Here is a 70,682-nt window from a genome sequence, read left to right on the forward strand (position 1 = left end):
CTTCAACCAAACGACTGGGGCAGCGAAAAAGCTGCCCAAAAATTACGCAAGTAGCTCAGGAAAAAAAAGATACAGAACCAAATGAAAAATACAGCATACAAATTACAAAACCACATGTCAATTTCATTCAGGATGTCATAACTAAAGATTAATGTTTTTCAATATGTTCTACAAAAAGGCCTACTAAATTACTATGGAGTACTTTAACTAATAGTTCCGAAATACTAACAACTTAGACTAATCTTAGACGGAGTAGAATGCAGTCGCAACCATCTTCTACTTTCCACATTCAAATCCATTGACAGGATGCAGTAACTGATCGCCACAGAATTTACAGCCACGGACAGTGTGAGGACCTGTAACAAGACAGAACTAGTATTACTAGTTTATAGCATTGACAGTTGGAAGTATCGGAAAACTTGTGTAAAGAAAAACATATGAGGTCGGCTGACATGAATACTCATTTGATAAATTGGTAAGGCGTGTAAGGAAACAACAGAAAACACGAAGATTAGAGAAACTTACGCTGACCAGGGCCGTCCAACATCGTACAAACCTTGGCACTAATCATCTCAGCACCAGGACAGAATAACTCAGAGAAGAATAACTTGGGCTGTGAGGAGCGGCATTTAGTATCACGTGCTTTGAAATTGCAGTGAAGCCAGTGTCCAAAATGCAAGTGGTGATAGCTTCCAAGGGTTGCGACAACCTCGTAAGAAGTACCCTGTTTCCAGCAACCACGATGAATAAATACAAATACAAATACAAATACGAATACAAACGGTTGGAGAATAAGCAATAAAGGAGAAGAACGAAAAGGAGTCGAGTAGCACACATGTTGAGTGTTGTAGAATTTTATAGCCTCTTGTGCTAGTCTTAAATCCCCCTTCCTCACTTGCTCGGGCTCATCTCTCAGCCTGTCGTCCAGTTTTTTCGCCGCCTCCTCTCTATCTTGTATAATTCTAAAAAAGATAAAAAAGGAAAAAAAATCAGTGAGCAAGATAAGTAATGAGCTAGTCGCAATGATCGAAAGGCGGAATGTCTAATATAGGAAATGGAGAGTCGTACTGTCTGAATAAATCAGCCTCTGATAAGCTCGAAGGGGGGGCGGGCGCCATGCCGGTGCTGCTGCCATAGCCACCAAAGCCGAAATCGCCATAAGTTAATGGCTGAAACGGGGTGTTCTGATGCCTGCAGAGAAGCATGGACATAAAATAGACATGTAAAATATAAGCAAAGCAAAGCATAGCATAGGCAGAGACAGAGACATAGGCATAAAATAAAAAAGTCATCCGTGAAATTCATTTGCATACTTTTGTATTGTCTCTCTGGCTCTATCAAGAGCTGTAACGGGAATGACGAGGCGGCTAGTGTTGTTAAGGCGAAACCCGACCACAGGGTTGTCGGGATCCCTGCGAAGAATAACAAAGCATATACTCAACCAACCCAACAACATATATAAACACAACGAAACGAAACGAAACAATGACAAAGCATAGACTTACTCGATATAATCTGGACGATACCTATATAAGAAATAAGTTGATAAAAAATTAATCAGTCACAAGCAAACACAATGGATTTATAATAAACAAATAAATAAATAAATAAATAAATAAATAAATAAGAGTATTCTCATTGTGTTTTCCCAATTGAAACAAATGCGATATCAGTCGAAGTCAATTAAATGATTCTAGGGTTTTGACAAGAGGGTTTTACAGTAATAAAATTAAAAAAATTATGAGTTAAACACAAACAAAATGAATGTAATAAATAAATAGTTATGGAGAGTAACATACTCAGGAGGGACAGCTAGTAAAGGGTTTAATAAACAGTCCTTAAGAAAATGAATATGACCGAGTCTGGGATCACGGAATTCCACTTGTGTATCATCCTCTTGCTTCGCCGAATCCGAATCCGAACCCGAACCCGAAGCCTCAGGATAAATCGGATTATCTATCTTTGAATTCATCATCATATTCATACCCGCAGAATCATCCGATTTCAAACAACCCGCGCTTGAATTCATAGCTACTACCTACCAACAAACCCAAATCCCTCTTCTTCCTTTCCTTTCTCTCTCTCTCTCTCTTTCCTAATTCCTTTCTTTCTTTCTCTGGCAAAACAATTGATATCCCTCTTCTATTGATTTCACCTTAAATACACTTACTTACTTAAGTCGGTTACTAGTGTTCAAGCCCGGGCGTTGCCCGGGTCATATCGTAACAATGGCTTTTGAGTACTATGAAGAGGTTTATCCGTGTTTCGTATACTTTGATTAATACTAAAAAAGAGCATGCCTGTGTTGTTGGCTCTTTTAGAGTAAAACATTTTGAAAAATGTTTGTCATACGAATATGTCTAAAACAGTCAGACTAAATAAATTTATGTTAATATGTAATTTTTTTTAACCTAAATGGGTGATAATTGACTTTATTTTAAATAATATGTAACTACTTATAGTTAAACTTCTGATGTTATAGTATTAATTATTGAAATTACGCAACGACGAATAAATTGATGACATATATATCGGAAAAAAGTTGCCATTAATATTTCATTTTCGAGGTCTCCTTTCATTTCCCTAAATAAATTACCAATCTCTTAACTCCAAAACAAATCATCTTCTGCAATAAACTTCTCATCCTCAGCTCCCGCTAGTAAGGAAGCTAGAAAATAATTATATTGCAGGTAAATAATGATAGTGGTAATTACAGTATATTGCAAGTAAATCACGCAGTGGTTAATGTGCATAATGGTGTATTTATATATCCGACCAATGCTTTAGACTTTAAAGCTTTTAGCTATAGCTATAACTAGTTTAAACCCGTGCAAAATTGCACGGATATGTATTTGGGCCGATATTAATGTTTTTGGATGTATTTTTTTTTTTGCATTTCTATTGTACTTATTCGGATTGTATAAAATTATTTTTTAGTATTATTTCATAGAATTTGTTCTAAGACGGAATTTGTCGCATGTTTGTATAGCCGAAATTCTGAAGAAATAAATACATTGCACACTAACGGGTCCCACCATAACATGAATTTCAAAAAAAAAAAAAAAACTGAATTAATGACGTGGCACGTCCTAGATTGAGTATTGTCTTCTAAATTAATAAAGATAAGATTTGATCTGTAATTTGGTGGTGGTATATAATTTGTAGTTAAACTCATTATTTTCCGAAACCTAATGTCATATGGAAAAACTAACAACTAAAATACAAACTTTATCTTAGTCAAATTATCTCGTATCTCAAAATTAATCTACACTTTTTACCACTTGTTAAAATAATAATTTATTCTTATTTTTGTTTTATTTATTTTTAAATATCTTAGAATTAATCTACACTTTTACTATTTGTAAAAATAGTAATTTATTTTTCTTATTTTCTGTTTTATTAAGCAATTTAGCTCAATGGTATTCAATAAGATTTTATGTCATGATCTACATGACATGCAATGTGTATTTAAATTTGAAGTTACGATTGTAGTTGTTATGAACGCGTGCCATCGGTATGAATGCACACTGTTATATTAAAATTTCCTCATATGCAATTAGCAATTTGACGTCTAAAAGATCTCTTAGTTGATTAGTATATAAACATACTACATCAACAGCACTACATTAACTCCTTAATTAACTCCTTGAGAAGTTCTTAAATAGATGGTGGTGTTATAATTCTAATTTGATAAGAGAAGATAATATAAAGAGAGAGAACAATATAAGAGAAAGCGAGCATTGTTATTGTTTATTATTCCATTTACATGTGCATATATATAAAGAATACAAAGAGACCTTTTGGTGAAAGGTAACAATGGTTGCTAAAGGATAAGGAGATGAAATGTTACAATGGTTGGGAATAGATACAATGGTTGGGGATGTAAGGGTATAATGGTCATCCACTATACATATTTTATAACACTCCCCCTTGGATGACCATTACCTGAAAAATACAATGTCTCACGATGACAATATTCTCCTAACACGCATAACAAGCTGCCTCATTAAAACCTTTCCATGGAAAACCCAGTGGGACAAAACCACGGATAAGGAAAAAGAGTACAAGCGTGTTAACTCCCCCTGATGATTATATAACTTGATATATCTTGATATAATCCATGATTTGACGTAATTTCTCGATTGTTGAAATAGAACCCATCGTGGTTGATAATAAACTTGATATCTTCAATCAATAGAAATCCTTGATAGTTTCAGTATCATATTTCTTCGGAACTCATAATTTGGATATGGTCATCATTTCATGATATATAACTCTTTGATTTTCATTTCAAAAAAAAAAAAATACCACCGCAATTTTGAGAGAAAATAATTTTAATTCTTCTCAATGGATGACATAACATTATATGCATGTCTAAACGTACCAATTGTCATCTTAACAATCATCATGATCATCATGACTATAGCGTATTAATGCGCTTATAGTGCTACCTCGTTAAAAACCTTGCTAGGAAAAAACCTATTGGGATAAAAAACCTAGTCGAAGGGAAAAAGAGTGCAGCTATCATTTCTGAATTCATTCTCTTCAGGAGAATCAATCTGATTAACAATTCATCTTTGAAAAATCATCGATCTTTCTTGCCAAATCTTATTACTGTATGGATTGACATCTTTATTATAGATTTTCGCTACTGAAATTCATTTATATATGAATTTCCATATGCTCAACTACAGGTTGAGACAACACAATTTATTCAAATAAACTCTTTAGTATTTTGAATATTCCCTTTTGGAACTAATCACGATAATCTTTCAATCGTATGGTAGAGGTTTATATTTATAACCAAGAGTTTTCAAAACTCAATTGATCAAGCATCATCATCATTTGATGATCGTTTATAAGAGGTTCCTACAGGGAGTTATCCCCGTTGGAGTGTCTTATAAGATAACATTTCTCCTTTTAATAATATAACAAGTTAAAACAATATTATGAAATATGTACATGCATTCATATGACATGAAACCTATTTTTTAAATAATATTTATAAAATAATGCAATGATGGATATATATAAAATCTAATATACAAATAATGTACTTATCTCTAAATGCACATGGTGATGACTCAATAATGCAACTGTACAGTTTATTTTCCAAGATTCATAACATATATTGACTTCAGGTCAATGTATGGACTTCATGTCCATGAGCTCATTTAATAAATGATTATATGTCAACAATTAAAATGGACTTAAGTAGAAGATCCCCATTACGAGTCCATAAGATATCGCGCGCAAATATATATAGGTTCCATAAATATATCGATATAATTTATCATCTTTTGATAATATCAAGATCTTTGTTCAATGATATCTGAATCTGAATATATATTTGGTACCATTATATTTATCTAGGCCATCTATTATCATTCAGATATCTGTGTCACTTCGGGAACACTCCAAATATAGCATTCTTATTTCATACCAACTGCTTCATCTTACTATTTATCATCTATTTCATTTTCATAGTGGAACCGTCAATTCATCTTGACTTTTATTGAATTACACTTCATATTCTGCACCGCTGACCAAGTCAACATATTGAGCATGGTCAAAGGTATCCACAGCAAAGTCAACGACTTAGACAGCCTAGCCGACGCATCTCATCGGCCTGTCACCTGGGTCTCGGCATGACAACCAGCCAGCCGGGGCACATATCCGCGTACTCATATCCAAGACCCCTCGGCCAGCCTGCCATAGGTCCATCGGCCGAGGGTAGAACGGTCTTTCCACCTGCTACCACTTGGCCACTTGGCCACTACGTGACAAAAGGTGAAAGCCTATAAATACTCCTCAACCTTCATTGAGGAAAGGATCCGAAAATTAACCTAATAACCACTATTCATCTGGTAATATTTTCCTCATCTCTCTACACTATACTCTTAGCCAAGTAACAACAACTTACCTCTCTAAGTTAACTGACTTGAGCGTCGGAGTGAGTACGCTCGGCCAAAGTCGAGCCCTCAGTTTGTTCATCGTTTCAGGAGACCGCAAGGAGGATTCAAGCAAGGACATCATTCTACGAGCTACGAGTGGTAACAAATATCTGCTCTGGAATTACACCCGGAACAATTGGCGTCGTCTGTGGGGAAAGACACTAGAAGCTAGTCACATTCATTCCCAAACAACAAAAAACAAAAACACAAAAAAAACCCACCCAAAAAGCTAAGAGGATGTCAAAACAACAAGAGGTGTTCGTTAATGACGAAACCGAGCCACACCAAGATGATACATTTCACCATTCTGGAGTCATACAGCCTTCCACCGGCGGAGTAATCCTACCGGAATTCGGAATGCCGACAATACCGGACACGCCGTCGCCCGCCAACCAGGTCACCATCATGGGACAGGTGGTTGACGTAGCAAAACTGAAGACGCTCCTGGACCTGATTGGGAGTGCGCCGTCTCACACTGTCACGCCGACAAGAGCGGCGGAAGCGATCCCAGAGACTAGGGCCCAAAACGTGACTCGAGGAACTTGAACGGAGCGCGGGAGAAGCCGACCCTATCAAGACGCCGGAGGAGCCCAAGGTGGTCGTGGTAAACATAAGCCCTTCTCGCACTCGGGAGAGGACGGCGTCGCCCAAAGACCAACGCGGCACACCCCGGAGGAACCGAGAAGCTCGTCTCGGGAGAGTCGGAGAAGAAGCCCAAGTCGGAGAAGGAGTCCTTCCCGCTATGAGGAGCGAGCCGGGACTAGGAATGCGAGGAGTCGGTCGCCGCGTGTCATTCGACACGTAGTCAAGCAGCCACTCAGTGATTATGTCCTTGACACCGCCGTACCAACTAAGCTGAAGTTGCCGGCGTTCACGTACAAAGGAGATAGCGACCCAACCAACCACGCCGAGGCCTTCGAGTCTTACATGTCGGTATGGGAGCAGCCCGACGAGGTCTGGTGCCGAGTCTTCCCGACAACTCTGCATGGGATGGCTCGGGACTGGTACAAGGGGCTCCCGACGGTTCGGTATCTTGTTTCGCCGACCTAAAGGACGCTTTCTTAGCCCAAGACTCTCGCAACAAAAGGAAGGCCGTGGAGACATCGGACCTCCTAACTATCAAACAGGAGGAGGGCGAGTCTCTACGAAGCTATGTGAAGAGGTTCAACGGCAGGATACAGCAGATTCGGGAGATCAACCCCGAACTAGCGGCTTTTTCATCGATGAAAGGCCTCCCAAAGGGAACCTTAAAAGACGAGCTCATCAAGCACGGGGGCCTTGGCCTAGACGCCGCTAGGAAGATGGCCGACCAGGCCATCAAGGTGGAAGACTATCACAAGACCTGGTTAGCCCCCGAGGCCGAGCCCTCGAAACAAAAAACCGCCGGGATGATAACCGGATGAGAGACGCCGTGACAATAATGGGTCACGGTCCGATGATAGGCGCCGTGACAATAAGGGGTCACGGTCCGATGATAAACGCCGTGACAATAACAGTCACGGTCGATAGATCCGCCAGAAACAGGACTCGACGGGCGCCGGGAGAGTTCGGGAATGTTTTACCAAAGGCATTACAATGACAAAACCCCTCTGATCGCATCGGCCGCCGAAGTCTTCGCCCGAGCGGGGACGAGGGCCGGAAGTGGGAACGGCCACCCAAGCCAAAAGGAGACGGTGACACGAGCCGATCGCGAGTATCACGGTTGCGCCGGTCACCTCATCGACAACTGCCGCATCGAAGAATGCCATCGAAGAGCTAATCCGGAAGGGAAGCCTCGACAAGTATGTGGCCAAAGGCCAAGACGACGCCGGCGGCTCGATAAGAAATCCGTTTTTCAACGGATAGGAGTGATCCATGTGGTCATCGGGGGAAATGAAAACGGTGGGTCAGCTCATGGGCACAAACGGCACCTGAACGAGTTGTATCAGGCCATCAACTTTGTGCCCAAAGACGGCGATCGCCCCGACATTCCCGATATGACTATTGGGAAGAAGGACTACGAGGGAGTCATCGCCCCTCACAACGACCCGCTTGTCGTCAACTTGGACATTTCCAACCACCTGGTGAAGAGGTGCCCGCTTGACACGGGCGCCTACACGAACATCATGTTCGGGAGTGCTTCCACGGCCTCGGCCTAAGAATCAAGGACTTGAGCCCCCGCACCCATCCGTTATACGACTTCTCGGGCCGGCCTCGGTACCCCCGGGTTCAATCAAACTACCGGTGATGTTCGGCGAAGGGAATGCGGCCAAGAATGTCCTAGCCGAGTTCGTGGTCATCGACGGCTCGTCCGCCTACAACGTTCTCGTAGGCCGAGTCACTCTGAGCGAGGCCGACGCGGTAATATCCATCCGGGCTCTTACACTTTTGTATGTCTCGGACCGGGGGGAAGCGCAAAAGCTCGTCTCCAAGGACGAGAAGGACAAGGTGGTCAACGTCCAGATATCTGCCAGAGGATGCAACATGCAATCCCTCAAAGTGGCAAAACAGTCAGAGAGGGGAAAAGCCCCATCCTTACAACAGGAAGACGACCTCATGGATGCAACTGACGTCTGACGAGGGGGGCGAGCCTTTAGGACGCTGGCGATTTTGCGAAAGCCTTGTATAGCGGCGGAGGTGTCCAAAACAGTTGTGGGCACCCCGACGCATGTTTGTATCTAATGTAGAATAATCTAAGTTTTCCCATCAAAGTGCTGATTTTTCCCGCAGTCATTATGAAGAAGCAGACGCCGTCTCATCATCAATTGGACAAGAGCGGTGGTCTCTACCAAGAAGCCGACGCGCCTCTCACACTGTCCTTCCGGCAAGAGCGGCGGTCGTGTCGAAGAAGCAGACGCCGTCTCATACTGTCAATTGGACAAGAGCGGTGGTCTCTACCAAGAAGCCGACGCCGTCTCACACTGTCCTTCCGGCAAGAGCGGCGGTCGTGTCGAAGAAGCAGACGCCGTCTCATACTGTCAATTGGACAAGAGCGGTGGTCTCTACCAAGAAGCCGACGCCGTCTCACACTGTCCTTCCGGCAAGAGCGGCGGTCGTGTCGAAGAAGCAGACGCCGTCTCATACTGTCAATTGGACAAGAGCGGTGTTCTGCATGAAGAAACGTAGCGCTGTGGCAGTCACCCCAAATAGTAGACGCTTCGGCAGTCACTTAAAGTGGTAGACGCCGCGTAACACGCTATCCATTAACGTACGCCGCTCACTTTGTCATAGACAAGAGCGGTGGCCTCCATGAAGAAACGTAGCGCTGTGGCGTGGCATCACCCCAAATAGTAGACGCTTCGGCAGTCACTTAAAGTGGTAGACGCCGCGTAACACGCTATCCGGTAACAGACGTCGACTCATACTGTCGTACCGACAAGAGCGGCAGTCTCCATCAGAAAGAAGACGTCGCAACAGTCGCGGCCAGCACGGTTGATAAACAAACAAAATGGATTGAAAGCGTTAAACACAGTTGAGATACACACTCTAAACTACCTCGGTCAAGCCAGGGCGAAAATCAAAGGAAACAAACTCTTGTTAATAATAACAGGTTAACAGGTGAAAAAGAATGGAGATGACAGCCGTCCCCATTGGGATAAGCCAAAACTCAGCCTACCAAAGTTGTACAAAATACAAGGAGAGAAAAGCAAAAGCTACAATCATGTCATTTAAAGCACCGAAGATGGCGGGGAAAAGGCTTGCTAATTGGCTCCCGAACAGTGACGATCTCTTTGTAAACTTGTTCTCATCAAGCAGCACATGGTAGTATGTGAGGAGCTGAAGCGGATCTGCTGTAAACTTGTTCTCCTATGCCTGTTGCTGCTCGCCATCAGCAGCAGTAGCCGCATCTTCTTCAATAGGCAACCCAGCAGCTTTCCTAGCAGCCTCAGCCTTGGCTTCAGCAGCATCAGCCGCCTTCATTCTCTCGGCTTCCTCCTTGGCCGCCCTAGCCTTCTCAGCAAGAGCTGCTTTCTCCGCGGCCGCCTCCCTCTCTACTTTCGCCCTCACCGCCTCCTGGGCCTTCTCCGCCGCGGCTCTCTCTTTGGCTTCATGCTTATCTTCAAGCAGCTCGTCATATTTGCCCCATGGAAAGGAACCATCAAGAGGGAAAAGCTCCCCGATCACCTCCCTAGCAGCTCCTTCGGCCAAATCCCGGAATTCGACACACATGTTAGGGAGCATGACGGTTTGGAGCATCTCAATGTCTTTCTCCTTTTGCCTGATGATGGCCTCTTTGCCTCGAACCACCTCCGCCTGGGCTGTAAACAGCTCCCTGGATTCGTTCCTCTGCCGGAGATAAAGGTCGGCGCGCCTCTGAACAAGGTTACACTTCTCCAGCAGCTTCGCAGCTTCGGCTGCCGCAGCCTCAGCCTTGGCCCTCTCAGCAAGGACCTCCTTTTCAGCGTCCTCCCTGAGCTTTCTCTCGGCCAAGAGCGCCTTCTCAGCATCTCCCCTGAGCTTCTGCTCTTTGAGGAGATCCAGCTTCGCCGACGCAGCCACCTGCCTAGTGGCATTGCGCTCATAAACAGCCCGAGCCACGGCCTTCTCCTGCTCCATGAGACGAGCACCGGTAACCACGCTCCACCTCGCCAGCTCCTTAATTAGCTTCGTGCCTTCCTCCATAAGCTGGGAGACGGAAACCTTCTGGGATGAAGGGACGGTGGTGACGCTTTGATCGACAGCCTGCGGCTGGGAGAGGGAAGCCTTCTGGGATGAAGGGTTGACGTTGGCGCCTTGATCACCAACCCGCGCAGAGGTCCCCTCCACCTGCTGCCCAATGAGAGAGAAAGCCGACAGAGGCTGGTCTGCAAAATTTTAATAAAAGCATCAGTATCAACATGTATCGACATATCAGAAAGCTTGGCTAAAGTTGAGCCACAGGATAGATGGTTACCATGTTTGGCCTTCTTGGCCGGGGAAGGCACTTCCACGCCAGCGGCAGAAGCTATCTTTTTCCTCTTGCGGATAAGAGGAGATCCCTCCGCATCAGAGTTCCCCTCATCGGGAATATCAACAACCTCCACCTTCTTAGGGGGAGCCGGTGTCGACGCCGTCGCCGCTGAAGACTGGGTTTTCCGCGTCCGACGCACTACGCCGCTGATCACCCTCGCCTGGGCCTCCTCCATGCTCAGACCTTTCAGCCGTTGCTCCATAAGGTCATTCAGCGACACCCTGCGGTCGTGGGCAGGAGCCTTGGGATGCAAATTAGCAACGGTTTTATCTTTGTGCAGCCCCATTCTACGGAGAATATCCTCGATGGTCCTTTCCAAAGTGGTCTCGTGAAAGAGACAAAACAAGATTTAAGTAGAGAAAGTAAACCGAAGTTCGAAAAACAAGGAACATTGAGAACGATGATGGGCCTCACACCGACCCCACCCACTCACCGTGCCGGGGGCGGTATGAGGCCGACATAGCAGAGCGGCTCATCCCGAAGAATAATCTGCGTCGGGGGAATCCATCTTTTCAAGACACCACTCTTGTCCACCTCAAAGAGCCTCATTGCCACCTCTCATCCTCCTTGAGATAGACACTGCCGGCATCCATTTTGAGCTTCGTCCGGGTGACCCACCTGTCGTGCTCGCCCGAGTCTCACACCGCAAGTTAACTCGCCGCTGGAAGGAGCGGGGCGCGGATAGTCATCCGGCACCTTTACGTACACCCACCGATCTTGCCAACCCTTGCAAGAAGAGAGTTTGTCGACAGAGACGTAACCCTGCTCCGTTTGCACGCTGTACCATCCGACGCGGCCAGAGATTGATGGCTTGAGGTGGTGAAGCCGGCGGAATAAATTCACCGTCGGGGCCTCTCCCTTGAAGAGACAAAGCCAGACAAAACCAATTATGGTCCTCATAGCCAACGGGTGCAGTTGGGCAACGGCAACATTCATGGCTCTAATTATGGCCATAACGTGTCTATTCAGCGGAAACCGGAGCTCGTACTCCAAATGCCGCATGTATACGCCGATATGGCCTGGTGGAGGGCAACAGACGGCCTGGCCCTCCTCAGGGATAACGATTTTGTATCCCCTTCCAAAGAAGAAATGGCCTCCGAAAAGTTTCTCGCCGGAACATCTGGCGAGCTTATCAGTCCAAGTACGGTCAAGACGGATCTTACAGACGTAGCCGTGGTCCATAACGTACTGCCTCCCCTCACTAGGACGAGGCCTTTCCACCTCATCACCAAAGTCATCACCAAAATCACCACAGGAATCATCATCCTCCCATTCCTCCAGAATTCGAGGATCGACTTCAGGAGAAGGGGACCTAGGGCCCCCCGACGCAGGTACACTAGGTCCAGCACCAGCAGAAGACATATTCACAACAAATACTAACAAAATAGAAGAGAACTTGTTTGTTTACCTCGAAGAAAAACACTCGCCGGATCGAAGACTAAAGATTGGAAGAAAAAGCAGCCCTTGAAAGTTTAGAGAAATGAAGATTTTGGGAGAAAATTTAAGAAAATTTGAGGAAATGAAAATAATGGCCAAAATCACGAAAAAAATGCCCTATTTATAGGGAAAAGCCCATGGAAAAGGACCAATCAGGGCACAGCCCATGAAGCGTCAGCCAATCAGCGAACAGACACGTGTCGGACATGCAACCGCGGAATGTCAATCGTTGCAACAGTTGAACGTCAATCAATGCAATAAAGAACAAGCGTCTCCAACACGCCAATTCACATCTCTTCGCCCATTCACCTTCCTCAACAAATTCCTAAATACATGCTCTCCGCCGGCCACCGATCGCCAAGTTAGGAAGCACACGGGGCAACCAAAAACAACCGGCACTCCCAGCCCTGGTCTCGGCCAGCGTCACATTCTTTTCCACATCGGATCCCCTTTACGCATCCATGTGGAGGGGGGATATGGTACGACCTAACAAAAACCACGCCGACGGATCAGAAGAAGCCGATGCAGAAATTTTTGCAAAAATACTTACGCAGAATATACGCTCAACGTACATCGGAGCCCATACCACGGCATAGACTACGCTGGGGGCAAATTGATGGGGCATATTCTGCACCGCTGACCAAGTCAACATATTGAGCATGGTCAAAGGTATCCACAGCAAAGTCAACGACTTAGACAGCCTAGCCGACGCATCTCATCGGCCTGTCACCTGGGTCTCGGCATGACAACCGGCCGGTAGGGGCACATATCCGCGTACTCATATCCAAGACCCCTCGGCCAGCCTGCCATAGGTCCATCGGCCGAGGGTAGAACGGTCTTTCCACCTGCTACCACTTGGCCACTTGGCCACTACGTGACAAAAGGTGAAAGCCTATAAATACTCCTCAACCTTCATTGAGGAAAGGATCCGAAAATTAACCTAATAACCACTATTCATCTGGTAATATCTTCCTCATCTCTCTACACTATACTCTTAGCCAAGTAACAACAACTTACCTCTCTAAGTTAACTGACTTGAGCGTCGGAGTGAGTACGCTCGGCCAAAGCCGAGCCCTCAGTTTGTTCATCGTTTCAGGAGACCGCAAGGAGGATTCAAGCAAGGACATCATTCTACGAGCTACGAGTGGTAACAAATATCTGCTCTGGAATTACACCCGGAACAATTATCATTCAGATATCTGTGTCACTTCGGGAACACTCCAAATATAGCATTCTTATTTCATACCAACTGCTTCATCTTACTATTTATCATCTATTTCATTTTCATAGTGGAACCGTCAATTCATCTTGACTTTTATTGAATTACACTTCAGGTGTATATGTATCAATCTGGTACAAAAATATTTTTGTTATATCAAATTCAAAACCTCTACTCAATGAATTTGATGTATAACATTATCTGAACTTCTGGTTCAGTAAGGGATCATTTCATATTTGTTTTTACCAGCTTTTAACTTACTTTTCTCCCCCTAAGGTGGTAAAAACTATAACCAATATATAGTTCAAAATTTATCATAACCACCTTAGACATCAATTTCTCATATCATCGATGAGATTTTACATGGGCATTTTTGTACAATAACAAAATATTTTGGGGAGTAACATATAATGCAGTTGGATTTTATATGTGCTGAATCACAATGCCCTACTCAGGAGATCACCGATTATATATAATAATCAAAATGTGATTTTTAATCACGAGAACTGCTTAGAACATTCAATATGTAGCTATAAGCCACTTCAATATAGCGTCAATCCATACATGAACATTTAAGTTCTTTATTCAACTCCGAGTAGTGTTTAGATCTCCAACATCACATATACTCAATCTCAGTGTAGTGGCTTGCCTTTAATAAAATTTATACACTAGAGAATTTCAGCACTTATCTTTTCTTTATGATAAACTCCAGGTTTATGAAAACGGGTATAATATGAACCCGGATGGCCTTAATTGTCACATCTAACCATTTCATGTCGACTTTATCAGTTTGCCCAGAATCCGTGTCAATCTTTCATAAGCATTGGTCGTGTTTCGAAAACTTCACTTATCACACGCCGCATTTTAAGTTGCTATAATTTCTCGTGCTAATCATCTAGTTAGCAATATTCGTATCATATAAACTCAAATTAAAAATTTCATATCTGGCCAGATAAATGATGTGACATAGGACACAACAAGTGTCTCATGTATGTAGGCAAGACTCATCAATATTCCTTCAGGGAACATGACTATATAACTCTTTGGGTATTTTTTTTATATATAATTTTATCATAAGATCAACAATTATAATTATCAACATATAATGATGACATACACATTCATGTAAATTGATTATAATCCAACTTATTAATCAATTATTCCCTTTAAGGGTGATGCAATATTCAACAGCTTTCAAATTATTGTATTATTCAGCCAATTACTTCATAATATATCATAAGTTGATCAAATTATCACTTTTATTCCAAGAGTGAAGTAATATCCACTTCTGGTGTGAAAAAGCAGCGTTTTCAAATGAACGCATAACACATGAAAATATCTTCATGCTCATACTTAACCAATGTCGTTGGTATATTTTGTCCAATCAAATCTATTATGCGTGCAATTCCATATTCACTTCAAGGCCAGGAATAATGGTCATTAATCAAATTTATAGTGTAATGACATATTCACTACAAGAGATAGTGATGGTAACCAATAGGACAAGGCTCACGACTATCAGGGCCGTCTCAAGAAAAGTGGAGGCCCGGTGCAAAAAAAATATGAGGCAAATTTACAAAATCAAAAATCAACTTCTCCATAAAATATTAATGCAAACTAAAATTATTTGAGGGTAGTTTTTATAACCAAATTCCAGAAATGACGTCGCGGCGGTCCGTAAATTAAAAATTAATAAAACAAAGTCCTAATCTCCACTCTTCGTCATTCCTCCAATACAAATGCATTACATTTTAGAACAATGTTGAAAATTCTTAAAGCAAATAAACCATAAGTTAATAATGAAAGAAAAATAAGACATTATCACACATAACAGAACAATTAATTAAAACTAGGAACGAAGAACTATTACCTCTTTCGATTATAAATCTCGGATTTTTATACACAATTGAACTCGACTAATATTACAAAGTTCGATTCAAATCTCTCTAAATTTTGGATGATTTGTGAGGAATTGATTTGGAATAATATATTTAAAGATTACAAAAGTAATGATATTATCAGTTTATGGGAAGATTAAAAGGCAAATTCAAGTTTTTTGGCAAGAGAATTAATTACTCCTTATTTGGGGAAGGAATTAAAGAAGGACAAGGAGGATTGGAAAATCGGAATAGCAGTCACAAGATACGCTGAGTCGCTGACTAATTGCTTTTAGTTTGTTTTTCCTTTTTTTTTTTTTTTTTTTTGCAATTATATGGATTGCCTAAGATTTGGGCCCCAAATTTTTTGAGGCCCAGTGCCAGTGCACATAGTGCGCTATGGGCTAGACGGGCCTGACGACTATATTATCTCGTTAGTTTGCCGAGCCACATGTGAAACAAGATTTCACAAATACTGTTTTAATCCACTTACACCATATATAATGCGTCTATAGGACTACGTTATTTTTATGAAAGATAAAATAATTCCATCCACATAACATGATATCTCATTCGTTACAAGGAAAGATTTTGAATCGGTTTGATATGATTTTCAAGTTTTAAGAGTATCTCATATTTTGCAAATATCCATGTATAATCCCGAGTTAATATTGCTCAAAATATAGTCATTACATGAAAAGTGAAAAATTTGTACACACTATGAACTTCAGGTCGCGGTTTTATTATATATCTATAAACACAATGAACTTCTGGTCAGAATTTGAATATTTGTAAATACCATGAATTTCAGGTCAGCGTATGAATTTCAAATTTTAACTCGTACATAGTATTTCTCATACCGAACTTCTAGCATATATGAGTCTCACATGACTTTTCATGAGATATTTTCTTTCAATGGTGGACGAAATTAGCTCAATAAATGTCGCATCATTAATTAGGCTCATTCTTAAGCCACATCTTCTATCTATACTTCAGGTAGAGTCTTTATGAGATATCACATTTACTATTGGGAATGGATTAAGATTTAGTTGAACAGGATTTATGACTTTTCAATCAGATTTCATTAATTTGTTCAACTAAAGGCGAACATAGGCGAACACGAAATCAATTCCGGAAAAAAAAAATTCTTTAATAAAGACCGCTTTAGCCATTTTAAACTCAAATATAGTTCATACAATCACAGTCGTGAACTTTTGGCCACGACCATTTACATGTGAAGTTCTGGCCACTTACAATTAAACAAAATTCATATAACGTTATCAAAATGTGTAGTCATAATTTCCACGGATACCAAGGAGGCGCCTCACATAAAATTTTACGAATGAAATCATGTTGTTACTAATATAACATACTGCAAGTCACATAATTAATTCTCATGATTAATGATTAAAACCCTTTACCAAACAAATGCAATATGTTCCATGAACACAATTAGCAAAGAAGAGGATAAATATGTCGCAGCGATGGAATCATGTGAAAGCAGATGCTAATTTACTTACACAAACCGCATTATAATTTAACATATAAACCAAATGGACAAAATGATTTGGTCAATATAACAAGTCATTAATAAAGATATATAAGAATAATGTACCAATAAAAATTGGAGGAATTTATAAAATAATTAAAGATTGGGAAATAGTGACCAATATTTATTATCAAAACCCAAATTGTCGTTGAACAAATAAAAACCCCTCAATGAATTAACAATGTTAATGCAAAAAACCAACATGATCCCTTATATGAATCAACTTGCAAATTTATAAATATCATTAATAATTATACCGAAATCCGAAAAAAAATAATCAAAGATTGCCAAATTACTAACATTTTTGAATATAGATTCAAAGATGCAAATGAATAATATCACTGAGACATGATCTTAAAATATCGTATATGTTATAATTCACACATGCCAAGTATATAGAGGTTCTAATATTCTCCAAACAAATAAACAATCACATAGTGCTCCTAAGCATTCGATCATCAACAATCTTGGGGCAATAAAATATTGACTCATGCATAAGAAAAATATATATACCTCGCACATCTACTATGGAATATAAAATGTTTAACTACGTTTAAACATTATGATTATGTGCATGAAATGATTATGTGAACAAATGAATTCAAATATACAAGTGAATGCATACAAAAAAATGAATCATAATCATAATAATATAAATTTAGTATAGATAGAAATACTTACAAATTAATTTGGTAGAATTGTTAAGTATGAATCGAAATCAAAGTTGAATAAATATAAGTTTGCAACAAACCTAAATTTGATGGTTCTCCCAAATTTGTTATCAATCTTGAATAGAGAATCGTGCTGATAACGTGTTATAATTCTAATTTGATAAGAGAAGATAATATAAAGAGAGAAGACAATATAAGAGAAAGTGAGCATTATTATTGTTTATTATTCCATTTACATGTGCATATATATAAAGAATACAAAGAGACCTTTTGGTGAAAGGTAACAATGGTTACTAAAGGATAAGGAGATGAAATGTTACAATGGTTGGGAATAGATACAATGGTTGGGGATGTAAAGGTATAATGGTCATCCACTATACATATTTTACAACATAACAGGTGGACTTTAGTTGTGCATAATTGACTCCGTATGTTATACAATGACCCTAATTTTCAAGGAAAATACTTGAGACAAAAAGCGTTCAGAAATTAACACAAAGATTGAAGTACTGCACGTGACTTGAGAGTAGATCTGGTCATCGTAAACATATAAGTTTGTGTCGTGTTTGTTTCTACTTTAAACGGGGCACTATAACTACCTCAACCCAACGCAATTACATAATAGGTTATTTTTCTCAACTTTAGCTTAGCTCATTTAATTTTTCTACAACCCAACCCAACCTATATAACCCATTGTCCCAAAAATACTTATAAGTTTGGTTGAATTTTTGACTCAACCAAAATATTTTATTACACTTTTATATAGATGGATTATTCGTGTTTCGTGTCGTGTCCGTATCAACTCAATTACTTAAATGGGTCACAACGTCTTAACCCTAACCCGCTAAAACCATCAATAACCAAAAAAGCGTAAATTTAATCATAAACACAATTATATTTAAATGGTAAAAGTTGTTAACAATTATGCTCATTCATGGACATGATTTACTCAATCATGGACATGAATTACCATTATACCCTTGTCATTTCTACACTCTCATTTTCCATCTTATTTCAATTCAATAAATTTCTCAATCTCTCACACCAACCACCCAACCAAACTAGCCACCGCACCACCGAATCACCACATCTCCTCTTCCATACCGCCGGTTATCCCCTTAAACCACCTACGCCAGTAGACCCATTCATATTCAAGTGTAATACTTAGAAAGTTAGAAGTAATCAAATTATTTCAAGGGCACTTAACAAATAAAGGAGCTAATGAAGAAGGTGCATATCAAACTCTACAATTTAATCTCATTGTTTCAAAATCTAAAAGAGCCGTCAACGAATTACTCCAAAAGAAAGAAAGAAAGTGTACTACATAAAAAACAAGAGTATGATGATGTAATGACTGATGATGGAATCAACAAGATCAGTATCAAATTACATGTCGTCTGCAATAATTTTTGAAAACCCTAATTTTTATAAAATCCTAATTTTATCTAACCCTAATTTAATTACTACAGAATTTATTTATCTAATTTGATACACATAATGAATTATTAAAGTGATAGTAAAATAAGAATCGTTATTTGATTATGAAAAATGAGATTAATAATGGAGTAATTTGATGATAATTTGGTTAGTTTTAAGAGGTAGAAAAAAGGAGAATTTTTTTGTTCATTAGAGTAAAAGGGTAAGATATGGAAAAATTATGGCAAAAAGTCCATGAAAGAGCAAAACTCGTACATGAATGAGCAACTACGTTTAGTTTTTGATTATAAGAACCATATCCCTTTCCTAATCAAATGGTTGTATGATCATAAAATATAAGGCTAAACACAATTAATATAAAAAAATAGTTCATCCAACATCAAGATGATGAAGGAATAATTGGAATAAAAAAAATCTAAGAGATACGTCAATAATTAAGATGTAGGTAGTAGGATTAATAAGATGTACTCCGTATATGTACCGGTGCAAATTTTTGTTTGAAGTCATGTACAACTCTGTTCCGTATATAGTTAAAATCCAACTCACTCCGTATATATATTGATTGATTGATTACAACTTCGACAATATACTTAACAATTTGGGAAAATTCTATGGTGTACCCTTGAGTTTTTGCGTTTTCCATGTTGTACCCCTACTTTTTTTTATATTTCACGGTGTACCCCTGAACTCTTTACTCCATACCGTATAATGACCTCTTTCAACACTCTCTTCACTCCTCTCTTAAACAATCGTTTTTTAACCTCAAATCTCATTGATTAACATCATATCATCTTCTTTTATGATAATAATCACAAACTAACTTTAATCAATTACAAATTACCTTTAATTCCTATTTAAAGAAGCAAAAAAAACGACATGAAAGTTTTGTGCATTTTTGGAAATGTTAGTTGATTATTAAGCGAGTTAGTGGATAATTGGATGGGTTAATAACTAAGCGGGCGTGTTAAGGAGTGATTGGTGCATGAATGAGTGAAATAGTCGATCAACTAACGAATTACGTTAACAAAGACAATTAATAAGGTCATGTTATGGACTATAATATAGAGTTTAAGGGTATGACATAGAATTTCAAAAAAGCAGGGGTACAACTTAGAAAACTCAAAAACTCAGGGATACACAGTAGAATATCCCTAACAATTTTACCTATTTTACGGACTACAATCACTTTCTATTTTACTTACTCGTTTTCAATTTAAAACGAAATAAAAAGGGATATGTATAAACGGGAATTCGTTTTTAAAATAATGTTTAAAAATAAAGTATTTGTCGTTTTATGTCGGTTTTGAAAATAAGCGGGAATTCGTTTTTAAAATAATACTCAAACCGACTACAAAAAGATAGAATATCTGCATAAACTATAAAAATATCACTACGGCCAATCCTTCGCTTCCGCAAATCTTCAATAACGATAGCACAATCACCTTCGATCTCAATTTTCCTCTCGCCCGCCTCTCATGCTTCACGAACACCATAGTATACCGCCCAAGCTTCAGCTAGTATCGGGTCCATTAATCCCTCCTTCTATCCCGTCACACTCCACTCCACCCGACCATCACCGTCACGACACACTGCCCCCCACCCAACACCAATTCCATCAAAGATACCAGCATCAACATTAATCTTTTTCAACCCTACTTCCGGTTTCTTCCAACCCACATCCCGAGGTTCCCCTAAGCTCCCCTCCGCATTACCTTCTAGTTCCATCATTTCCAACAAAAGCTCCCTCGTCCTCCTAACTACCATCTCCGCATTCCATTCTCCATCCTCAAAAATGGCTTTATTACGTCGTTCCCAAATCGCCCAGCATCCTGTCATTAATACCGTAAGTTCTCGTACACCCATACTCCTTAGTCCTTCCACCCATTCCATTCCTTCACTCGCGCAAACCCATTTATCTCCGGCACATCCATCAACAATCCATTCCACACCCTTCTCGCCCACCCACATCCCCGAATAACATGAAGACAAGACTCGGAAGAAAAGGAATACCTAGGACATACCTCATCAATCGAGCCAACCCGGGATGCCAAGTTACTCTTTGTGTATATTGCACCATTACACAATTGCCAAAAAAATACTTTTATTCTTGGTAGAACAGGTGCATTCCAAATTCTATTCCAGAGCGCCTTATTCCGCCCATCATCCGATTGCCCCACCATATCAATGCCATCCACCGTGAGGAGCTTATATGCTGACCTGACCGAGTAAGTACCGTCTCTTTCCGCATCCCAACACCAATCATCATTCAGCCGAGGCCATCTCAGTCTAATACCTAGTATCCGTGCTTGCTCAAACGGCAAAAATAAGGCTCTGACCTTCGTTACATCCCACCCCTCATCATCCTCTACCATCAACTCTGATACACGCATGTTCTGCTCTGCTCCCCTTCGAGGCGAAATCACACGACATGACTGCGTCCCCACAATCCACAGATCATCCCACACCCGTATAGACTTCCCATCTCCTACCTGTTTCCGAATTCCTAGCTCTAACACAGAACGAGCCTCCCATATACTTCGCCATGTATAACTAGGATTAGAACCTAATTTGGCCTCTATGAATGACGAATTTGGAAAATATTTACCTTTTAGAACACGAACCATAAGACTTTCATATCCGTCAATAATCTCCAAGCTTGTTTCCTCAACAAAGCCATATTAAATTTCTCTGTCACGAAAATCCATTCGTCCTTTGCATTTTGGTTTACACATCCTAGCCCAATCAACCCATGAAATTTTCCGTCTACCATTCTCCGAACCCCACCAAAATCGTGATACTATAGAACGTAAATCATCACAAAAATTAGCCGGCAATTTAAAAACGCTCATCGCGTATGATGAGTCATAATTATATACATATTTATACCAAGCTCTAGTAGTATTCAAGCTCTAGTAGTATTCGGTTTTACCAACTCCGGTAATTTCCAAGGAAAAAAGTTCAGACTGTAATTATCTTATGAGAAGCTCGTAGCAACAACAAAAACAACGGTGATTGCAAAAAAGTCTCAGATCATATGCCACACAGCAGGCAATGGTCGTCGAGTCGCTAAAAGACGACAGAAAGATACTACAGTATTACAGAAAAGAGATGCTTTCAAGCCATGACTTTGGATGCCTAACTTCACCCGAACAAAAGTCTCAACGAAATCAATTTCTCTTTATATGAAGCACGAAACATCTTTGTTTGAAGCGCAGCAAAGCCAAATAAATAAATTTATCAAAGAGCTAAATAGTTGCAAGGAAAGCAGAAACAAACGAGAGTTACTACTAAAACTAATACTCCCTCCGTTCCCAATAATATGTTTTATCTTTGATTGAGACGTAGGGGGTTATCAAGTCTCACTTGGCCTCGCCAACTTCACTGGGTGTTTTAGTAATCATCTGATCAACTGCATGCACAGTGTTTTGTAGCTCTTCCCATATGGCCTTGTATACCATTCTCTGCCTATTCACTGCTGATTTCCCTTCAAACGCTGATGATACGACGACAATGCTACCATCAAAATGACAAACAATTGGTTAAGATGGATAAAGATTAGTAAACAATATAACAAGTATACACAACCAATAGAATACACTCCGTATAAAAGAGCTGTATATACTAACGACAGATACTAAAACTAATTGTGCTAAATTTGTCCCAAGTATACCCGTCTTTTAAAGTTTAACTCCTTGAGACAAACGATGACCCTTGGCTATTCCTAAAGCTTTTCCACTTCACCTCCAAACATTGTTCCATCAAATGAAATAACGATACTGTGGTTTCGGCTTTTCGCTGATACCTAGACTCTTTGAACCTCTCCAAAACACAGAAAGGGCAAAGGCTTCACAAGCCTGAAAGCCAACAGCGGCCAATATGGCAAGATATATTACCACTTGAACACAGCTGAGATCTTTGAATCACCCAACACTTCTTTCACTCCACAAGTGATCTACTGAATAGCGGCATTAAGAGCAGACTATCAGTAAGGTACAAAAGGGTTTAAAGGTGGGTCAGACATTCTCGCTTGTTTACTTGCAAAGTTGCAATAGGACGTTATGCACTCAATTTTATGGCCAACAGAACTTTAACTGGTCTGTGGAAACTGCTAAACCATTGTTTTACGATATGCCTAAATTTCTCCCTCTTGAAGAATTGATTTTCGTTTTCTTGAATACAAGCATACAGCCCATATTCCGTAGCGCAGAATATCAATTGTCCAATAAATCTCTACTCTACTTTTCTCTAACCGTTTTTTATCATTACACGGTTAGCCTTCATGGCATATAATGTACATGGCTAGATACTGCATTTGCTCATTAGTCAATAAAATACACTAAAACTTCTGCTACATCTCTCAGTTCAGCTTCTACATGGATATACGGAGTAACTAATAACACAACTACATACAGAACTATGAGATAACGTCCGTCATACATTCCTGGTTTTCGTACCAAGTAGCTTAATGGCCACGGTCATCAATTCAGAATGACATCTAGAAATAGAAGTTTCATCCAAAATTTAACAAAGTATATGGAACCATTCAATTAACATTGATTAAGAAAGTAGGGATGCATTTAAGCGAATATATGTACATGCATACACATCAATTCAGGATTTCAAATATGAAAAAAGCACATAGTGCCTCATTGGCTCCCACAAATAGCAGGCAAGAGGGATGATGGGGGTTTCGAATGTACGCAGCCTTATGCATGGTTATCCACACCAAGGCCGTTTCCAACATTTCGCCTTAATTATTTCCCTTGGAACTGAGGTAAGAATATGCAGTTTGATCACAACCTTAACATTAATTTCCAGCTTTTCACTAAACACGGTAAATACCATAGAAAAACTAGAATACAGACAATACGCCGGCCTTACCTGACATGTCGTCCATCGCCATAAGCATCTTTGACAGTAACAGATTCCGCATTCAGCTCATCTCTAATCTGTTGACACAAATTTTTGCTCATATATGAGGAAACTAAAAATTTGCAACATTAACATACAGTTGAGAGTTGAGACTGACCATACAGCTACAATAACAGAACCTTAGTCCCAAAATGATTTGGGTCGGCTGACATGAATCGTCATTTAGAACAGTGAACAGTCACTGAGTGATCACAAACCTTACAATGCAAAGAGGTAGAAAGAAAAGAGTGGAAAGCAAATGAAAACAGAAACATAATACAGAAGTTTAAGCTAAACTCAGCTAGCAAAACTTCAGCATTCAGGCACAATACACACAAATTCTTGTGCTCCTTAACATCAATCAAACTTGGCTTCTACCCTAATTCCTAAACTCATATACTAACTATTTGTTGTAACAAACATCTCATAATTATAGCCCCTCTGGCCAGTGGCGGAACTAGGATTTGTCGTTAGTGAGGGCAAAAATTTGACAGGGAGCCAATTACTAATTCGAATAAGGTAAACTCGAAACAAAAATCGAATACTTTAACTAAAAATCTAATCTTTTTTCACAACTAGATGCTCAACCGCCCTCCGCGCCTGTTTATATTGTCCCTAATTAATCCGTATTCAAAACAATGTCGACTTTGACCAATATTTTCTCACAATATACGATAATTACAGCTATTACCCGTCCAAATTACCAAAAGGGCACGCAAAAAGTTGACTAATTTATCAGAAAACTTGAACAAATCAATAAAAACACAATTAATCAAAATTACAACAATAAAAAACAAATTAAACAAGAACCCACCTTGGTTTCCATGGATTGCATAAGAGGAGAATCAATTGATCCAGAATCATTAACATTGTGAGGTGTTGTAGCACGAAATCTACGAATACCGCCATTGTTGAGCTTAGTTAATGATGTTAATGGTGAAGAAGAGGGTGAAACTGAGGTTACGAGGGTTCGAACCCGGGTGGCGGAGACTTGAAGAATGGGAAGAAGGTGAGGACGATGGAGAATGGTGGAAGCCATGGTTAGGTAAGTTGGTCGTAGGAGGAGGTGCTTGGTAATGGCAGCCATGGTTATGGACATCGTCTAGGAAGAGCTGAGGCTGCAATTGATTTTAGTGTCTCTCTAATATGCGGGGGTGACAAACTAACAACCAGAGGTAGCAACTAGCAAGCAAGGGAGCCAATCGGGTCGGGTTTGGGTCGTTATAGCGTGGGTTATTTTGGAAATGATGCATTGGGCTGGGTTTGACTTTGAGTCAAGTTATTATCGAATTTAGTTACTTTATCCTAATTGAACCCGAGTGACCTCACCCGTTTTCGGGTAAATATTATTATCAGGACAATGCGAAGTAAAACTTCAACACGGTCTCATACTAAGATAATATGTGTTATGAGTCACGATTATATATACTTGCACCAATTTATATGAAAATTATTCCTATGTGAAAATGGATTATATTTAGGAAAAAATCGACCTTTGTTGAAATGAGGTTCTTTAGCTAAATAGGGTTTATTTACAATCGAAGATCGAGGGATTGTTGAAAGGATCATGATGCTTGGTATGTTGTATTTTATGGAGATAATCGGGTTTGGGTATCTACTGTAGATTAGCATTTCTAATTTAAGTTTCATTAGATTCAATGGATGACCGTAGCGAAGCGATGGTAACACTTATAAGTTATCATGAACCTTTTGAAAGGTTATTATTGAAAATTGTTCACCTAGTGATGAAGTCTGGGACTCTGGGTAAATTTGATGATTATCGTGGTTATTTATTGACAAAAAAATTTCACCGTAAAATAAAGAACTTTATTTATGATTGTACATCTGATGTAGTACATCAGATGTTATAGTTTTTGAGCATTAATATAAAGTTTTTGAGTTTTAATCTAAGATTTTTGAGTTTTATTTTAAAGTTTTTGAGTTTATTTACTTAAACTTTAATCTCAAAAAATTACATTATAAATCAAAAAAATTACATATAAGCTCAAAAAAATTTGATTTCTGACATCATAAAACTAAAATGTAATTTATAAACTCTATAATACTAAAAAAAATACACAAAAACTCAAAAAGTCATTAAATATGATGTAGTACATCTGATGTACAATCTTTTTTCTCCACTATAATGAATCTCAAAAATATTTAAATTTTTTAATCCATTACTTTTTTTTCTTTTTTCTTTTTTCTTTTTTATTATTACTCACGTACTGAGTACGTATTATCTTCATATAAGACGGTATCGATCCCGATATGGTAAATACCAACTACCAATTCAAGTCAAGTAGTCATCAACCCTACTAGTCTCTTTACAAAAGATTTGGTAGTCAGAAAAACACCTGTGCTTCAGTCCTCCATTGCTGCTGCACCTTGTTTCTCAATTAAAAGTAAGAACACTCTCATTCTCACTCCATTTTCTTTCAATTTCTTTAATTTTCTATCATATAATTAATAATTTACATGATTTTATGAATTTAATTCCTTTTCAATCAGTATTCTCTATCAATTTGTTTAACTGTAATTTATCTACAAACCCATGTTTGTTAAAGTTAGGAACTTTGGAGAATCCTAACCCCTCTTTTTTTTTCTTTTTTTTTTCTTTTTTTTGCATTTTTTGGGTTTTCAATGCAATTAATTCAAAATGTTATCATTTGATTATGTCTCTTACTTTGTTCTAATTTTTTATTTAATTGTCTTTAGTTGTAGTTTTCAATTGTTCTCTAGTTTACTCTATTACATTCGATCACCCCTGCTGAAATTTTCCGTCTCTTATCGTCAAATCCTGGTTCCGCCACTGGGTATAATGAGAAATTAACTGGAACTCTATGTTTGTTGTTCATGATTCACTGACAATAATGTTTAGTTGTTGACAAGTTATTTATGTTTTGCAAGATGTTTTCTTGCTCATTTTGCTTGCACAAAGCGTCTTGCTTGTGACGGATTAGTGTCCGTCACAAGCTGAAGACGGATAGTGTTCCTCTCACAATAAGACGAGTGGGAGGGCAAGGTGTGGGGAAATGGAGCAGCCCATGGATAGTGCCACTTGCATATTGTGAGAGGGACACTATCCGTCTTCAGACCGTCTTCAATGAGAATTTGTGTTGTAACTAAAGGCAGTCAGGATGCTCAAAATGTGTCTCAGTTATCGAGATTATCCGACAATACTGTTAAAAGTCTTGAAAGTAAGCCAGCTAAGTTCGTAACACAATATTCTAGAGAGTGTTGTATGAGACGGTCTCAAATGTTAGACACTGAGAGTCTGAGACCATTTCCATATGTTTCCGTCGTTTAATTTCATGGTAAATGGGTTGGCCGCTCAAAGAAGACCTTCTGATATAGTTTCTGTATGTTCTAGGTGTGATCAGATGTTAGGCCATTTCTAAAATCTTGAGAGGTTAATTTCAGTCTCGGATAATTCTGTGGCCCGAACTCCCCAGTTTGAGAATATTTGATTGACAGTCAAACAATTTCACACTTGTTAATTGACAGTAGACCCAATTTCAGAAAGGGAAATGATGGTTGTTTTGAATGTTGATGGTTGGTGTTGAACTGTAGGCTGACAGGATGGACGATGATCAGCGTATGAAAGGCGATAAACTAATACTAAAAGGGTTGATGTTTCATGGTAATCATGGAGTTTTACCTGAAGAGAGAACCTTGGGTCAGAAATTCTTGGTGGATATGGATGCTTGGTTGGATCTCCGACAGGCTGGCTTATCTGATCGCTTGTCAGACACCATCAGTTATGCTGAAATTTACAGGTTATCGTGTTTCTACTGTCAGTGCATTTTTCCTGTTGGCTAATACTTAATATGTCCACTGATTTGTAAGTCCTGTATGAATCGGCAGCATTGCGAAAGTAGTAGTAGAGGGAACACCTCAGAACCTGTTGGAATCAGTAGCAAACAAAATTGCCTCAAGCACCTTTGCCAGGTTCCCTCGAATTTCTGCTATCCGTGTTAAGGTTGGAAAACCACAGGTTGCAGTTGAAGGACCAGTTGATTACTTGGGGGTTGAGATTTTCCGGACAAAAGAAGATTTCTCAAGCAGTGATTAAATTGATGACAGTATTCATTGTAATGTTCAATATGAATTCGGAATAACACTTCCCGAGAGTGTTGGTTGTTAAGTTCAAAACGAACATGTTTTTGGTGCAAGATGCCGACTTTTCTTACTGTTCCCTGCTGTCTTATTGCTTAATCATGTAAGCTGCCAGCACCAATATGACTGAGACTCGTTTATGATTCACGGGTATAAGACGGTCTCACAAATAACAAACATGAATCACTAGATTCTGCACCAGTCACTAGACCCTAGGTTTAAAATCTTGGCCGAGTTGTATCGTATCGGCCGAGTTGTATCGGATTTTCACTCTACCGATACGAGATATCTCCCGAGATATCACCGAGATTCATCGCGATCCGTCCGCGACAGCTAGTTAAGGACCGGTTATACCGCTACCGTGACTACAACCGATACCGAGATTTAAAACCATTATTATTTTATTGTCACTTGGTACATCTTTGACCTTGACGTGGGTTCAAAAGCAGATAACATTTAAAATTAAATTTAAAAATACCGTTGAGACTTTTTTTACCTTACAAAAATATGAACATTATGACATTGATGTCTGAATTGACTTACAAGGTTTCAAAATGGAAAAATAAATAAAAATATAACCACATTATAGCTCCAGTAGAATTCGGTTTTACCAACTCTGGTAATTTCCAGGGAAAAAAGTTCAGACTGTTTACAATTATCTTATGAGAAGCTCGTAGCAACAACAAAAACAACGGTGATTGCAAAAAAGTCTCATGTCATATGCCACACAGCAGGCAATGGTCGAGTCGCTAAAAGACGACAGAAAGATACTACAGTATTACAGAAGAGAGATGCTTTCAAGCCATGGCTTTGGATGTGTGACTACTTGCTTTGTTCTTCCTACCCCAGATTGGTGTAGTTTCAATAAGCTTATGTGGGACTAGTTGTCTCTCCCGTTTCGTGAGCTTCTTGAAATTGTGCACCTTAAGTTTCGCAATTGTAGCTTCCTCTTCTGCAGTCGATTCTCTTACCACCACCGTCAACCTACACTCTGGTTTTACCATTATTCCATGTCTCATTTTGGCATGGTAACTTAATCTCTTTTTGCAGAATCCTTTACCTACATAAGCTTCCGCTGCAACAGACACCAGCAAAATTGACATAGTTATATGAATGTATGCTAGTACTCTAATAGTTATAAGCACATGAACTTCCGGAAACACAAAATATGAACATTTAAGTTCATTGATTCACGTCCTCAACTAAGTCACTTGGACGCATGTGGCACTTAGAGTCTGACGCACGCTTCAATTTGAACCAAAAACTTGAGAATTTGCATAAAATAACCAAGTCTGAGGCTAGCACACACAGACGAGCACCCATTCACAAGTTCTTAGCATTATTCACACTTTTCAGCATTTTCCAACAATGTTGTGGTTAATTACATTGCACGGTGAATTCCTAGAGAGACTTACCAACCATAAGCCGATCTGAGTCTAATCCATGATTGTGAACGGCATTTGCACGAGCAGAATGAATCACCTGCATGGACAAAAAAAAAGAGTGCATTAGAGTGAAAATAGGAACAAAGAGTAGCATCTAAATTTCTTAAGAGATCAGTTGAACGTGCACAAATAAATATTCACATTCTAATCTACAAAGCAAAACAAGATGCGTATGTGAGATATTCATTAGTCTAGCTACATATAAAGGGTGCATCATAAACGATGGAACGAGTTGCTGTACGTTTTTGAATCATTCTAGCCACAACATTCTTATTGCAGTTATTTATGTCTCAAGGGCTACTGCAAATGGTGAGGTAACACAGAAGCTTTCACATGACCAATAATGACAATTATGTTAAGAAGCGCATTGAATGAGTGCCACTAACAAATAACAATATCATTACGGGCTTGTTTGGACGAAAGGTTTTGGAGGGAAAGGAAGGGGAGGTGAAATGAGGGATACAAAATCCCTCATTTGGATAACAAATGGAGTAAGAGGGAAATGGAGCAGGAGAGATTTGGAGGGATCCATTTTCCCTCCTCCAAGCGTAACCAAAATCTGTCTGACAAAGGAGAGATTCCGAGGGGAAAATCCAAAACCAAAGGACAGTGAGTCTTTAGCTCCATTGGAAATGAAAACGCTATCAACTGTCCTAGATTTTGCAGATAAAACAGAAATACGATCATTTAATATTAAACTTAAACTCAATGCTATATGAGAAAACCTTTTGTCTTTAGTCTTTCCAGATTCCTGGCCACATTTATCAATCTAAATTTGAGCTTTCATACAATGTTTAATATTGCCATATTGCACTTCCACCAAAAGTATTCCCAACACCAAATATCATTTTAACTGGATAAAAGGGAGACAAACCTGATAGACGGTTTTAGAAGCTCGCTTCACGGTCACTTGCAGCTGCAATAATGCGTCTTCAACCCGCATTCCACGGACTAAAGTAGCAACTAGATTTACCTTTTTCGCGCTCTAGAAACACATTGAGAAAAATCATTAGATAGGCTCTGACATTGACTGTTATGCGCCAGTGAATTATTCAATATGCTCGTGTCATTGACTTATGTCCAAATATCATTACAGGCTTGTTTGGATGGAAGGTTTTGGAGGGAAAGGAAGGGGAGGTGAAATGAGGGATATAAAATCCCTCATTTGGATAACAAATGGGGTAAGAGGGAAATGGAGCGGGGGAGATTTGGCGGGATCCATTTACCCTCCTCCAAACGTAACCAAAATCCGTCCGACAAAGGAGCTAGTGGGGTGATAGGAATCGAAACACAACCTGAAACAAAAAAGTCCAATATAATACTCAAAATATACGGCAGAAGGAGCTAGTGGGGTGATAGGAATCTTGACACCGAATAGATGACAGAAGTAAAATTTAATTGCTTGCACTAAACTCTTTTTAGAAAGACAATTCATCACAAGAACAAGATCTATGATAGTCTTTGAGCACAGCCAAACTCTACAATGAGAAAAAAGAACTGTATTTCCTTACCTGCTTTATTCCCTTCAGAACTGCTTGAACCTTTTCCTGCTTTGGTTTCACAGGCTGGTTTTCAGCTTGACTCTCACTCTCCGCACCCTTGCCTGACGAAATTAGTAGAGGAGAAGAGATCGGCTTTGCATCATCCGAAAGCAGTGTCCTTGATGTGGAAATTCCCTACATTAAGAATTAAGAGAATTATCGGCTCAGTATCATCGAACAAACTAACCATTAGACAACCGAAGACTCCTTAATATCTATGTTAATCAAGTATAAACTGCCACAGCATTAGGACTGTATTCTGAACCTCAATATCAATTTCCCAATTCTTGCCGACACCCCGTTCAACAATCCCACCGCTGTCATTATGGTATACTATTTCCTTGAACAGTAATCCAGGTCAAAGTCCTAACCTTTCAGTACCCCAAATACATTATATATTAACCCATTTCCAGCAACATCTATGTAACATCTAAGTATCTACCATATAAAGGGCAGCAAAATAAAACCGACAAACTCGAGATGCCAAGGAACCAATCTTACCAGCTGTTGAAAATATTGATGAAGGGGCCTTGGTACACTTTCTGAAGGCAACTTCAATGCTCTTGATTCGCCTAAACGACGATAAATCATCATAATCAGAAGAACAACAATCAATTCAAAACTCCATGATCACAAATAGATAAATTTACTAAGCAAGAAATGATCTTTCCAGACTAATCAAATCCTGCCTAAAATGTAAACAACAATATTACCCCAATGCCTCACAAATTGAAGGGTAAGAGGGTCGGAAGTACGCAGCCTTACCCCTGCATAACACAACGAGGCTGTTTCCGAATGACCCAAAATTAAAATGGTAACTTAAATTAAATACAATAATGTAAGAAATCCCACCAAAATTAAGGATAGATGAACAAGAGCTAGAATGAAGATTGCGCAAACTTCCATTTCCAATCAAATTAGGTTCAACCCTTTTCCCAAATACATTGATTAAGCACTTCAATTGATTCTGCCACCTCATTTTTCCCAATTAATTAAATAAATTCAGCAACTTTTTATTCAAGCATCAACAAACTGCAAAAGGGTAACATAAATCAGGGAAAATAACACAAACCCACCAAAAATTAGAGGGATTTAAATCAGGGAAAAGGGGCAAAATCCAGAAGAAAATACAATTTAAATACCTGATTGAAGGGGACGAAATTGCAATGGAGTAAAGGAGAGTACGTGAGGGGAGAGTAGAAAGGTAAAGTGGGAGGGTTTTAGGCTTTCTGGGTTTTACGTGTTGAGTACAAATGATTAAAATTGGCCCAAATCAATTGAGATTGAGACAGTTAGAACGGGCCCTAATCTAAATACCATACGAGCGTAATTTTTGTAGAAGACGGTCTTTTATTTTGGTGTTTTTTCGATTGTGTTAAATGAGATAAATGGATAATATTAAAAGGAACGAGGATATAATATACGAAGTAACCTCAACCTACGAAGTAAGAAGCGATGTTTATACTACTGACAGTTCGTGTAATCCACATGAATTAGTTAGGGCCAGCTCATGTGAATTATAGGAACTCGCCATTTTCCATTTTTTATTTTTGCGGTTGTGTTTATTGTGTCGAAATAAATGATCTGGAAAAAAAATTGCCTAAATCAGTCACCCAAGTGCAAGGTTCATTATATTCAAAAAAAATTGCGTTCTTAATCATCAGTTTTATTGAATCATTGTTGTATTTAGTTATCATTGCTGTTAATTTTTCATTTAATAATATACACAAAAATTAACGTAATTCAACGCATAAAAATAACGTAGGACAAACTGGCGAAATCGAAAATTTTTATAATGAATAAAATAAGGGTGTGATGAGTAAAATAGAGAACATGATATATAACAATTTCATTTTCACGTAGCTGCCTCATGTCATCTAGATCACTTCTAGTCATTTCTAGTTTGAGTCGGCTTCGAATTAGGTAATCTCCGATTTAGGTGGTTTGAGTGTCGGACATCAACCAATCAATTATCTTATTCCTTAAACTCTGCCTAAAAAGCACGCACCCTTTCACTACCTAACATATTTGTGTCGACACTATTTTAAAGATACAAACACAAATACTTCCTTCATTCAACTCCACTCTACCTATTTCACTTTTGTACACTATTCACAATTGTTTATTTAATTTCGATTTTCTCTCGATACGTAAGTGGAAATATATTCATGTGGGATCTCGTTTGATTCGTCTTTACGAGTACATTAAAAATATCTAACTTTTATAATTTTTGCAAATACGTAACTAATGATATTTAGCGCGTAAAACACGCGTTGGCAAACGTGAAAAAAGAAAGTGGTAGAGTGGAGTTGAATGGAGGAAGTACACAATAGTCAAAAATATATCTGACACTTGACAAACCGTGTCTAATGACGATCTCAGCCAGGCCTAGGACACCCGTATTCAAAACTAAAAAAAAGTGTGTATTCTTCAATTCTTTCATTTAGAGCGTGACACGAGACAAAAGGCTCAAACATGGTAGAAACTGAAAATGGCGAATCACTCACCACAAGACACTGGGATGAATGAAAAGGGTTTTTGGTACACTCGATTTTCATATCTTGAAAATTACTCAAATTTGTGAAACATGATGCACCTTTGCCTTCTTGGTGTAATGCTGATGTTGAAGCTTTTATTGCCATGGACCTACTCACCTACTGTATTCTCTCATTCTCTCAACCCTTCTGTTTTATTTGATGGCATTTTCTGTTTACTTGATTTGGGTTTAATTGTGATGGCTGGCGGAGCCAGGATTTATAGTTAGGGGGCGAAAGAGTAATGCTATAACGTGAACTAGGTGCGAGCGCCTCTGCTAGCCCCCTTAGCTCCGCCACTGCTTGTGATTGTTGTTTTTCAATGTGGGAAAGTTGTATTTTGTGTTTTGATTCCATTTCTTTTTGCATTTGGGTATGAAAGTTGCGTGCTTTATTGATGTCGAGGGAATTTTGGTTGAAATTTGTGTGTTTTGGCCTTTTGGGTGACTTGTGAATTGTGTGATTGCTGTTTTTCTTGTGGGAGAGTTGTAGTTTGTGTTTTGATTTCATTTTTGTAATGCTTGGGTGCGAAAGTTGCGTGCTTTATTGATGTTGGGGGAATTTAGGCTTGCAATTTGTGCCTTTTTGGCCTTTTGGGTGACTTGTTTTATGATCAATTGTAAAATTTGATGAAGGGAAGCTTGTATTTTGTGCTATATGTTATAGCTCATTGAAAAGGAAGCTAATTGATTGATAAAGGTGGTGATTTTGGAGGAATATTTTTTTTTTTTTGTGAGGTGGTTTTGATGGGTAGTAAGAAAAGGGGATTACTGTTAAGCAAAATCATAGGTGAATAAACGGGATTCGAACACTCTATTAAGTGATCACTGCTGATATTATGGTTTGAGTTTTTTAGGTGAAATGTTGGATGGACTATTTTGATGGATTCCACTAGTTATTGTTGGATAGGGTTTGAATCTTTGATTTGATCCTCTATAGTTCGATTGTTCGAATAAAGGTTTAGTATTGCTGTAAACATGTATCATAAGCATACTCCGTAAATTGTGTGAATTTTGTACATAGAGGTGGGAAACCTACTAGGTAAAATGTTGTCAAATTCAGATGTTATGTAGGACAACCTATAGAATACTCTCATGCTTAGTAGTAACCTGTAATTGTTGAACGACAGGATCGGAAAAATCTGACTATAAGCTATCAAGCAATATTCTTTTGTCTATGAGAAGTCTAATTTTCGGACTACATTTACCCCGTAATGTTGTGAGAATGATAGTTGGTCTATGATTTTATTATTTATGTAGATCGTGTCGTGTTTTTCTCTGAAGTTAGTTAAGTCCTAGAGATACTTTTTATTTCTTAGTTCACTTTCACATTATGTTGTTTGCAGCGAATGTGTTTACCAACCGAGTGTATGAACTACCATTTTGTCTTTTTAACTGCTTTGCTCTTTTTACACATTGCTTGTTTATGGTCATGTGATTGGTATATAAAAAATTTCACCCTAGATGGATCGAAGGAACTAAAACGTACTGTCACCTTGGGTGTCATCTTACACAACTTCCCGATTGATATGGGATTGATACTGTACAGCTATTGGTTTTATTATTTTACAGTACTTATTGAAAGGTAATGAACTTACGACGGTGTCTATTACTTTTCTGCCAGCTGAGAGCTGCTAGGGATGTAGTAAAGTGTACAGCCTTGTTGAAGCCTTGGAGGTGCTGTTGGAGCAGTCTCAACTGCAGGTTGCATGGAAATACCCGAAGAGTCCTCACGGTATGCTTTACATTTCTTCAACTTGGTAGACTCTTGTGTTTGTTGCTTTTTTTACGGATCGATGAGCTGCACGATTCTCTGCCCTCATACTTGTGTAGTTGTGTCTCGTTTAATTATGTTGGCAATCGGTCTTTGTGTAATTGTCTGCGATCGAATCACCCTATCCCCACCAATGTCAGGGTGACAGTGGAATATTTGTCAACTTCTTTTGAAGAAAATTCATACCCTAGCAGGATTACTAATAAGCCTGAGCTAAGCAAAAGCTGGTAGTCTATGTAAATGTCGGTCGAAAATAGAAATGCTGACTAAGAGGCCAATTGTGGTTATAATCTGAATGCTGAATTATGTGACTAAAATCTACATCATAGAAGAAATTTTTTTTAAGGCAAGATGCTGCTAGAGCTAGAGAGGCATTGTGAGGATATTTCGTTTAGGTTTGATAGCCACTCTAAAGGGATCCCTCGGGGATATGTTCTATTTATGTGCAGAATGATTCGTGCAATTTGTCTATTACAGAGTACTGCCTGAGGAGTCGTTTTTCGCTGATTGATCAAATTCGAGTCATTTGTTTGGGTAGAGGATGAGATATTTTGCGATGTAACATTCTTCCTAATTTATCCAACTGCTCTTTATCTTGGTGAGACAATAGAGGTTTTGAACTGGAAATGTGTTCAGTATACGAGATGCTGGAGGATATGCACGGGTTAGCATGATCTAAGGGGTTTAAGAGCTGTACAATCTTATCATCTCTCAATTGAGGTGATTGGGCAAGCAAGAGAGAAAAGTAGAAATAAAACATGCAACGACACTTGTCATATCTTGGATGATAATGTTCTCCTATAGTTATACGATTAGAAGAACAGGTTGCTGCAAGTGTTCAGTGTACGAGGTGCTTAAGCATGAACAGAAGCTAAAATAGGAAGTTTGTCATTATTTTGTATCTAATGTCCGAGGAAAGTATTGACGCATCTGGTTTTGGGATCTGTGATGATGGGTCAACCGTCAGGGTGCTATTCATTATTTCATCGCATCTGTTGTTGGTGCGCCTATGTTACTCTGACTCTCCATTTCTGTGACATACCCGTGTTCAAGATGGCAGTCAAGTATATGTGTATTGAATCCTCTAATCCGACACTTGGCCTAAAAAAGGAGGACTTCCATAGTTGCATGATAAAAATGAGGATGATACTAGTGTTTGATTGTTAGAATCATATCTTAATTTTTTTTTTACTATACTAAGCCTTAATTCTAACTCCGCCTGTGAGTGTTTTCGGGCATTCACTGCCGGTCCCAAGCCCGGATAAAGGAGGAGGGTTGCGGTAGGTTTGTGGCAGCCAGCATAAAAACTTAAGTCACATTTTATGGACATGAATCGGAATTTGAACATCGTTGGGGCGTCCACCCATGGACGGTTCCAAAGGATGATTCATGTCAGCCGACCCCAAATCATTTTGGGATTAAGGCTCTGATGTTGTTGTTGTTGTTGTTGTACTAAGCCTTAATTCTCAAACAACTCTCTCTTTCACCTAACAAAATTTTAAAACTTTACAGAATTAATTATTTTCTTTCAAGAACATATCTTTGTACCTGTATCCTCATTTTACAACGTTCTTTCCATGTCTCAAAGTTTATGTCTTGGTGAGTTGATACTTGAATATGCACCCTGTGTCCACGCCCGTTTTGCAAGTTTGAGTAACTTGGGTTTTTGTCCTGTGTAAAGTTAGTTGCCCTCTTAGCTGTGTCTTCTGGTTTCTTCTCTTCCAGGATAGTTGGCCTTTGGATGTAACCTCATTTTATTGTTCGTTTTGGAAGAATACTATGGAGTGGTTCTGAATCTTCTGATTCTTTTAAAAAGTTCCCAATATGAGTAAAAGGAGACTATGAGAGTGTCATTGAATTTCTTCGTGATTGAAAGTCATGGTCCTGGTACAATCTCTGCAGGTACGGTGCAGCCTTGCAGGAGCAGTGTTCGGATGGACATTTGAAAATGAAGTTGCAAATCACACCTTACAGCTATACTATTACTCACTGGACACCATGGCAGCGCAAACCAAGTTCACGGAATAGTTAGAGACCAAAACCGCGGGTACATCTTAGATAAGCTGCCGTATGACCAGCTCAGCTTAAACTTGTTTCTCGTTCAAAATAAAAGGTACTAGTCCATTTCTGCTCTGACTTTCCAGGTCGCTTTTTGCTTCTTGATTTCATTGAAATGGCAAAGCCAAAAAATGTCTCCCAACATTATTTGTTTTTGTAAATGAGCATGATTTTGTTCTATCCATTACTGGCTTTTTCTTACAAGAATAAAGAGGTAAAATCATTAATATCAATACTTAGGTTTCTTTTTAATCTTTCGAGGATAAATATAATAAATTCTTCCGAGGTGAAACTACAAGTATCAAATTTCGAAAATGTTATTTACCCTGTGATACATGCATACAATCAGAATGCTTTCAAGTGATCCACGATGAAAATTGTGTTACAAGTTGCATCAACCGATTACTATTTGATAATGCAAGTGAGTCATATTGTTTTACAATAACGAGTCTTAACCTCGTCAAATAAAGAACTCATACAATCCTAAAATGTCCAAAAAAATTTACCCTGTTCATTTTAAATTCTTTCTGCACTGATAATTAATTCTCAGCTTCCTATTCTCTGAATGTTGGTTAGCATAGTTGCTGTAAGACTCTTTTTGAAAGAATAGTTGCTGTAATACTTGCAACTTGATGTAATCCTTAATTTATTGGACCTGTAACTTCTTTAAATGCAACCACATTGTGCAATGTGCAATACTGCAATCAACCTTGATGTCACATGGAGCTATATTTGTGATTCAGAATATCGCAAATTATAGAATAAGACCGACCGTCTTATAGTGTAAGAGTGGTCGTTTAACTGGTTAAATATTCATTTATTATATCAATAATAGATAGACGAGTGTTTTTAAGCAAAAGGACTGTGTCGCACTAGAAGACGGTTTTACGCTACTAGCCAACTAAAGGTGGTGATTTTGGAGGAATAATCTCTTTTTTTTGTGAGGTGGTTTTGATGGGTAGTAAGAAAAGGGGATTACTGTTAAGCAAAATCATAGGTGAATAAACGGGATTCGAACACTCTATTAAGTGATCACTGCTGATATTATGGTTTGAGTTTTTTAGGTGAAATGTTGGATGGACTATTTTGATGGATTCCACTAGTTATTGTTGGATAGGGTTTGAATCTTTGATTTGATCCTCTATAGTTCGATTGTTCAAACAAAGGTTTAGTATTTGAGGCTGTAAACATGGATCATAAGCATACTCCGTAAATTGTGTGAATTTTGTACATAGAGGTGGGAAACCTACTAGGTAAAATGTTGTCAAATTCAGATGTTATGTAGGACAACCTATAGAATACTCTCATGCTTAGTAGTCACCTGTAATTGTTGAATGACAGGGTAGGAAAAATCTGACTATAAGCTATCAAGCGATATTCTTTTGTCTATGAGAAGTCTAATTTTCGGACTACATTTACCCCGTAATGCTGTGAGAACGATAGTTGGTCTATGATCTTAGTTATTTATGTATATCGTGTCGTGTTTTTCTCTGCAGTTAGTTAAGTCCTAGAGATACTTTTTATTTCTTAGTTCACTTTCTTTGCAGAATTGCAGTGAATGTGTTTACCAGTCGAGTGTATGAACTACCATTTCGTCTTTTTAACTGCTTTGCTCTTTTTACACATTGTCTATGGTCATGTGATTAGTATATGAAAATTTTCACCCTAGATGGATCGAAGGAACTAAAAGTTACTGTTACCTTGAGTTCAATCTCACACAACTTCCCGATTGATATGGGATAGATACTGTATATCTATTTGTTTTATTATTTTACAGCACACATCGAAAGGTAATGAACTTACGATGGTGTCTATTACTTTTCTGCCAGCTGAGAGCTGCTAGGGATGCAGTGAAGTACAGCCTTGTTGGAGGTGCTGTTGGAGCAGTCTGAACTGCAGGTTTTGCGTGGAAATACTCTCAGTCTCCTCATGGTACGCTTTATTTTTTCTTCAACTTAGTAGGCTCTTGTATTTGTTGCTTTTTTATGGATGGATTATCTGCCCGATTCTCTGCCTTCAGACTGGTGTATTTGTGTTGCGGTTAAGCACTTTGGCAAACGGTCATTGCGTACTTTTCTGTGATAGAAATATTAGAATCATAGAAACCCCCACCCCCGGAATGTCAGGGTGACAGTGCATATTTGTTCAACTTCTTTTGACGAAATATTACATATTCTGACAGGATTACTAATAAGACTTAGCTAAGCAAAACCCAGTAGTCTATTTCAAGCTCGTTTATGATCTGAATGCTGAATAATGTGACCAAAAACTGGATCAAAGTCCTGGAGAAGAATTATAACTTATTTTTATTAAGACACATATGCTGCTAGAGAGGCATTCCTAGAATATTTAGTTTAACTTTGATTGCTACTTTAATGGGATTCCCGGCCTTTACATAGAATTTGATGAAGGAAAGTTTGTATTTTGTGCTATATGTTATAGCTCATTGAAAAGGGAGCTAATTGATTGATACAGGTGGTGATTTTAGAGGAATAATCTATTTTTTTATTTGTTATGAGCAAGGTTACATGGGTCAGGATTCGGTTCGATTCGAATTCGGAGTTCGAGTACGAAGTTCGCTGCCTACAGCGAACTGGGTTCGTTAGAGTGCATAAACCGGGTTTTACAATATAAATTTATATGAAATGTTTTACAAGAACACCAATTTATAGTAAAATTGTCTTCTTCATAGTCCATGTTTTTCAATTATAAGTATAACAAATAAATGATATAGAAGTTAGTGTTGACTAAAATTATTTTGGAAAAAAAATGCAAACGTAAAATTTCGTTTAATAAACAGTTCTATTATAAGATCGTCTTATCGTGTGAAACAGTTCTATTATACAAAATAATAATCTATTTATTATCGTTTAATAAACAACTCTTCAAAGTACATCGTCTTATAGTGTGAAACCGTTCTATATTGTAGTTTGCGTTAAGAAATATAAATGACTTTATTAATGATAAAGGTAGTAACTTGAAAGAATCTTATGGGTAACATAAATCCATATTTACAACAACAAAAAATGAAAAAAAAAAGGAAAATACACTGCAAATCAGAAAAGGCAATTAATTGTTGAATGACAGGGTAGGAAAAATCTGACTAAAACGTACTGTCAACTTGGGTGTCATCTTACACAACTTCCGGATTGATATGGGATTGTTACTGTATAGCTATTGGTTTTATTATTTTACAGCACTTATCGAAAGGCAATGAACTTACGATGGTGTCTAATACTTTTATGCCAGCTGAGAGCTGCTAGGGATGCAGCGAAGTACAGCCTTGTTGGAGGTGCTGTTGGAGGTGATTTTGCTTAACAGTAATCCCCTTTTCTTACTAGGGAAAATGTTGTCAAATTGAGGTGTTATGTAGGACAACCTATAGAATACTCTTATGCTTAGTAGTCACCTGTAATTGTTGAATGACAGGGTAGGAAAAATCTGACTATAAGCTATCAAGCAAGATTCTTTTGTCTACGAGAAGTCTCATTTTCTTACTACATTTACCCCGTAATGTTGTGAGAATGATAGTTGGTCTATGATCTTATTATTTATGTATATCGTGTCGTGTTTTTCTCTGAAGTTAGTTAAGTCCTAGAGATACTTTTTATTTCTTAGTTCACTTTCACTTTATGTTGTTTGCGGCGAATGTGTTTACCAACCGAGTGTATGAACTACCAGTTCGTCTTTTTAACTGCTTTGCTCTTTTTACACATTGCTTGTCTATGGTCATGTGATTGGTATATAAAAAATTTCACCCTAGATGGATCGAAGGAACTAAAACTTACTGTCACCTTGGGTGTCATCTTACACAACTTCCCGATTGATATGGGATTGATACTGTACAGCTATTGGTTTTATTATTTTACAGTACTTATTGAAAGGTAATGAACTTACGACGGTGTCTAATACTTTTCTGCCAGCTGAGAGCTGCTATAGGGATGCAGTGAAGTAAAGCCTTGTTGGAGGTGCTGTTGGAGCAGTCTGAACTGCAGGTTTTGCGTGGAAATACTCTCAGTCTCCTCATGGTACGCTTTATTTTTTCTTCAACTTAGTAGGCTCTTGTATTTGTTGCTTTTTTATGGATAGATGATCTGCCCGATTCTCTGCCTTCAGACTTGTGTATTTGTGTTGTGGTTAAGTACTTTGGCAAACGGTCATTGCGTAATTTTCTGTGAGAGAAATATAGAATCATAGAACCCCCCACCCCCAGAATGTCAGGGTGACAGTGCATATTTGTTCAACTTCTTTTGACGAAATATCACATATTCTGACAGGATTACTAATAAGACTTAGCTAAGCAAAACCCAGAAGTCTATTTCAAGCTCGTTTATGATCTGAATGCTGAATAATGTGAACAAAAACTGGATCAAAGTCCTGGAGAAGAATTATAACTTATTTTTATTAAGACACATATGCTGCTAGAGAGGCATTCCTAGAATATTTAGTTTAACTTTGATTGCTACTCTAATGGGATTCCCTCAGGGATATGTTCTAGTTATCTGAAGAATGACTAGTGCGCTTTGTCTATTATGGAGTAACTTCTTAAGAGTCATTCTTAGTTAATTGATTGAACTCCTGAGTCATTTGTTCCGGTTGAAGGAAGAGGTAATTTTGCAATGTGACATTCTTCCTAGATTATACTATAGAGGTTTTGAATTCGAAATGTGTACGGGTACTGGAGGAAATGCACAGGTTGACATAATTTAAGGGGGTCAAGATCTGTGTAATCTTATGATCTATGAGTCGAGGTGACCGGGCAAGCAAGAGAGAAAAGTAGAAATAAAACATGCAACGACACTTTCTCCTGTACTTATATTATTAGAGGAAGAGGTTGCTTATAAGAGGTGCTTAAGCATGTACAGAAGCCAAAATAGGATGTTCGTCATTGTTTTGTATATCTGAGAAAAGTATTGAAGTACAAGGCTTTGGGATCTCTGATGAAGGATCAGGGTGCTTTTCTTTGCATCTGCTGTAACTCCGACTCCAAATTTCTGTGGACATTTGTCGACATGGCAGTCAGGATATGCGTATGGAATCTTTATCTGACCATTTCCAATTCGACAGTTAGGCCTAGCAAAATGTGGACTTGCATAGTTGCATGATAAAAGTGAGGAGGAAACTAGTACGAGTATATGATTGTTAGACTCATATTTTCGGGGTTTGAAAACCATTTTAAGCTTTAATTCTCAAATAGCTCTCTGTTTCGGCTAACTAAATCTAATATATTACGGTTAAATATTTCTTTCAAAAACGTATCGTTGTACACTAGTCCTGTGTCCTCATTTTACGACATTGTTTCCATGTCTCAAAGTTTGTCTTGGTGAGTCGATACTTGAATATGTACCCTGTGTCCCACACCCGTTTCCCAAGTTTGAGTAACATTGTTTTTTTCCAGCGTAAAGTTCACAATGTGCTTAGACTCTATAAGGTTGTAGAGAGAAAAAGTTTGCTCCTTTCTTAGCTGTATGGTCATCTGATTTCTTCCCCTCTTGAATAGTTGGCATTTGGATGTAACCTCATTTTATTGTTTATTTTGGAAGAATACTATCGCTGATTATTTCAAAAAAATTCACAATATGCGTAAAAGAGTATCATTTCTTCGAGAATGAAAGTCCTGGCGTCCTGATGTACAATCTCTGGCAGGTGCGGTGCTAGCTCTTGGTGCAGGAGCCGTATTCGGATGGACATTTGGACATGAAGTTGCAAATCACGCCTTACAGCTTTACACACTAGACACCATGTCAGCTCAAACCAAGGTCATGGAATGGTGGAAGACCAAAACCGCGGGTACTTCTTAGATTAGCTGCCGTATGACCAGCTCAGCTTAAACTTGTTTCTCGTTCAAAATAAAAGGTACTAGTCCATTTCTGCTTTAACTTTCTAGGTCGCTTTTTGCTTCTTGATTTCATTGATATGGCAAAGCCAAAGAATGTCTTGACATAACTTGTTTTTGTAAATGAGCATGATTTTGTGCTATACATTACTGGGTATTCATTCACACAAGAATAAAGCGGTTAAATTGTTGATATCAATACTTGTGTTTTTTTAATCTTTCAAGGATAAATATAAATAAATTTTTCCCTGAGGTGAAAAATACAGATATCAAATATTGAAGGTGTTCTATACTTATTTACCCTTTATTTTAAGTGTTCCACGATGAAAATTGTGTTACAAATTCCGTCAACCGATCACTATTTGATAACACCAGAAGCGCATGCAATTTAGTGAGCCATCTTGTTTCACAGTAACGAGCCTTAACCTCGTCAAATAAAAAAATCATACAATCCTAAAATGTACAAAAAAAATTACCCTTTTGTTCATTTTAAATTCTTTCTGCACTGATAATTAATTCTCAGCTTCCTATTCTCTGAATGTTGGTTAGCATAGTTGCTGTAAGACTGTTTTTGAAAGAATAGTTGCTGTAAGACTTGCAACTTGTTGTAATCCTGAATTTATTAGACCTGTAACTTCTTTAATGCAACCACATTGTTCAATGTGCAATACTGCAATCAACCTTGATGTCACATGGAGCTATATTTGTGAGATTCAGCATATCACAAATTATAGAATAAGACCGACCGTCTTATAAGGTAAGATTGTAAGACAGCCGTTTAACTGGTTAAATACTCATTTATTATATCAATAATAGATAGACGAGTGTTTTTAAGCAAAAGGACTGTCTCACACTAGAAGACGGTTTTACGCTACTAGCCAACTGAAAAATATGTTTTAATACCTTAATTAGTATGTCCAAGGAGACACTATTAGTAAACAAACAAAACATTTCCTGGAGTTCCTCTGATTCAAAGTACAGTTTTCTTTTGCTGGAGTACTTGGTCGGTGGAGAGAAAAAAAAAAAGCGATTTACGTGCACAGAGGGCGTTGAATTCTATAGAGGCACAATCACCTCACTGGTGAATAACTTGCTCCTAAACAGTAAGTCATGCTTTTTTAAGAGTCGGTCTTATGGTTCGAGTCATTAATAGTAATAGACATTCGGGTCTTCTATAAGATTACGAGAAGTATTTTGAGTCTTTTATGAAACGATCTCACATGTGGAAGTAACTCAAATCTTTATGTATTACGGTTGGGTCTCACATGTGAGATCGAGTTTTGTGTTTACTCGAATTACTCATGTGTGGGATTTTGGAAAGGAAAAAACAGGAATTATGAATTATTATAGGAATCTAAATCTTAGGAAAGACATGAAATTAATGTGAAATATGAATGATAGGTTGTATAGACCAATAGACCATATGATTGAGGAATGACAAGCAGGCAATAACAAGGACAGGCCGTTTAAGGCGCTTATCGCCATTTAATTTGGTCTTGTAATTGCACATGCACTAGGCAACACCTAGTTGTCATTTTGTTCTTGCCTTTTTTTCTCTCCATCTATCTTCTTCATAGGTCTTATGTTAGATTGGTACTCTACATGGTAACATTATCGTAAAACCGTCTCATATCGTAAAACCGTCTCATATGTGGGTTAATTGTTTATGCTTATTCAATTCAGTTATTTAACGCAAAATCTTATTTCAGACGGGCACTTTTCCCGTCTGAAATAAGACCGACAAAATGTTGCCATTTTTTAATAAAATGTAAGCAGTGAATCTATAAAATGTTATCACTAGAGGTGTCACTTTTTACCCTGAAAATAGTGGGGAAAATAATGGTAACATGTTATAGAAAAATACAAACATTTTACTGTCAAATGATAACATGTTGTCCGTCTTATTTCAGACCAAAAGCAATGGTTTGAAGCAAGACGCACTGGTTATTTAATTGGTTAGTGATTGGTACATGTTTTGTTTGAGTTAATAAGTAAAGTTTCTACAATATTATGAGATCGTTTTTCAAAAGACTTGATAAACGACGATAAATACAATGTGTTAGTGAAATAATTCCGATGGTAAAATAGAAAATCAAATAATACGAAGTTTTATCCAAATATATGAACTAATGAATCAAATATGCACTGTTTAATGTTCTGAGAAGGGTTCGAGAAGGGATCCTTTGGGTGCACCGTCGATTGACCACAAATAACATTATACCTCTAGTGGTACAATAGCATCATACAACCAAGTTATATCTTATCGAGCTTATGTGTAATTTTTTATGTTTAAGTGAGTGAATTCAGAAATTTTATGGTATAGCTCGACTTCTTTAAAACAAAACTCGAAAACTTTATTATATAGCTCGGGTTCTAGAGCATACAACTGGGTACAACTGGTTGTATAATCAATTTTTATTGAAATGCAGAACAAGAGGGTTTCCTACTTTGCAAAGTGTTTATTATCATGGAAGGATTGAAGGAGTAGGACAAAGTTCGGTGAATGTAAATGACACATTTGCCCTCCACCAACTCTCTAATTCATCACACAAAATTAATTTCCCACCACCAAAAATATAGCTTAATATTATTCATATACAGCAGTATCCCTCTACTCACCAAAAAATAATTATTAAAAACAAAAAAAAGATAAAAAGGAAAAAAAAAAGTGTATTAACATTTCTCTATTATTGTAGTGATCATTTGAAGCTGTCCATTTCCCCCAAGAATAGTACATCTGCATGGAGATACCAATATTTTTAGAATTTAATTTTATCGGCGAAATAAAAAAAGTAAAGAGAAAAAAGTACACAAAAATACGAGTTTTTATTAGTGGAGAAAAGAATTATCGGCTTTTACATGCATGTAATTTAAACTACCCTTCTATTTAGAGGTCAATGTAGCTCATGTTTCTATGTGAGCGGGTGGAACTGAAACTCGATACTAACCGAGTGTAATCGTGACATGTTTCGATATCCTGCTCTATGCTTAGTATGCAAGGTTTGTTTTAGAAGGTTAGATCTCTTAGCTTGGATCCTTTCCTATGAAGAAATATGTCACCATCTCCACCAACAACTCCCTTAAAAGTGTGAGCACTTCAGAGTTGGGGAAAAGGCAACTTATATATCCTTCAGACCAAAGTAAATGACCCATTATACAATTAATAAAAAATAAATAAATGATTGAAACAGAGGATAATTAAATTAATTTCTTGGAATATCAATATGTGAAAAGGTTGTGAAAAGCCAATGAGGATATAATGTATTAACCTTCTGGTTTCCAGAGATGCCTACTGTCAGCCCGAGAACTCGAATCTGTTCATTGACAAGCGTTGAAGTGCCTTCCCATGGAGCCTAGCATCCAGCACGTCGTTTCGAGTAGTTTTGCTGTTTATCATCACAAAAGTCTATTTAGAAGTTATGAAAACATGTACCAAATACGAAGTAATAGACAATGTTTACCCTGGCACCTAAAAGACTATTGATTTCACCGGCAACGCAACAAATACAAGGGTGATTTTCGACATGACAATCGTGAATCGACACCATTCGATCAATGCAAGATTAGCCTGATCTCAATAACCTTGACTTCGTCATAACCTCAATGTCTCAAAAGCTCCCGACTCTAACTAATACTCGGAACGTGACCAAAATTGCAATTTTCTCAAAAGCTCCCGACTCTAACTAATACTCGGAACGTGACCAAAATTGCAATCTAGTAGAACTACCACGTTATCTGGTCATTTTACTTTATTCAATCATATTCCAATTCCGAAAAAGTAGTTACTCTTCTTCTCCAATCCGACATTGTTTCGAGTTTCGACTAATTCATACCATGACAATATAAATCTAAGGACTACCTAACACTTTTTTTTTGACAACCGTAAAAAATAGTTTTTATACAGATGACATTTGACTCATTTGGTCAAACACACTTATTTTAGTAATATCATAAACTAAGACAACAAAGTTACTACATCGACAAACAACATTGTGTTGATGGCGTACTATTTTAGTAATATCATAAACTAAGACAACAAAGTTACTACATGGACAAACAGCATTGTGTTGATGGCGTACGTCTACCTACTTGTCAGTATCTTACTGCCAATTTTCAGCAATGCAATTACATGTGCAGAAGGTTAAGTAGAACAAACTCTATTCTCCACTATTCGTATACGTGTGACTCAGGTTACATCCCCAAGTAACAGATCATTATACCTCACACACATAACACTGACAAATGATCATTCCATACTACTGTAATTTCACCTAATTTTCAATGCAGTCGTCGTTTCTTAAGACGGATATATCCGTCTTAAGAATAAAACGGGTGATAACTCTCCATTTGCATAGTTCGGAGTTTGGACAAGCTTTTTGCTAGTTCCGAGACATTTGTTTATATCTCATCTATCCCATTTTACCTGTTATAAGTTTAAAACGAATATATCCGTCTTAAACAAAAAATTATGTTCCGAAACTCTGGAAGTGCTTAAAATTAAAAGACAGCAATCAATCCATAATTGAGTTGAACAAACAATTATAGAACCACCACACTATACCCTTCTCATTACACACATTTTCTCATGTCCCTTGTCCATAAAGCAACTCACTTTCTCAAATCACAATTCAACCCATTTTCCATAAACATCCCACAACCTTTTGATCCAAATGCCCATCACTTTTCTCTCTACCAATGTCGAACCAACCCGAAATAATGAATCGAAACTCAACAATAGTACCGTTCGGGTCAAATCATAATCAACCAGTTTTGTCATTCACATGGTGTTTTATTTCAAAGTACAACTGTCAACCCAAACCCGAAATGACTATTCCAAACTCGACTTCAGTTTAGTTCCGATCACTTTAAAATCAACTACTACCATGACAGGGTTAGATTCCAGGTCATGAGTAACATTCCCGTGACTTTACCAGCTAAGCTAGCTGACATCTACGTCTAAGTTGTCTAATTCTAACAACCCGACTAATTAACAAAAAATAACATGACACTAGATTAATCAATCGTAAACACAGAAACTAGACACTATTAAAAATAAAAATAATTAGTAAAAACTGATTAAAAAACAATCAAAAACATAAAATTAAAAGACATACCTCTTCTTTCTTTAGGAACAACTTTAACATGATGAACATTTTTCTTAACCCTATCAACATCATCATTTTTTTCCTCAATAGGGAACAAAACTCCATCAATCCCTTGAACGGATATTCTCCCATCCGTATAAATATCCGGGTCAAACAAATACGCCGACCCGTCACCCGACCCAAACCGAACCGACCCGTCTGCTTCCTCGGCCGCAACCTTATGAGGCAACCTCAACGTATCGTACTTAACCTTTCCGAACCTACGAACAGCATTATACATACTCTCCTCGGTTTGGTACTCAGGAATGACATGGTAATACACTATTTGCTCCGGAGCTCCAGGTTCGGATAACTGGTCCGTAGTCAGCTTCGACATAGCCTCGTCATTCGGGGCTAAAACCGTAATTACGTACCCTTCCGAGACTAGTTTCCCCATCTCGGTTGCGAGCGAGGTGAGGTTAACTAAAATGTCAGCCAGTTCGTTGTAACCGCCGTAATGAAGGAGCGTGTGGATGAAGTCTTTCACCTGAGATTCACCGTCGAAGTGGTGGTGGGGACCGCCTGGCCCCGGAGCTGGAGCCGGGGCCATTGACGGACCATGCGACATTGCCTGATAGATAGACAATGTCGGCTCGGACCCTGGTGGAGGTGGTGGACCCGAGGACAATTTGTTATTATTTTTTCTTTTTACGAGTTTGTTTGTCCTCGGGTCCACCACAGGTGCTCCCTCTGGGAGCACCGCGGAGATAGAGCGGAGGTTGCGTCTGCGGTTAAAGTCCTCTTGGACAGACCGCGGAATCAACACCCGCTCTATCCCGTGAATTACACCGTCCGGCCTAACGACATCGTTAGGCCGGACGACCATCGGTCCGAGTCGACTCATCTCCACCCTGTCCTTCGACAGGGTGGCATGGTGACGGCCACTCGGTAATGTCACCGAGTCGACTTGGCCCGGCAGCACGTGGTAAAGCAGCAACGTCTGCAACGACCTCAAATTCCCGGGCTCAAGTAAAAACCGCTTGAACTCCGCGTCCAAACCCTTCTCCAATGCGTCATTATTCGGAGCGAAAATCGTGATATTCGACTTACCAACAACAAGCTCAAGCTGGTGTAACAGAAGCGCTTTCTCAACTAACTCTGCTAACTCGGTATAATGCGAGTCCAACAGCGCGACCAAAACCGAGTTAGAATTGATTTGACTCGAAGTAGCCGTAGCCGTCAATGCAGAAGAAAAGAAGATATTCGAAAAGAAGATGAAGACGAAGAAGAAGAAGCCATAGATGTGAGGAACACCCATGACTTTTCTACAACTGAGAATAAACTTGTTAGTTTGTAGTAGTTTTTATATTTTTGTTAGTTGGGTGGAGTGTCGGTTGAGGGTGACGTGGCGAGATGTGATTGGTCTGTGACGGTGGAGAAGAAGAGAGGAATGTGAGAATAATGGAGGAAGGAATTGAAGGTATAGACAGTCTGGAAGTGGGGACAATAACAGGGATGAATGAAATGAAATGACTTCGAGCTCGAGCTACTAATAGTTTATCAGGACATATGTTAGAAAAACCGTTTATATATAGATAGTTGACTAATTACTTGGGGATAGAATGTGGTGAGATATGGGTTTGGTAATAATTTGCAAGTGGGTTTTGGGGAGTTTATAGTTGACTAAAATGACTTATGAGTCACGAGGTGAATGAATGTCTTATTTGGGTTGGGTTTAGGTAAGGATTAAAAGAGCGATGTTATGAACAATCTCTTTTATGTTTTATATACTTATCTTTTTTTATTTTAGCTTCTATAGAGTGATGAATTAACGGAATAAGATCACTTTGGGTTCATTTACTCTCGGCTTTATACTACATTATTCCTTTATTTTTAAGGATAAATTTAGAACTCTTAGGTTGCTTTGTGTAATTTTGAGTACGCTTTAATTAAACCTTTGAGTTTAGTTGGGTGATCTTTAGTCGAAGTTGTTTTGAGTTAATTCGGTTTCTAACTATACATTTTTGTTTAAAGATAGCAAGTTAGAATCGTCTTGTGATGTATGGGGTTTTTCTGATTTAGTTTGGTTGAATTTGAAGGCTTTCGGGTAAATTTTAGGTTGTAATTTTTAGGATCGAGTATGATCACGAGTAAGGCCAATTTAGGACGGTGCCCTTCTCGTAGGCCAATGACTCTTGTCGATCGATATAAGGAAACGTATATAATTAAATGGAGCGGTTACCTTTATTAATACGGAGAAAATAATATTGATGGGGCATATTCTGCACCGCTGACCAAGTCAACATATTGAGCAAGGTCAAAGATATCCACAGCAAGTCAACGGCTTAGACAAACCCTAGCCGTCGGACCCATCGGCTGTCACACGGGTCTCGGACGGCAACTTGCCGGGTAGGGGCACATACCCGCGTACTCATATCCAAGAACCCTCGGCGGTGAGTCAACAGGGCCCGCCGGCCTGCCATAGGTCCCTCGACCGAGGGGTAGATCAGTCTTTCCACCTGCTAGCCACTTGGCCACTTGGCCACTACGTGACAAAAGGTGAAAGTCTATAAATACTCCTCAACCTTCATTGAGGAAAGGATCCACAACTTAACCTAAGAAACACTATTCATCTGGTATTATCTTCCTTATCTCTCTACAATATACATTCTGCCAAGTAACAACTTATCCCTTAAGTTTACTGACTTGAGCGTCGGAGTGAGTACGCTTGGCACAAAGCCAAGCCCTCAGTTCGTCCATTGTTGCAGGAGAGGCCGAGAGGAACAATTAAGGAAAGAAGGATTCAACCAAAGACGACATCCTACAAGCTACGAGTGGTAACGAATATCTGCTCTGGAATTACACCCGGAACAATTGGCGCCGTCTGTGGGGAATCGCTACTAGAAGCTAGTCACATTCATTCCCAAACAAAAAAAAACAACAAAAAAAAAACCCACCAAAAAGCTAAGATGTCAAAACAACAAGACGCAGTCGTGACCGACGAAACCGCATTCTACCAAGATGATACCTTCAACAATTCTGGAGTCGTGCAGCCCTCCACCGGCGGAGTAATCCAACCGGAGTTCGGGATGCCGATAATACCAGTGACACGCCATTGCCCGACCAACCAGTCACCATCATGGGACATGTGGTTGACGTAGCAAACCGAAAATGCTCCTGGACCTAATTAGTAATACGCCTGCTCACACTGTCACGCCGACAAGAGCGGCGGAAACCGTCCAGGAGACCAGGGCCCGAAATGTGACTCCGAGAAATTTGAATGGAGCACTAGGAGAAGCTGACCAAGTCAAGTCGCCGGGGGAGCCCAAAGTGGGCGTGGTAGACCTAAGTCCTTCCCGTACTCATGGGAGGACAGCGTCCCCGCAGCGCGAACGAGGCTTACCCCAAAGGAGCCAGAGGAGTCCGACTCAGCAGAGTTGGAGAAGAAGTCCAAGTCGAAGAAGGAGTCCTTCCCGCTACGAGGAGAGGAGCCGGATTAGGAATGCGAGGAGCCGATCGCCACGTGTCGTTCGACACGTGGTCAGACAGCCCCTCAACGCCTACGTCCTAGAAGTCCAGGTGCCAACTAAGCTCAAGTTGCCACCCTTGTCATACAAGGGAGAGAGTGATCCAGCCGACCACGCCGAGGCTTTCGAGTCTTACATGTCGGTATGGGAGCAGCCCAATGAGGTCTGGTGCCGAGTTTTCCCAACAACTTTGCATGGGATGGCTCAAAGTTGGTACAAGGGGCTTCCCGACGGCTCGGTATACTATTACGCCGACCTAAGGGACGCCTTTCTAGCCCAGTACTCTTGCAACAAGAGAAGGGCCGTGGAGACATCGGACCTCCTAACTATCAAACAGGAGGGGGGCGAGTCTCTACGAAGCTATGTGAAGAGGTTCGATGGAAAGGTCCAGCAGATTCGAGAAATTAATCCCGAACTGGCGGCCTTCGCGCTGATGAAGGGCCTCCCAAGGGGAGACTTAAAAAATGAGCTCATCAAGTGCGGAGGCCTGAGCTTGGATGCCGCCAGGAAGATGGCCGACCAGGCCATCAAGGTGGAGGACTATCACAAGACCTGGGTAGGCCCTAGCGAGGCCGAGCACTCAGAAAAGAAGAGCCGCCGGGAGGACAACCCGGATGAAAGACGCCGTGACAACAACGGGTCACGGTCCGATGAAAGACGCCGTGAGAATAATAGGTCACGGTCGGACAAGTCTGCCAGGAAACAGAACTCGGCAGATGCCGGGGGGAGTTCGGGAACGTACTACAGAAAACGGTACGATGATCACACCCCCCAAGTCGTATCGGCCGCCGAGGTCTTCGCTTTGAGCAAGAACGAGGGCCAGAAGTGGGAAAGACCCCCTAGGCCGAGGAGTGACGGTGACACGAGCCAGTACTGTGAGTACCACGGCCACACCGGACACTTAACCAACGACTGCCGACATCTGAAGAATGCCATTGAAGAACTGATCCGGAAGGGGAGCCTCGGCAAATATGTTGCCGGAGGCCAAAAACCAGATGCCGGCGGGTCAAATAGCAAGTCCGTCTTTGAACGGATAGGAGTAATATATGTTGTCATCAGGGGCAACGGGAACGATGGGTCCGCTCATGGGCACAAACGGCACCTGAATGAACCATATCAGGCCATCAACTTTGTGCCCAACACAGCCACCCCCGCTCCCAACATCCCCGATATGACCATCGGGCAGGAGGACTACGAGGGAGTCATCGCTCTTCACAGCGACCCACTTACAGTCCCACCCGGACATAGCCAACCACTTGGTGAAGAGGTGCACGATTGACACGGCGCCTACACGAACATTATATACAGAGAATGCTTTCTCGGCCTCGGTCCCGAGGGTTGAAGATTTGAGCCCCCGCACCAACCCGTTGTACGACTTTTCGGGCCGGTCCGGTACCCCCAGGGTCGGTCAGTTGCGGTGAGGTTCGGCGGGGGAGGTGCGCCAAGAATGTTATGTCCGAATTCGTAGTCATCGACGGCACGTCTCCCTACAACGTTCTCATAGGTCGGGTCACTTTGAGCGAAATCGACGCTGTGATATCCATACGGGCCCTGACATTGATATACGTCTCGGACCGGGGGGAAGCACATAAACTCGTCTCGAAGAACGAGAAGGATCCCGGCGTATGGGAGATACACACTAACGGCCCCTCCACGACGAACAGCTCAGGAGCCGGCATCCTTATCATCAGCCCAAACGGAGACGAGTTTGAGTACGCCTTGAAATTCACCTTCTCGGCCTCGAACAACGAATCCGAATACGAGGCGGTGATAACCGGAGTCGAGCTAGCTAGGGCTGCCGGAGCAGAACACATTGTGTTGATGACAGACTCACTGTTGATTACTAACCAAATCAGAGGGGAGTTTGAGGCTCGGGACGACGGAATGGTAAGGTACCTAGAGAGGGTAAAGGCCGACATAGCGAAATTGAAATCTTTCCAAATCCAATGCATTCCCAGATCCGAGAACAACCGGGCCGACGCTCTCTCCAAACTTGCCAGCTCAACCATCAAGAACGTCAGCCGAACCGTGCTGGTAGATATCAAGAATGCGAAGAGCATCACTGAGACCGTCGGCATGGTGGGCAACATAGAGACCGAGACAACGTGGATGACTCCGATAATGAAGTACAAACTTACAGGTGAATTGCCGGAGGACCGCAATCCCTCGGCCAAAATAAAAAGGATCGCCGCTAGGTACTTGGTGTTCGAAGGGGAAGCGTACGGAAGATCCGTAATAAGACCACTCTTGAAGTGTGTCGGTCCAGCCGACGCAGAACTGATACTGACAGAGATTCACGAAGGCATCTGTGGACACCACATGGGGGCGAGAACACTAGCCCACAAAGCTCTCCGAGCTGGCTACTTCTGGCCCACCATGCTTCAAGATTCAAGAACAAAGACCAAGAAGTGCGAACGGCCATCGGATGCATGCCCCGGTGATACACGCTCCCTCCAGGGACCTACAACCGGTGCTTAGTCCCCTTCCTTTCGCACAGTGGGGGATGAACATGCTAGGGCCGTTCCCAACGGCCTCCGGAGGAAGAAAGTTCTTAATCGTCGCCGTTGATTACTTCACCAAATGGGTTGAAGCGTAGCAGACCCGGCGAAAACCACGGCGGCCGTCGAAAGGTAATCTGGGAAAATGTTATAACTCGCTTCGGGTTACCCCAAGTTATGGTATTTGACCACGGCCGAGAGTTTTGGAGCGACCGATAATGAAGCTGGTTAGAAGAGCTTGGCATCAAGTTTGCGTACTCCTCCGTCCGCCACCCACGAGCAACGGGCGGCGGAGGCGGCCAACAAAATAATCCTCAACGGTTTGAAGAAGACAGTTGAAGACCTTAAGGGAAGGTGTGCCGATGAACTACCCGGCGTCCTGTGGTCCCTTCGGACCACGGAGAAAGAAGCAACGGGGTACACCCCCTTTCACCTAGTCTACGGTTCCGGCGTCCTACCAATTGAAGCGACGGTGCCAACATTGAAACGGCTACCTTTAGCCGGTTGAAAACGAGGAAGGCATGAAAGCCTCCCTAGACACTGGTCGAAGAAAGCCGAGATACAAGACACGCCTCAACTTGGCCGTATATCAAAACCGGATGAAAAGAGCCTACAACCGAATAGTCCACAAAAGGGACTTAAAAGTGGGAGACCTAGTCCTAAGGAAGTCGGCTGCCACCAACAAAGGAAATATTCATGGTAAAGCGACGGCCAACCGGGAGGGTCCCTACAAAGTGGTCGAAGAGATGAGGCCGGTACATACCGGGCCGACGGGACATGGGAGGTGTGCCTTTGATGAGCCATTGGAACACCGATAACTTGAGAAAATACTTTGTATAGCGGCGGAGGTGTCCAAACCCATTGTGGACACCCCAACGCACGATCATAACAAACGAATGAATCACCCAAGTTTTCCATCGAAGTGTTTGTCCCCTCCACAAATTGCCCCCAGGCGGGCACTCAAAGAGAAGAATTGCTATCGAGCCATAACCCCGATTACCTCGGCCTTAGCCGAGAGCGACGGGGATACAATGACCGATACGCTAGAAGAATTGCTATCGAGCCATAACCCCGATTACCTCGGCCTTAGCCGAGAGCGACGGGATACAATGACCGATACGCTAGAAGAATTGCTATCGAGCCATAACCCCGATTACCTCGGCCTTAGCCGAGAGCGACGGGGATACAATGACCGATACGCTAGAAGAATTGCTATCGAGCCATAACTCCGATTACCTCGGCCTTAGCCGAGAGCGACGGGGATACAATGACCGATACGCTAGAAGAATTGCTATCGAGCCATAACCCCGATTACCTCGGCCTTAGCCGAGAGCGACGGGGATACAATGACCGATACGCTAGAAGAATTGATATCGAGCCATAACCCCGATTACCTCGGCCTTAGCCGAGAGCGACGGGGATACAATGACCGATACGCTAGAAGAAATGCTAAAGACGTTACGCAGTTGAGATACGCATTCTAACTGACTCGGCCATGCCGACGGTAAAAACGAAGGCACTCAATTAATAACGCAAGAAGATAAGTAAAGGTTCGTGATCAAAGTCCCGGCCAAGCCGAGGACCAAAAAGATAAAACTTTATTGAAAATAATTGCAAGGAGAGTACAGACGACGGCCGTCCCCTTAAGGATAGCCTAAACTCTACCTACCAAAGCTTTACAAAAAGCTAGGAAACAAAAAAAACAAAAGGTTACAGACTTAGGATTTGAAGCGCCAAAAGATGGCAGGGAGAGAAGGCTCAATAATTGGCCCCCGAACAGCTAAAGCTATCCGAGACGTCGGGTGAGTCTGGTGACGACCGCCCGTCTCCCTATGCCTGTTGCTGCCCTCCATCAGCAGCAGCAGCATCTTCGGTGGCCGGCTCAGAAGAGGGCCCGACATTTTCAAGTGTCTTTAGCCTGTCACCCTCCTTCACCTTTGCATCATAGGCCGCCTTGGCCTCAGCTATCTGAGCCGCCTTCGCCGCCTCCGCCTTCTCTGCAGCCGCTGCCTCCGCAGCATCAGCCATCTCGTCCAGAAGCTGGTCAAATTTATCCCACGGGAAAGAGCCCTCGGGGACGAGTCTTTTGATTGCCTCCCTGGTCGCCTCCTCAGCCTGGTCCCGGAATTAGGCGCACATTTTGGGGAGAAGATCATCTTGAAGCATTTCAATATCCTTCTCCTTTTGAGCAAGGGCAGCTTGCGCGTCCCTGAGCGCCTCCGCCTGGTTATGGAACAGATCCTTCCACTTTTCCCCCTTGGCAACCACGGCGTCATAAGCACCCTTGTACCTGTCCCGCTCCTCCATCATCTTGGCAGTGGCGGCATCAGCTTCCTCAACTTTGGCCCTCTCGGCCCCTAGCAGCTTCTCAGTTTCCTCCACGCGCTTCTTGGCAGCAATGAGATCCAGCTTAGCCTTCCCGGCTTCCCCCTTTGCGGCAGAGAGGTCAAGTTTAAGCTTTGCGATCAGTGGCGCAGCTTGGCCCATGGTCTTCTCCTGCTCCAAGATGTAGGAGCCGGCTTGTTGGGTCCACTTGGCCAGCCTCTTATATAACTTCACACCCTCTGCCACAAGCTCGGAGGGAGGAATCTTCTGAGCTGAGGAGTCAACGATGACATTTCTGTCACCCGCCTTCTCAATAGCCTTCTCAGGCTGCTTCCCTAATTGCCGTTCAGTGAGAACGGCGGCTGCCGAAGGAGGATCTACAAAAATTTACACAGAGCATCCATGTCACCATGCATTGACACATCAGAAAGCCGGTCATCTGGGATGTCCAACGAACCAGCTAAATCCGAACCACAAGTTAGATCCGTACCAGTCTGGACCCTCTTCGTTCGAGGGCCGGCTGAGTCAGTCTTCTCCCCGGCAACGATGGAAGCAGACGGAGGCTCTTTTCTCTTCTTCGGAGAAGAAAGGGCCTTAGCAACGGTCACCGCCCCATCAGTGATTTCGATGACCTCCACAGGCTCGAACCACCTGGGGTCGAAGAGGAGAGCGGCACGTACGCCGCCGCCAACCTCGGACGCCGCCTTCTTTGTTCTCTTTGGCACGCCCGAGAACCCTTGCTCGGGCCGCCGCCGGATCCGGTGACTTCATTTGCTTATCCATGAGATCGTTGGGAGACGGTCTACGATCACGCAAGTCAGCCGTAGGATGCTGTTTAACGACCTTCCTGTCCTTGTCAAGCCCTAACCTCTGCAAGGTCCTCTCAGACAGATCCTGGCCAAACCGGTCTGCAAGAAATCAAACAAAGGTTACATAAAAGAAGTAAAACAATGCTCTGAAACAAGAGCATAACAGGCAAAGATGGGCCTCACACCGACCCCACTCACCCCGGGCCGAGGGCGGTATGAGGCCGACGTGGCTGAGCGACTCATCCTGAAGAATAATCTGAGTCGGGGGCAGCCATCCCTTCTCAGCATCAAATAGCTGCATCGCCCGCTTCTCATCCTCAGTAAGAGGGACCATCGAAGCGTCCATTTTAACTTTACCCCGGGAGGTACACTCCTCATACTCTTCCCGGTTCTCACACCGCAAGTAAACAGGGCTCTGGAAAGACCGAGGCAGTGGGTAGTCCTCCGGCACTTGAACGTACACCTATCGCCGTTGCCAGTCCTTGCAAGAAGTAAGTTTGGACACGGAGACGAAGCCTTGCTCCGCCTGCACGCTATACCAACCCACTTTACCAGCGATTGATGACCGTAGATGATGAAGGCGGCGGAATAAGTTGACTGTCGGGATCTCCCCCCTAAAAAGACAAAGCCACACAAAGCCAACTATCGTCCTCATGGCCAGCGGATGCAGTTGGGCCACAGCGACGTTCATAGCTTTGATGATGGCCATGACGTATTTATTCAGAGGAAACCGCAGCCCATACTCCAGTGCACGATGTACACGCCGGTGTGACCCGGTGGAGGGCAACAGACCGCCTGACCCTCCTTAGGGATAACGATCTTGTACCCCTCACCGAAGGAGAAATGGCCTCCGAAAAATGTCTCGCCGGAACAACTGGCGAACTTATGGGACCAAGCACGGTCAAGACCAGTCGTGCAGGCCTCGCCATGATCCGGGATAGACAGCCTCTCATCACTAGAAGGAGTCTTCTCATCCTCATCAGTATCGTCATCCTCATCCTCCCACACCTCCAAAATTGGTGGATCGACTACGGGAGAAGGAGACCTAGGGCCCCCAAACCTTATCGGGATGGCGTCTAGTATCCCCTCCCCATCAAGACGCGACGGGGAACCCTCCGGCGCAGAAGTGCTAGTCCCGGCGTCAGCAGAAGATATAATAGCAATAATTATTTAACAAAATGAAAAGTGAAGAAATTTATTTATTTACCTTGAACAAAAACACTCGCCGGAGTAGCAACTCTGAAAATTAGAAGACAAAGAAGCCCTTGAAAGTTTAGAGAGAAGAAAAATTTTGGAGAATGAAATTGGTGGCCAATTTCACGGGATAACTGCCCTATTTATAGGGAAAAGCCCATAAAGAAGGACCAATCAGAGAAAAGCCCATGAAGCGTCAACCAATCAGCGTGCAGACACGTGTCGGACATGCAACCACGGGATGTCAATCGTTGCAACAGTTGAACGTCAATCGATGCAACAGTGACCAAGCGTCTTCAACACGCCCGTTCGTATCTCTCCGCCTATTCACCTTCCTCAACAAATTCCCAAGCATCTGTTCTCCGCCGGCCACATGATCAACCAAGCTAATTAGCGCCGGCCGGGGGCAATCAAAAACAACCGGCACTCTCAACCCTGGTCTCGGCCAGCGTCACTTTCTTTTCCACATCGGATGCCCTTTGCGCATCCATGTGGAGGGGGGATATGGTACGGCCTAAGAAAGACCAGGCCGAGGTAAGAGAGGCCGCCTCAGAAGAAGCCGATGCAGAAAATTTTTTACAAATTACTTGCGCAGAATATACGCTCAAACGTACATCGGAGCCCATACCACGGCATAGACTACGCTGGGGGCAAATTGATGGGGCATATTCTGCACCGCTGACCAAGTCAACATATTGAGCAAGGTCAAAGATATCCACAAACAAGTCAACGGCTTAGACGGCCCTAGCCGTCTGCGACCCATCGGCTGTCACACTGGTCTCGGCACGGCAACTTGCCAGCCGGGGCACATACCCGCGTACTCATATCCAAGAACCCTCGGCGGTGAGTCAACAGGGCCCGCCGGCCTGCCATAGGTCCCTCGGCCGAGGGGTAGATCAGTCTTTCCACCTGCTAGCCACTTGGCCGCTACGTGACAAAAGGTGAAAGTCTATAAATACTCCTCAACCTTCATTGAGGAAAGGATCCACAACTTAACCTAAGAAACACTATTCATCTGGTATTATCTTCCTTATCTCTCTACAATATACATTTCGCAAGTAACAACTTATCCCTTAAGTTTACTGACTTGAGCGTCGGAGTGAGTACGCTTGGCACAAAGCCAAGCCCTCAGTTCGTCCATTGTTGCAGGAGAGGCCGAGAGGAACAATTAAGGAAAGAAGGATTCAACCAAAGACGACATCCTACAAGCTACGAGTGGTAACGAATATCTGCTCTGGAATTACACCCGGAACAAATATTTAAACAAAAATTGTAGGCGGGTATAGGAAAATCACAAATTCACATTTATAACGGATATTTTTCGTCACAAGATTTGTGATCTCTCAAAAACGAGTAATAAATAGCGTCTTCTCGTTTAGGTTGATGAGCTAGGTAATGTAGAGCTAGTACCTTAACGTACAATGCATAATTGTACTCATTAATCATAGGTACGCTCCATTAACAACTTCTACCAAGATCCACTATTCACGATCTTGCATGTTTCATGCCAAATCAAATACGGACTTTCATTTTACTTAAATAATTCTATAATTCTATTGAAAATGATTTTCATCTACTATTATGTTTTGCATTAAAAGCATCATTGTATTTTTATAGGCGGTTTTATGATGTTTTATTGGAAAATCATTTTACGGAACAATTTATCTTTTGACATTTCATTTTGCTTTCAGTTCAGTTCTAGGCATGTGTACCGGCTAGAGCTTTGGACTAAGTTTGAACCGAGCCGAGCATGAGTTGAACAGTGGCAGAGTCATGAATTATTAATCCTAACATGAGCGAAAAATCTCAGGAGAAGATGAACGAGTAATGGTTTAAGGGGGGCTTAAAAAAGTTGAAATTTTTTAATTAAAGCCTTTTAAATTTTGGATCGCCAGCAAAAACGAGCGCCTCCACTAACCCCGTAGATCCACCACTAAAAATGACCATATTATCAAAGTAGGCCCAGGAAAAAGATGTCGTTGTTGTCATGTCTTCACTACTCGGGCTTGAAGTTGAGTTGTCTTTGTCTGCACTATATTAAGCCCACTGCCCACCCAAACCAAAATCACTAAAAAGTATTATCTCCGTCCCGGTTAATTGTTGTCCTTTTATTTTGACATAAAGATCAAGAAAGGACGAGGGGGTCAATTACTAAATGACAGATTGACCAAATTGAGTTTAAATAATCAAATTGTTCATCAAATTCTTTTTAAAAATAAAAGGACATAATTGACTGAAACACCCCAAAATGAAATAGGATAAATAATCAAGACGAAAGGAGTACAAGGAACAAAGGGTATATAACTCGCCTATAAAAATATATTACCCCGCTATTAAAATCACTTATTTCGTACTCTTTTATGTGTAGTTCTTGGTGCTTATTTATTTATCTATCTTTTTTAATTAAACTAGGTCCCATTTTCCAATTACAAAAAGCAAGTCGATTGGTTTTGGGAATTAAAAGAAGGGAAAAGGGAGCAAAAGTGAGAAGATTGTTAAATGATTGGGTTTGTAGAATCTTTTACGTAACTAAGCTCATAATTAACCACATAGTTATAAATAAATAAATAAAAACTCCGTTTACAAATAAAATGGAAAATATAATGACGACTTTTTGGGGTATTATTATATTTAACACGTTCATCAGTCAATCTATATGCAGTTTGCACACATTGAATAATTTAGTGTATAATGTATGCTTTCAGAATGCTGCCGACAAATTTTTCCCAAGGAAAATAGCACCACTGCTTTACACTTCAAGCTGAATATTCTAATTATCAACTTATATGGCCTTTGGAAGAGGTCGAGTGGTTAAGACGATGAGATTATGTCACGGATGTAAATCTCTCAATATTGTAATGGCCTCATTTTTCAGCAACAAAAAAAGTGAGTTTTAGCTCTAAATGAACAAAAATTTTAGCTGACATCATTATTTTTTTTATTGGTTTTGCGTTCCATCTTCATTATTTTCATATATTTTTTTTGGTAGTTTTTAGATTGACTTTTCATGCACATACAAGTGGGTTAAAAATTGTAAATTTATTGTTCACCTCACAGAACATGTCCACCAAAAAATGTAAACTATCGACTAAGACAATATTTGAATTACGAAAGGGACTATGGCCCTGTTCTTTTGGACTTAAAGTCACTTAATATAAGTTCACTTCAGATCCTATAAGTTCAGTTCAGTTCAGATCCTATAAGTTCAGTTTAGATTCTATAAGTTGATTCGATTCGAGATCCTATAAGTTGATTGATTCGAGATCTTATAAGTTCGATTCGAGATCCTATAAGTTGATTGATTCGATTCAAATCTTATAAGTTGATTCGAGATCCTATAAGTTGATTCGATTCGAGATCCTATAAATTGATTCGATTGATTCGAGATCCTATAAGTTGATTCGATTCAGATCCAATAAATTCAGTTCAGATCCTATAAGTTCAATTCAGTTCAGATCAGATAAGTTTCAGTCCAAAAGAACAGGGCCTACGGACTCCGGATTCTCCGAGTACACATAATATAAAAGAGAGGTTGTATATAGTAGTACTATACTACTATGTAATAGTCTTATTGGTACATAACTAGAAGTACATATTAAGCCCATATCACGAGTATTGCCCGACAATATAATGCATCAAGATCGAGAGCTATTCTATAAAGCATACTTTAAGTTCAAATGATTGAATAGAAGTATAGAACCGACAACTAGTAGCGCGAATTATTATTAAATCATTGATTAATGTCTCATTTAGGGACAATTTCTACAAGAAACTTGTTTCCAACGCCTTTGGGTCGTATTTCGATTTGGCCAACTTCGAAAACACGGGAAGAGCCAGCCCAACAGCTACGACTGCAATGACGATGACTCGAAAAGATTATCACCAACCTCGAATCTGGATGGCACATGACCTCCATAACCTCGCCATATACAAGAACCATGGACACACCAGGGTAATATAGTTTTATACTCGTATACTCGTATATTGTTATACTCTTTTAAGTCTACGGATCCACATCTACAGATATCGAGCATCGAGAAAGTACACCAAGCACACTAAAACTAGATGTGCAAAACAGAACAAACCAACATGGTTTCGAGAATGAGGTACAGTAACATAATTTACAATCGTGTCTTCAAAAGAACCGTGTTCTTTGACAAGCTCAGATGAATATATAATCGAGTCTTCAAAAGAACCGTGTTCTTTGACAAGCTCAGATGAATCTATAAGTAACTTTATTATTTCTCCGGCAAGCAGCTACCATTTTACCAGTCTGCTATTTAGGCAACTGCATCAGAAACATAGCATTGCTTTGATTTCACGTAATTGTACCTGAAACGAGATATAAGGAAATCAGTGTCGATAGTGCAAGCCTGCTCCTAATTCCATATCGCAAAAAAATTAATAAAAGTCGGTCCAAAGGATAACTTTCTTGGGCAAAGAAAAAACATGTCACCCAGTGGCGGATGCAGGATTTGACTAAAGGGGGGGCACACCCCAAAAAAAAAATTTTGCGGACAACTTTTATACATTAAAATTTTTTCATCGTCAATACATAATAATATAATCGTAAAGAAAAAATATATCAACAAACCCTAAACGGCTAAACCAAATACCAACAAGCCCAAGTGCATTATTTTAGAGGGAATATCCATTTTCGGCGGTAGAATTGGGGGGGTCTGTGTAAAAAAATTCGAGAGACCCCTTCAATTTCATATATTATCGTCATGAAAATAGTAAAAAAATTAACCAAAGAGTACCATAATCTTTATTTATAAGACAGTGGGAAATTTTACATGGAACTACTTCTAAAAGTGTATAATTCTATAGATATAAAAATATATATGTTTAACAAACAATATTAGTATGCAATTGGTGTGTTGGACAATCATTGAATATACTAGCCTAACGTCCCAGGTTCGAACCCTTGTAGCATCATTTTGAAATACAATTAATTAACTCTAACTTTGAACATACAAAAAAAAATAAGCCAAACCTAACCATAGTGAGATTCGAACACGAGACCATCGGGGAAGTTTATAAGCCTCTTACCACCAGACCAAGAGCATGATCATGCTAAAAATAGGCGCTCTAAATATGTAAACATAAATTTTCAGTTTTTTTTTTCTTTTTTTTTTCCGTCACGTGAGGGCACGTGCCCTCACTTTCCCCTCCCCAAATCCGCCGCTGATGTCACCCATAGGAGTAGTCAGTCAAGCAACACCACAGAAAAACGGCCATATTGAGAGACCGGCTTGAAGAACATTTCAATCATTTCACACTTTAAAATGCATAGATAATACGGAGTATTTTGTATGGTAACCTCAGTTTGCTGCTTTCAACATAAATTAAATTGCTAGCTTCAGAGGTCACTAAACTAGGAACGCGTAAATGTTGTCACAATTTGTCAAAACTACGTCAATTGTTCATGCCAGGGGAGTAGAGGGGCCTAAGGAAACTGAAGTCTTCCAGCCACCCACCAGATATCTTTCCGAAACTCAGTACGCGCTTCTTCCTCTATCTCTATACTGGGTCTCCTATAGGACGATTTTGTGGTGGGAATCTTTGAAAAAGTCAAAAACAAGAGAATCAACCAGGCCGAGCTAATAATAAAGTTACCGAAGTACTATACAGTATACATATAGTACTAGCATTCTCAAGTTAAGGAGAACGACGGAACATCTACTTGTTTCTAACCCTCAAACGCTCCCGCTCTGCTATTTATTTTCACACTCAGAGGTCCACACCTTTCACCACAAGTCCAGTGTACAAAGTGCTTATCTCAAGGCTAGTGACCAAATTCCAAATTCCAAATCCATGCTACCACTGCTAGCAACATATGCAAATTTCCTGAGAAACTACCAACACTAAAGACTAAGTGACTAGTATAAAAGATATAAAAAAGAGGATCGACTGTTGTACTAAATACAATGAGTAGTACAATAGACATCTAAAGGAAAGACTCACCTTCAAAGATGCAATGTTATAAATTGAAGCAATGGCTAACGCTATGCTCTGTCTGAAGCAGATTCAGTAGCGCACGGGGTTTGTGTCCTGCTGTCGCTCAAATGGTTCTCTTCCGGGCTTGTGACGGAATCAATATTGTGTCGAGTGCCTGGGTGGGATAGGTCATGAGCCGGGCTGCTTTCTGAACTAGTAGGTACAGATCCACTGTTGGATGTTCCATCCCTTGTGTCCAGACGCTCTATCATCCGGGACACAGTCGCTATTCCAGCGTTCACTTCTCTCCTCACGTCAGAGCCAATATCAGAAATAGGAGAGTTACGAGAAAACCATCTTTCCTTCCATCCTCGTGTGCTCTTGGATATAGATTCCTTGTATCTTTATAAAATAGAAACAATAAGCAAGGAGCACATTTCCCGCACTTGCAATATTCATTGCTATGATACATTGATGTTAGGTGAACACCCAATAAAAAGTTTAAAATGTCCAATACCTCGTAGACATTGTATTTAACCGAGACTTTAAGGTTTCTGAAAATGATTGGAGGTCTGATGAACTGGCTCTGTCTTGACTTCTTGGAGAAGACTGATTGGGAGACCTAAAACAAGAAGAAAGATTAAAACTTTAATCATTGCCGATAAACTTGAGGGAAGAGAATTTTATAGAAATACGAAATGGACATTAAAAATAATTTCTTTTGGGGTGGGTTGAGACTTGGATCCTGAGATGAGATGCATAATGCAGCACTAACCCACTACTCGAAGGTGATGCATGTGGGCCAGAAGAAAGGGCACTAAATCCAGAGGATGAAACTCTCTCTCTTTGGTTTGAATGATTTGGTGAGGATATATGCTGAGATGCTTCCCCTCCAATTATTAGAGGCGAGGAAGGCATGGCATCTGAGCTAGCGTGAGTAGTTTCCGCTTGTCCTCCATCAGGATAAGAAACTGTGCCAGCCTGAGAACCAGGATGAGAAGAGACAACCAAAAACTGGGGACGGCCTTGAGCTGATGATCTGCCTCTATGGCCTTCCCTTCTAGCAAAATGTCTCGCTCGTCCCATTGCAGCGGCAGCCGCTAGTTGCTGAATTATACGCTCCTCCAGCTCGGATTCATGAACACCAACTGGTAACTGTGTGGCACAGAAAGAAGATAAAGTGATTAAAACACAGGATAAAAGGCACCCTACCCGCCCTACAGAAAAATACCAAAACGGACTGCTTAAAAATAGTAAAGTAGTTTACATGCTGTATCTCGAAATCCCCTAGAGCTGGATGATGAAATATCGTTGTATTCCTCGGTGGGTTAAGCCTGATATTTCTTTCATCCACTACAGCATCCAATAGTTCTTGACTGCAAACAAACAGGCATAACAAACGCTTAATGTCAGAGTCTGCAACAACTGGCCATGAGAACATTATAAAACGGAGAAGACCATGCACACCTTGTAGGGTCTTTCAAACTGATGGGCTGCCAGCACATTGGGCACTGGGAACTTCTCTGGCACCTGAAAAGTTACATAGCGAACTTATATCCTGGCATCATGTTCACGAAATTGAACTGTAGATCTCATACTTTTCATGTACTACTTGATACTTATGATGTTATGAGTATGGCGATCTTCATTTACACGAGGCTTAGTGAGCAAATACCCAAAATGCCTAGGTACATAAGGTGTAGCTAGAGAGGGACACTACTAAAGAAACACCATAGATTTTTTTCTTCAGGATTTTAGTATTATCCCCTTCCCTGGCTTTTACTTCTTTAGGTGATAAGGGGGTAATATAGCACAATTTTATGTTGGAATACAAGTTTTGAAAACAATGTGAGTGTGCATGAGGCTCGTGTCTCGCCTTGCTTTTCAAAGTCTCACTTCGCTTGTGATCATAAAGCCATGTGCATTTAACATTACTCCTAGCTACATAGCGGAGTTTGTGTATTCACATCTCAATGACTATTAATCCTATACATGTAACCCCTCTCCATACCCTTCCTTTCTCCTACATATTAACTTAATCAGGTGTATTACAATTAATTGAAACTACATCTACACTCATATACCAAACAATCGTCATGTTAGGCTCCATGGTACATTGGCAAATTTGCATAATAGCCAATTCAAATTTTGTTGGACCTTTAAGCTATTATTCAATCAACATTTTGGTATTCTTTATGTACAAAGAGCTGAAGAAGTGGTATAGAAGTTTTTGATGCAAAAATTCAAAACCAAATGCTAACAATAGCACAATAGCGTGTTTAAGGACTAGGAAAGATTTGACACTTTGACACCACCTAATTCCCTTGAACATCTATACTACATCAGTACATCACCAATTCACCACAAACATAAAGGGTAACCAGAGAGTGCGCCCCACGGTAAAGACGCAGGAGTCAGGACCTTTAGTAATAGGTGGCACTGTGGCAGGTTCAAATCCCACTCCGCTAAGTATCGTAATAGACTTAGTGACTTATGCCTCCGCTTACATGAATTACATAAAAGAGGGTAAAAGGAGCATCCTTACCATTCCAGAATACACTGAAGATGAAACCCATGCTTACACCCAGTAACCTGAAACAGCCAAAGAACAAACTTACACATCACGAGTTCATATTTCTAACATTTAGAGCTAAAAAAACAAGCCGAAAAACACAATGTGTTACCGTTGAAGGATCGCTTTCACAGAACTCCTCGAGACAAATACTACAGGCATCATCACATGCATCTTGAATTCCACCTTCTACGAACGCAGCCGCAGATGTCAATTTTGCCTCCTCTAGTTTCTTAATCTCCTCCATCTGTGAGTTTATAACCTATACTTAACATTCAAACCTCTCATTAATCATCACTATCACATCAAACTATCTCAACTAAGCTCAGAAATCATATAATTCCTAAATTTATACGAAAATCATATCCCGAAATAGTTAAACCTCTAATTAATCACTACTATCACATCTAATTAAGCTCAAAAACCATACATTTCCTAAATTTATCCGAAAATCATACATCAAACAGTTAAACCTCTCGTTAATCACTATCACATCAATTTAACTCAACTAAGTTCATAATCATATATATAATAGACAGTTAAACCTCTCATTAATCACCACTACCACATCAAAATAAGCTTAGAAATCATAAAATTCCTAAATTTATATGAACATCATATCATAAAAAGCTTAAACCTCTCTTTAATCACCACAATCACATCAAACTAAGCTCAAAAATCATACATTTCCAAAATTTATCGAAAAAACATATCATCAAACAGTTAAACCTCTCCTTAATCACTATTATCACATCAAACTAAGCTCAAAAAACGCATATTTCCTATAATTATCCAAAAATCATATCATCAAACAGTTAAACCTCTCATTAATCACCATTATCACATCAAACTAAGCTCAAAAAACGCATATTTCCGATAATAATCCAAAAATCATATCATCAAACAGTTAAACCTCACATTAATCACCATTATCACATCAAACTAGGCTCAAAAAACGCATATTTCCGATAATTATCCAAAAATCATATCATCAAACAGTTAAACCTCTCATTAATCACAACTATCACATCAAAATAGCTTAAAAAATCGAATATTTCCTTCAATTATCTAAAAAATAAATCATCAACGCATTAACTAATTATAGATACTAAGAGTCAACTCCAATCATCCAAGTAAAACTAAGTCAATCCAAATTCCAAACAATAAACTCAATAAAACAAAATCAATAATTAATATATCTAATTCGAGCTAAAATCACAAGGAAAACGCCTAAATTAACGGAAATCAAATCAAATTATAATTTCATACCTTCGTAAAAAGCTGACCGACAAAATTAAACGCGGAAATGATCAGCGAATAGAAAAATAAGATGAAGAATTCGATAGATTAACGATTAGGAGAAGAGGATGATGGAATTAATTAGGGGGAAATTGAAACCCTAGAAATTGAGAGAGAAGAAAAAAGGGTGGAAAAAGTTGTGGAAAATGAAGAATATAGAGGTGTTGAAGAACGCGCAACAAAGAACGAGGAAAAGAGATGACTGACTATTCTTTTGTTTTATTCTTTATTTATTTTATTTTATTTTATTTTATTTTTAAGCGGTTAGGTGAGTGACTGAGGTGATCCGGCAGTGGAATTGTGTATCTTTCGAGACTGACCGTACAATTATTAGCCGGAGATTCCGGTTTTTGAAGATAATATTCGAGTTAATATCAAGGGTTTTTCTAATGTGTGTTCTTATGGTACATATTAATAAACTAAATAGGTAAAGATTTATAGGATATTCAAACTAATTATGGTAAAATTAAGTTTATAATTGCATTTATTATGAGAATATATTGTAAATCTTTCCATAATTAATTTATTAATGCGTGCCTTAGGACATACATTAGAAAAACTTTACTATTAAAACGGATTTAAATAAGTGTTATCTAATAGGTTAGTTCTTTGGAATTTCCGTGCACAGCTTTCTTTGAGAATCCACTTTTTGTGTCTTTTTTTCTTTGTTTTTGTTTTCTTATGTTACTTTGGGTAATTCGTAGATTTCTGATTTTCGATTATCGCTTTTATCCAGGGGATGTTATGTGTTAATTTTGATTGATCCAGTTTCCTTTCTTTATCAAAAAAAGGGTAAATTGATTATTACTCCCTTATATAATTCACTTTTTGAAACTTTCTCCCTTATATATTTTTTTTCGAAAATTACTCCCATAAAATGTCACAGTTATCAAATATTGCTCCCATTTAACAACTCCAGTCAATAAAATAAAAATATTCCATTCAAAATTTAAAATTTGGTACTAACTTTTGCTGTTTATGACTATATTATCTTTAGCCTTATTATATTGAAAACTTCAACTGCACCGAGAGGGAGAAAGGGATTTAACAAATTTGGGAGGAAGGAGGTGAATTTAACAAATTTGGGAGGAAGAGTTGATTTAAATTAAGCATATAATAAGGATAAGGGTAATATGGTCATACGCAAGAAAAAATAGTACCAAATTTCAAATTTTGGAGGTAATATTTCTCTTTTGTTTGGTCGAAATTACTGAATGGGAACAATATTTGAAAAGAGTTATATTTTATGGGAGTAAGTTTCGAAAAAAATTATATAAGGGAGTTAGTTTCAAAAAGTGAATTATATAAGGGAGTAATAATCAATTTACCCTCAAAAAAAAGTATAATAACAATAAAATTATCTTTGTATCATCGAGTAGTAGTATTTAGATTTAGATTCATTTTGTCATTAAAACTGATAGGAGTATTCCTTAAGCAACACTAGGCATTAGCTTGTTATTACTTACATGGACTAGAGATACTCATTTTATTCTTAAGACGGTCTTAAAAGATATCTATTGTGGAATTGTTCACTCTACGTATGTACTGTGTAAGCATGTTGTTCTTTATGAGCGTAATAACCTAAATTTAAACTATTTCGAGTGATCAATATCCAAGCAGAATTTATAAAGGGTTCACTAAGGTGTGAGCCGGGTTAAGGTCATGTTATTAGAAGTTTGGGTTTTCTTGAGTTGCGGTTTGAATGGTGTATTACTAGCCTTGATTATAAGTGTGATATTTGATTCAAGGTGTTGTAGAATTGAGACGAAATTGAGACGAGAATTCATACAAATCAAGACAAACAAATGTTACTAACCTGATTAAAATCAATTTATACAAACTAAAATCATAAATTAATTGCAAAGAAAAACCAACCAATCGTGTTCTTGCTTGAGAATGAAGATGAACGAATTTAAGAGGATAAATGATAAAGGATGTTGATGCGTTTGTCGGTGGTGGAGCTGCGGTGCTGGAGCGTGGTGGGGGCGCTACTGCGGTGCTCGACCTGGTGGGGGTGGTCATGCTGTGTGGTGGTGAATGGTGATGCGGGTGGGAGTTAGAGAGAAGACAAGGGTAAGAGAGATTAAAGTTAGAGATAGGTAAGGGCAAGATTGTCTTTTTTTTATAAAACGTCGACGACGTT

At 39.9% G+C, this 70,682-nt stretch overlaps 8 protein-coding genes across 8 annotated transcripts; 2 read left to right on the forward strand and 6 right to left on the reverse strand.

The window, feature by feature from the left end:
- Positions 1-102: 102 nt before the first annotated feature.
- Positions 103-2,286, reverse strand: LOC141614858 (uncharacterized). The gene is made up of 7 exons (XM_074433572.1): positions 1,800-2,286; positions 1,506-1,526; positions 1,314-1,412; positions 1,069-1,191; positions 836-962; positions 526-724; positions 103-356 (listed from the first exon to the last, which is right to left on the reverse strand). The coding sequence occupies exons 1-7, from the start codon at positions 2,027-2,029 to the stop codon at positions 277-279; spliced, it is 879 nt and encodes a 292-aa protein (XP_074289673.1). The 5' UTR covers positions 2,030-2,286; the 3' UTR covers positions 103-276.
- An 18,330-nt stretch (positions 2,287-20,616) lies between these two features.
- On the reverse strand, positions 20,617-21,698 carry LOC141590340 (uncharacterized). The gene is made up of 2 exons (XM_074410940.1): positions 21,096-21,698; positions 20,617-21,024 (listed from the first exon to the last, which is right to left on the reverse strand). Exons 1-2 carry the CDS (start codon positions 21,696-21,698, stop codon positions 20,617-20,619), a joined length of 1,011 nt encoding a protein of 336 aa, XP_074267041.1.
- A 534-nt stretch (positions 21,699-22,232) lies between these two features.
- On the reverse strand, positions 22,233-25,267 carry LOC141614871 (protein BOLA4, chloroplastic/mitochondrial). Its single transcript, XM_074433576.1, has 3 exons — positions 24,800-25,267; positions 23,956-24,023; positions 22,233-22,587 (listed from the first exon to the last, which is right to left on the reverse strand). Exons 1-3 carry the CDS (start codon positions 25,082-25,084, stop codon positions 22,434-22,436), a joined length of 507 nt encoding a protein of 168 aa, XP_074289677.1. The 5' UTR covers positions 25,085-25,267; the 3' UTR covers positions 22,233-22,433.
- Positions 25,268-26,263: 996 nt separating this feature from the next.
- On the forward strand, positions 26,264-28,183 carry LOC141614883 (dihydroneopterin aldolase 2-like). The gene is made up of 3 exons (XM_074433581.1): positions 26,264-26,390; positions 27,559-27,764; positions 27,853-28,183. Exons 2-3 carry the CDS (start codon positions 27,568-27,570, stop codon positions 28,058-28,060), a joined length of 405 nt encoding a protein of 134 aa, XP_074289682.1. The 5' UTR covers positions 26,264-26,390; positions 27,559-27,567; the 3' UTR covers positions 28,061-28,183.
- Positions 28,184-28,692: 509 nt separating this feature from the next.
- LOC141614896 (uncharacterized) lies at positions 28,693-32,371 on the reverse strand. The gene is made up of 7 exons (XM_074433586.1): positions 32,233-32,371; positions 31,943-32,122; positions 31,592-31,662; positions 31,061-31,225; positions 30,424-30,534; positions 29,520-29,586; positions 28,693-29,179 (listed from the first exon to the last, which is right to left on the reverse strand). Exons 2-7 carry the CDS (start codon positions 32,067-32,069, stop codon positions 28,902-28,904), a joined length of 819 nt encoding a protein of 272 aa, XP_074289687.1. The 5' UTR covers positions 32,070-32,122; positions 32,233-32,371; the 3' UTR covers positions 28,693-28,901.
- Positions 32,372-33,526: 1,155 nt separating this feature from the next.
- Positions 33,527-43,011, forward strand: LOC141614910 (uncharacterized). Its single transcript, XM_074433592.1, has 7 exons — positions 33,527-33,749; positions 35,248-35,358; positions 37,300-37,510; positions 39,285-39,387; positions 40,705-40,759; positions 41,379-41,483; positions 41,733-43,011. Exons 1-3 carry the CDS (start codon positions 33,678-33,680, stop codon positions 37,423-37,425), a joined length of 309 nt encoding a protein of 102 aa, XP_074289693.1. The 5' UTR covers positions 33,527-33,677; the 3' UTR covers positions 37,426-37,510; positions 39,285-39,387; positions 40,705-40,759; positions 41,379-41,483; positions 41,733-43,011.
- A 2,834-nt stretch (positions 43,012-45,845) lies between these two features.
- LOC141614923 (fasciclin-like arabinogalactan protein 15) lies at positions 45,846-49,937 on the reverse strand. Its single transcript, XM_074433594.1, has 3 exons — positions 48,406-49,937; positions 46,561-46,677; positions 45,846-46,028 (listed from the first exon to the last, which is right to left on the reverse strand). The coding sequence occupies exons 1-2, from the start codon at positions 49,691-49,693 to the stop codon at positions 46,610-46,612; spliced, it is 1,356 nt and encodes a 451-aa protein (XP_074289695.1). The 5' UTR covers positions 49,694-49,937; the 3' UTR covers positions 45,846-46,028; positions 46,561-46,609.
- Positions 49,938-62,686: 12,749 nt separating this feature from the next.
- LOC141614938 (E3 ubiquitin-protein ligase RHF2A-like) lies at positions 62,687-68,809 on the reverse strand. Its single transcript, XM_074433597.1, has 9 exons — positions 68,510-68,809; positions 67,353-67,502; positions 67,214-67,260; positions 66,136-66,198; positions 65,936-66,044; positions 65,444-65,823; positions 65,186-65,290; positions 64,696-65,070; positions 62,687-63,060 (listed from the first exon to the last, which is right to left on the reverse strand). Exons 2-8 carry the CDS (start codon positions 67,485-67,487, stop codon positions 64,737-64,739), a joined length of 1,173 nt encoding a protein of 390 aa, XP_074289698.1. The 5' UTR covers positions 67,488-67,502; positions 68,510-68,809; the 3' UTR covers positions 62,687-63,060; positions 64,696-64,736.
- Between the last annotated feature and the right edge of the window lie 1,873 nt (positions 68,810-70,682).

Source organism: Silene latifolia, chromosome 1 (genome assembly GCF_048544455.1).
Source record: "Silene latifolia isolate original U9 population chromosome 1, ASM4854445v1, whole genome shotgun sequence".
Classification (NCBI taxonomy): Eukaryota; Viridiplantae; Streptophyta; class Magnoliopsida; order Caryophyllales; family Caryophyllaceae; genus Silene; species Silene latifolia.

Bases quoted from the DNA above. Each gene is read 5' to 3' on its own strand.
- LOC141614858 (XM_074433572.1), bottom strand. From the start codon at position 2,029: ATGAATTCAAGCGCGGGTTGTTTGAAATCGGATGATTCTGCGGGTATG. The intron at 1,527-1,799 runs GTATGTTACTCT...TTTCTTATATAG, and splicing joins TTACTAGCTGTCCCTCCTGA to GTATCGTCCAGATTATATCG. The intron at 725-835 runs GTGTGCTACTCG...TGCTGGAAACAG, and splicing joins AATTCTACAACACTCAACAT to GGTACTTCTTACGAGGTTGT.
- LOC141590340 (XM_074410940.1), bottom strand. From the start codon at position 21,698: ATGGTTCGTGTTCTAAAAGGTAAATATTTTCCAAATTCGTCATTCATA. The intron at 21,025-21,095 runs GTATGTCCTAGG...GTGGGCGAGAAG, and splicing joins GGGTTGGCTCGATTGATGAG to GGTGTGGAATGGATTGTTGA.
- LOC141614871 (XM_074433576.1), bottom strand. From the start codon at position 25,084: ATGTCCATAACCATGGCTGCCATTACCAAGCACCTCCTCCTACGACCA. The intron at 24,024-24,799 runs GTGGGTTCTTGT...TTGTGTCAACAG, and splicing joins TGCAATCCATGGAAACCAAG to ATTAGAGATGAGCTGAATGC. The intron at 22,588-23,955 runs GTAAGGCCGGCG...TTTTGATGGTAG, and splicing joins GGCGATGGACGACATGTCAG to CATTGTCGTCGTATCATCAG.
- LOC141614883 (XM_074433581.1), top strand. From the start codon at position 27,568: ATGGACGATGATCAGCGTATGAAAGGCGATAAACTAATACTAAAAGGG. The intron at 27,765-27,852 runs GTTATCGTGTTT...ATGAATCGGCAG, and splicing joins AGTTATGCTGAAATTTACAG to CATTGCGAAAGTAGTAGTAG.
- LOC141614896 (XM_074433586.1), bottom strand. From the start codon at position 32,069: ATGAGGTGGCAGAATCAATTGAAGTGCTTAATCAATGTATTTGGGAAA. The intron at 29,587-30,423 runs GTTTGTCTCCCT...TTGTCCATGCAG, and splicing joins CTTCTAAAACCGTCTATCAG to GTGATTCATTCTGCTCGTGC. The intron at 29,180-29,519 runs GTAAGTCTCTCT...TGTCTGTTGCAG, and splicing joins CTCAGATCGGCTTATGGTTG to CGGAAGCTTATGTAGGTAAA.
- LOC141614910 (XM_074433592.1), top strand. From the start codon at position 33,678: ATGATGCACCTTTGCCTTCTTGGTGTAATGCTGATGTTGAAGCTTTTA. The intron at 33,750-35,247 runs GTATTCTCTCAT...CTTTTCTGCCAG, and splicing joins CATGGACCTACTCACCTACT to CTGAGAGCTGCTAGGGATGT. The intron at 35,359-37,299 runs GTATGCTTTACA...CAATCTCTGCAG, and splicing joins ATACCCGAAGAGTCCTCACG to GTACGGTGCAGCCTTGCAGG.
- LOC141614923 (XM_074433594.1), bottom strand. From the start codon at position 49,693: ATGGGTGTTCCTCACATCTATGGCTTCTTCTTCTTCGTCTTCATCTTC. The intron at 46,678-48,405 runs GTATGTCTTTTA...GATGATAAACAG, and splicing joins TGTTCCTAAAGAAAGAAGAG to CAAAACTACTCGAAACGACG.
- LOC141614938 (XM_074433597.1), bottom strand. From the start codon at position 67,487: ATGGAGGAGATTAAGAAACTAGAGGAGGCAAAATTGACATCTGCGGCT. The intron at 66,199-67,213 runs GTAAGGATGCTC...GTAACTTTTCAG, and splicing joins CTTCAGTGTATTCTGGAATG to GTGCCAGAGAAGTTCCCAGT. The intron at 66,045-66,135 runs GTGTGCATGGTC...GTTTGTTTGCAG, and splicing joins AGTTTGAAAGACCCTACAAG to TCAAGAACTATTGGATGCTG.